The sequence below is a fragment of the Carex rostrata genome, chromosome 12 (assembly GCF_964058835.1).
Source record: "Carex rostrata chromosome 12, lpCarRost1.2, whole genome shotgun sequence".
Taxonomy (NCBI): domain Eukaryota; kingdom Viridiplantae; phylum Streptophyta; class Magnoliopsida; order Poales; family Cyperaceae; genus Carex; species Carex rostrata.
The window spans coordinates 7,982,982-8,053,333 of record NC_135929.1 but is presented as its reverse complement, the minus strand read 5'-3'; the positions used below and the strand labels follow the sequence as shown (position 1 = coordinate 8,053,333).

The window sequence follows — 70,352 nt, the reverse complement described above, 5'->3', positions numbered from 1 at the left end:
AAAGTTGAGGTTTCTATTAATTAAACCTGGAGAGGGCCTTCCAAAGCTGAGCTTGTGTTGCATTAATTTCTCGATTGATACTATCAAGGGCTTCTACTTTGGAGTATCAATGTGGTGCAAGTCGATCGGTCTAGTTGATGCACACATCAACCACACCAAGTCGTTGCAAGATATCAATCACCATAACCATCAACAAACGGAATGAAGGAACTACAACCCTACTTCTTAAGTACCTTTCCTCTTGTTTGAAGACAAAAAATTAGGTATGATACTTATTGATTTCAAAATTAATTTTTTAGTTTGATTTTATCTGCACATGATGTTTCTTTCGTCATTTCCTTGTAACTTTTTTTGGAAATTCGGATGCGCTAAGTACCATAAAACCCAACTGAAAATAGATTCTATTGTGTTTCTTCAAGGAAGCAATTGTGTTTAATAAGGTAAGTCAATTGGTAAAATAGTGTTGCACAAGATTAGAGCATTCTAAGGTCAAGTACAATTTGTTATGTAATTATTTTTGGTATGATAAGTTAATTTTGGAAAGAAGATGCCATTTTTCTCCCTCTCATACTTTTCTATAGTATTTTTTTTTCAAAAGTTTGCAAAAAAAAAAATGAAAATGGTTTCCATTTTTAATATATAAAGTCCTATATAAAAAGAGAGAATGGTGACATAGTCTTGTATTAGTGATTCACAGAGTAAATTTGTGGAGAAAGGTGGTTATGATTATTGTTAAATAATTAACTATCAATATATTCCACGGGTGAGTTCTTCAATAATATATTATTTTTTAGTATTTTGTCTGATGTTTTTTTCTCCTACACATGAAACTTGTTTTTTTTTTTAATTAAATTGACATGTAATTGTAATCTTGATTTTTTTTTCATCAATATTTTTTTTTGTCAACGTAAAAATATTTTTATAACATTTTCATATGTTGTTATTAATTATTACATGTTATACAAAATATATGTAAATGGTTCAACTCGCTTGACTCTCTATGTGTTGGTCAAAATTTCTTCTCTGACATCTCTGTATGGTTATTTATTAATTATTTATACTTATATTTACTGTTGTTTGTGATATCATAATTATATATCGTTAAATAGTATTTAATGTGATGGTTAATTTTGAAAGCATAATTCAATTTCCTAGTATGCATTGTATATTCTCTCCCTCTAATTTTTTGAGTTAAATTCGTTATTTAGAGAGTTGAATTTCCAACAAAACTTTCTCTCTCTTTCATTTGATTTCTCATGTTTGGAGAACCTAGAAAACTCTGAACTCGAGATCTAGTTCCTTGAAGGATAGAGAATAATAAGAAGCAGCCAAATTGCTACTCGCTAATAAGAAGAAACTTTGATTTCTAATTAATTTCTTGATGGATACTGTAGAGGGCTTCTACTCTAAGTATCAATGTGATGCAAAGTCGTTCTAAGTCACGCACACATCAACCACCAGGTCTTTGCAAAGCATCAATAACCATAAGCATCAACAAAGCAGGTGAAGGGACTTCACCCCTACATCTCAAGTATCTTTCTCCTTGTTTGAAGATAAGAAATTAGGTATGATACTTATTGATTTGGAAATTAATTTTTCAGTTTGATTTCATTTGCACATGATATTTCTTTCGTACTTTTCTTGTAATTTTTGTTTTGAAATTTCGATGTGCTAAGTACCATAAAACCCAACATAATTAATGCGTGTATTCAAAATAAATTAGGGTTTAGGATTATATTTTCATGTTTTCACGCTCGTGTACTTTGCTTTTTTATTTTAATAAAAAATTATATAGGTAAAGATGTCACTGCCAAATCTTCAATTTCTTTATTGAAAAATATAATCAAGTATGCCAAAACGTTGATAGACGGTGGTAATGTTCAATATTTATTTGAATTTTTTTTTTATTAGGGTTATGGGTTTTTCACAATTTACAGTTCATGCTAACTCCAATTTTACATATATTGTGAAGGATTTAATCTTTGATTAATTCATTATTGTCTTCCATGGTTTTAATTTATTTGCAATTTTCAATACCAAAACCACTCTTATGTGATTTTGAGTAGCACAAAAGTCGGTTGTAAATTAATTGTGAATTTACTGTTAAAAATTTGAAACTGTCTTTAAATTTGTTAATTTCAATTAATAATGTGGGTTCTTCTTTTCACCAGCTTGTGCTGTTATGTGCAAAAAATAAGTGCAACTGTCTATTTTTAGTTTGTTTGTCTTACTAATGAAATTTGTGTGTCTTTTATTTCAGAATTAATTCGAGATCTTTTTTTCAGTTCTGATATAACTAGAAAAAACTGAATATATTACATTAATAACTGATTAAACTTTTTTAATTCGGTACAAATGTCTAACACAAGTAACATTTAGAATAAAGTATTTAATAAGTGAATAACATAAAAAAAAAACATAGCAAAAAAAACAATAACTACGCAAGATCAATGCAAATAAGAAGCCAAAATTACCAACGTAACTTGTACATTAACCAATAATGGTAAAATACAAAATTAAATTAAAAACTAAAACACAAAAATAACAGATGATTCTAATTAATAATTTCTAGTTGTTGGATTCGTCAACTTCAGTTCCACCAACATGATAATTAAAACTCTGAGGAACCTGTAAATTGAGAAATATATAATGCCAATGAAATAATTATATTTTAATAGCCAAAAGAAAAAAAAAACAATTGATGCATTCTGTATATTAACCAAACTAGATAAATTAGAAAAATAAAATAAAATATTATAATTACCGTGATAACATGTGCTGATCCCCCCTTTGAAGCCAGCTGACAGCATGCGGAACAGATGACATCGTTGCCATGTTTTGTACCCATATGCTCGTTTTTTGCATCTGCCGTCTCAAAATTTTCATTGCAATGACAACAGAAATAACGAAGCAGTAAATAGTGACGCCTCCAAAACTTCTGTGATCTGGTACCATTGCAGTTAATGTGCTCACCAGCCTTGATACCTGAGTTGTATAACTCTTCCTGAAAAATTTCATCAAAGAAAAAAAAAATGTTGAAATACACCTCTAATTACTCCCGACCTCACAAAAAACAACAACAACAAAAAAAAACTAATAGAGATGCAAAAAAAATCAAATAGAATATGAGAAAAGTTTAATAAACACTAATAACATGGGTAATAGAAAAAAGCAAACAATAAGGAAACTATCATTTTTCCCAATTTCTTGACATGGGTACACAGTCTGTATTCTCAACTTACAGCTAGAAATGGACTATACTCAAAGAAAATCGCATAGTTTTGGAAATATGACCCTGCAATTAATGTTAAGATGGAAAATATGGCCGATTTCCAAACCATGAAAATATCATAAAATATCAGCTAATTCAGTTAACAGACCATCAAACCCTCATCAAAATCAAATTCAGACTATATTAATTTCCACAGTGGTCTTCACATGGGCATACAGATTTTTTTTCAGTTGATCAATCCGTTCATTACTCCTCCCCTGTTTCATGATCTGAACTTTCTTCAATAATGGGACAACCCGAGAAAAGTTTACCGAGAAAATCATCAGTGACTGTTACATTACAAAGATCTAATCTTTTGAGGCGCGGGAGGTTGACCGGGTTTGGTGCGATTCCAATATCACGGTGTTCTAATTTACTCCCAAAGCAAACTTCTTGCAAGGAAGCACAAGTGAAGATCTCATAACTACTGGGCATATTATGCTTACAAAAAGAAACAGCCAAGAATTGAGGTTTGAACTCCAACGCAAGCAAGATACATTCTTTGAAAGCTTCAGAATTGCAAGATACACAATTAATTTTTAGTTACTGAGACAAGAACGAAATGAGATAGGGTGTCTGATGCTTCTCGCTTTTGTAACAATGCTTTAACCAATTTCGAAAATTTAAATTTAAAAAGAAAAGAAAATGTATGTACGACTTACCTTTTCCTTCTCAGCCTCCTTGACTTTCATTACGTGATTGTGCCCCATGAGTTTGAGTAGTGAAGCTTCTTCTCGTATTCTTATGAGTAAACAAATTAAATATCTCTGCGCGCCTACTGTCAGCTGAATTCTGAATGTACAGTGCCATGGTGCTTATATAGGAGGGAAAAAAAGGTTGACGAATGGAGGTGAGAGACTACCGAGTAGTGGTGTTAGTGGTGTGTCAGGCAGTCAGGGGACGTGGTTCCAATAATAAAACAAAAAAGGCTATTATTCTGGGAGCGTGCAAAAATACAAGTCCGTTTCTGTTGAATTTGAAAAAAGGTCAAACATCAGTTTGAAAGTTTGGGCTTTATGGGCCTAAATTTAATATATTAATTGGACAGGATCCGGCCGGGCTTTTGACATTTTCACAGATAAATAATTAATAATTAATTGTAAATAACAAATTAAAATTTATTAAAGGCCTTCCTATTTACTTCTTTCTGGTTTGTTTGTTAGTTTATTGACACTTAATTATTATTACATAAAAAAATATTCATACAAGCAAGCATTGGCCAGATGAGAAGCACTGGCATATATAGCACCACATTATATATCCAAACTATATATTCACAAGCAACAATTTATTCTAATTAATTAATATCATTTATGAAAAAGCCCAACTTACTAGCTAATTAATTAAGCACCAACAGGCATAGCCAATTAGCAATTAATTTCTCAAAGCTCTCTCTCTTCCTCCTCATGAGCAGCTAGCTTGTTTTGGATGTATATCTTCTGAGATTATTACATAAATTCCTGCATGCCTCTTTACTCTTTAGATGATGCAAGGAGTTTCCATTGTTGGCCAATTAGTAAACTTAAAATTAGGTTTTGGAATTTTAATTTTTCTTCTCTAACTAGTTAATTAAACTCATTATTAATTAGAGACATAAGGAATTAAGCGTTCTGTTAAAACCTGTTTGTGCCAATTCGGAACGCTTATTTATTTAAGTGCCAAATAGATTCAGTTCTAGACAAGAAAATTAATATATGGTAAATCATTTTCTTCTTCTTCAAATCTAGTAAATCATTAATGGTTATAATTAACTGGGGTTTTAGACAAGAATTGAAACTATTAGTGACTTCGTTAAAGAGGCTAATTCCCTAATTGGCCCAAATATGTTATAAACTCTATTTTTTCATCAAATATTTAAATAGATTGATCGATATGTAAAAAAAGCTTTAAGGAATAATATTCTTTTATTTTATTTTGGTCAGGTCCTGTATATATCACACGTTATATATGCTACTATTTGATTTTGAAGGGACTGCATATATAATATCATTCATTCATTGTTAGAACATGTAAATTAATGATTTTTTTTGGAAAAATATGAACTTACTATATTTACATGCTTCTCATCTACTTCTTGGCTCATAATATATATCTATCAAAATTTCCTCCAGATCTGGTGCTATGACTGCTACACTAGTGGGCTTTTGGGCCCGATTCATAATATAGTTCTGCTACCAAAAAAGAGGCCCATGAGCCCGATTCGGCACAAAAATGCAGTTTATACACACGAATTCGCTATACGGTACGTATATGCATGTGAGGGTGTGAGGGGACGTGGTTTTAATAATATAAAAAAGGCTATTCTGGGAACGTCCAAAAATAATACAAGTCTAGTTCTGAAATTTCTCTCGTTTAATTAAAAATATTTTGACGAAATCTATGTTATATATAGATTTCTGATAAAATATTTATAGTTATGGTTTCTAATGGACAATACTTTACAAATTCCAATTAAACTATTTTTGGCTGCTACTTAAATTAAATATTGCGATATACATATATAGATTAATTAAAGCTGGAGAGGAGAGGGCCTTACTGCTACTTAATTAATTTCTATTCGTGGCACAGTTAAATCTGGCAGTTCAATTATATATAAGATGTCAATGAATATTTTTATTTAATTTAGTATATATAATGTATAAATCATGGGAGGGTTCAAATTTGGAACGCTTCTTAATTTCAGTGTTAAATAATATAAAAAGGCTGGCTATTCAGGGACCGTCCAAAAATACACAAGTCTATTAATTTATGAAATTTCTCTCCACCAATTAAGATATTAATTATATATGATGAAATCTATGCTATATATAGATATATTTCTGATGATCAGGTTTCTATTAATTAATTAATTAATTAAACCTTGAGAGGGCCTTAATTACTATTTGTCCCAAAGCCTTGTGTTGCATTGGCACGTTTAATTAGTAAATATATGTGCACATAATTTTTACATATAGGAAATTTTAAACTATTTTTTGGAAGGCTAATTTGCAATCAACCATTGCCTTATCAAACCACAGAAGCTCAGTACATGGCGGTTAATGAAAGCGTTAAGGAGGCAATATGGCTTAAGGGTTTGCTCGAAGAAATTTCAGCACATGGTGGTCTTACTATCATCTTTTGTGATAGTCAAAGTATCATTCATTTGACGAAAAACTGTGTATCACGAAAAAAACAAGCACATTGATGTTAAGTATCACTTTGTTTGGCAAGTCATCTCGAAGGCTATAGTAGAGATAAAGAAGATTGGCACTATCGACAATCTATCCGATATGCACACACCAAGCCTATACCGACCATGAAGTTCAACTATTATTCAAATTTAATTTATGTTGGTTGTTAGTTTTCTTGTTTATTTGTTTTTCTCTTTAAGGTGAGATTTCGATCCAAGGTGGAGATTGTTGTATATGTCTCTTATGTCACCAGTTGTTATTTTCTATTTTCATAGGGTTATAATGGTAAGTTTCTTTTTATACACCTTTTGTACTCAACGTTGTACAAAGAGAATATATAAAAAATTGTCTCAAAATATTGTCTCTTGTCCTCTCTTGCTCTCTCTAAAAAGCCTAGATCTATAACAAGTCATTAATTGCTTCTGACGTAATGTCAGATATGTATGCCAGGCAAAGATAAAACGTTACGAACTTACTAGAAAACAAAACAAGCAACCAAATCAACAATGCGTGCCATTTTTAGAAATTATGTTTTTGCTTTATATATGACATCACATGTATATAAACATATTCCGATAAACCAACAAGTAAACAAATAGCATGTATTACATGTATAATGTCTATTTGCATGGAGATTACCCAAGTACTTATAGTTCTAATTAATCCACAACTATGGGGTACTATTACTCCTATATATGCTCATTAAATTTCAGCACAGCTCAATTTTATAAGTTTCTAAAATTGAGTGCATAAAACAAACCAACTATCGATTTCAGAAATTGGTTATAAAAATTTATGGTAAATAAATTCATATGACATGTCAAGGTTTTATATCTTGCTAGGCCTTGAATAATTTCTGTTAACATATATAACTCTATTGCTATATAAATATTATGTCACAATTTCATTCTATTATAGAAAAAAAAAAAAAACTAAGAGACAATAAAAAGGATGGCCAAATCAACAAGAAACTTCAACCCGAATTAGAATATAAACTACAACGATAGATACAATTCAATATTAAAATATATCCATAACTCCGTAAAGAACAAACCAGATTTCCCACAGAATAAGCAGTTTAATTAGCAACTAATAGGAATCGACTAACAAAATGCTCTTAAAAGTTTGGTGCCCTACCACGGGTTTGGGGTCAGCCAAACTGGAGGAGCTACCAGAGGGTGAAAAATTTCAGGGGGGTAATAAGTAGTAATCGTTTTGGTTACATAGTCAAAGACACCAAGGTCACAGCACCCAAACTTAGCGGAATATGGAGCAGCTAAGTCTGTGAAATAGAATGCATTCCCCTTGCACCCTGCAAATTGACTGGCATCGATAGCAATAGGTGAATTTACCCCCAGGAATATTGCACACCCGTCAATATCATCCCATCTGTGCAATTCCTTTCGCTCTAAATCTATTTCCAGCAGCATAAAGTCCTTCGTGTTATAGTGTCCCCTTTCAATTACATTCTGGAACCTCACAATAAGCAGCAAGAATCCCTTGAAGCTTACTACATACCTGTGCGCACAAATACATGGCCTGATGCGAGCCTCAATTGCAATCATTTTTGGATCCAATCCCAAATCCACAACATACAATATATTCATTGCAGACATAACATAGAAATTTCCATTCAGGTAAGTAACATCCTTCATCGCTTTACCTGGACCCTTTATCACCGTCCAAGTTGTGTCACCGGGCCTCCAAATAGCCGGTGTATTCATTTGGCCAAACAAAATCATTGCCGTAAAATCAGATCTCACCTTTGGATCATGTGATAGGATCCCCTTAAATACAATAAAACGTTGCATCTCCTTGAATGTGTAATTTCTAGGCCCATCAGTGTAATCACTTGGCACTTCCTCAATGAGCGTTGTCACATCAACATTGTGAGAAAAAGGCGGGAACTGTGGTAGTTCATGGAACTCACGAGTAAATGGGTTGATCAGAATGCCTGTTATTTTGATGTCTATAGCGAAGAGCCAACCATGCGAAGATCCGCCGATGTACCGGCCGCATAGCTCGGGAATGTCAATGGAGTAATGCTTTTCCTCTGAAAGGCTGTAAAATTTTCGTTTTCTTGTTTCCGGATCCTCCCCAAGTACCAGCCAAGGGAGTTGTGTTGCTGGAGAATGGCGTTTCTGCTTCGCAACGAATCTCCAGTTTTTGCAGACTGCACTGAATCGGTGATGATCTGGCAGTGAAAGAAAGCTGGTTATGTGTTCGAGCACGTCATATACTAGGTCAGACCAATCTGCCATGACCCACAGGATTTGCAACCTGCATGTTGTTAATGCATAGTCAGGCAGTCTAAACCAGCAAAGGTTTTTAAACCAGCATAGTCTGCAGCAAGCAATATTCAATAGATCTGTTCAACCCCCTCCAAACCCCAAAAATTAAACCAGCAAGGTTTGTCAACAGTATCAATTACTACAAATACTTACAGAATGATCATGTTCTAAACAAATAAAACAAAGAATATATGTTGCAACACTCACGATTATTAAAATACCCATGGCTTTAAGATATATACAATCAACAATAATAATTTCCTATTTTTCTCATTTAAATTTGCATCATGGTAGAAAACCAACATATATAACCAATAGAAACGATCTGCTATTTATCAATTACGCATAAAGCTCTTCACTTGTTCAAGAGTCAAGACGGTTTGATATCAGTCAAATGATTGAGATGAAATTGGAACTTTAGTAAAAGATCGGCAGAAAGCCGACTTTACTAAAAAAATCTGTCACTATCTGTGAGGATAAATATTTGGTTTTTTAAAAATTTCATTATGCGTTTGCATTTACGGTTTTAAAATTTTAACTTTTTCTACGTAAGTTAAAAAAAATAAGGATATTTTAGATAGATGTGCATGCATGCATATTGGATGTCATTTACTTAAGATGGCCAATAATATAATTACACAGTCATTTTAATAATTAATTGCTTTCATAAAAATTTTGCTGGCCATAGATTTCGGATGCCATGGAGGGTTGATCATGATATGAGTTATATATATTGTACACCTATGCTTAATTATCCCTTCTGAAATGAACTCGAGCTGCCATCAAATTTGTATCTTTTATGTAAAGAAACTTGTGGTTTCAAGATCTTGATTTAAAAAATTCATTACCAACTCAAGAACGATCTATCATTTCGATTGATTCTAACCAGAAAATAAATGACATAAGATATTTATACCTCGATCGATCGGTTGATGTAGTAATCAAGATATGAGAAACGTAGCTAGGTTGCTCGCTTCAATCTTCAATCTCCAAGACTCCAAAGCGTAGCTGAGTATGGTTAGAAATTGAATTGTTTAGTGGAATTTATCTCAACATATGAGAATATATGGTTGGATGAGTTGGCCTAAAGCTTAGATGAACAATTCTGAGAGAGGGAGGTTTTTCAAAATATAATCTGAGAGAGAAAGGAAAGTCGGTTCTTATTTATGGAATGGCATGACACTTTTATTTAAGGCAAGAGATTAACACATAATCCAAAAATATATAGACTATTTTTATCTTCATGTATAATTCAAAAATATATAACTGATATCATCAATTAAAAATTAGCTACTGTTTTATACAATCCACCACAATAATTATCGATTTTCACATTTAAATTTGTATAATGGTAAAAAAAAACAGATACCTATAAACCAACATAACAAATAAACATAAACTTATTCACATTATTTTAAGAGAGAAAAAAAAAAAGTTACAAGAGATAAAAAGCATGACCAAGTTATTCTTTGCTCTTGTTCTTGTTCTTCTTGTGACAGCTTCAGGTATATATTCTTTAAAATTATGTACAATAGGACTTTTTCTTTTACAATTTTCAGCAAAAAAATGACATATTTGATTCCGAATTTAGAATTATATTTATTTAGTAATTTATATTATGCATCTCCTTTTGTTGGTTTATAGTTGAAAATGTGTCAAAGGTAGAAGCAGCAAATGGAAAATGTGAAACAACTTTGCATCAAGGCTGTGAATTGGTTAGCTGTAGAATTCACTGCGCTGAGCATTATAACATGGAGAATGGAGATGGAGCTTGTGTTCAAGTGAAGGCAAATGTCTATGATTGTGTTTGCTCATATAACTGTAATTCTTGATTGTACTTGTCAATCATCTTGCATTTTTTCTTCTTCTTTTATATTGTCAAATCCAATAAAAATTAAAATCTAGTCCATATCATGGTGGTGTTTGCAAGATGCATTTTCTAATATTATAAATGCAATAATAATAATAATAATAATAATAATCTTTAACGATGATGATGATGATGATGATGATGATGATTTATTATTGTTAGTAAGTGATTTGATTGTTACAGGTATCATACCAAATTTGGTCTGATGGCATACCAAAACCATTCAATTTGTCTTAAAATTCGAACATAGAACTTTAAAATTTGTACAAATTAAGTACACACGAGTTTCCGATGCCCGTAGAACACTCCATCTGAATTTTTACCGTTTATGACCCCCTTTTCTTCCCCTTCTCATGCACCTCTTTCTTCCCCACAAATAGTAATTAAATATTGCTATCAGTATATTTCTATTCTTTGAAAAATGTAGAATTTCTTGTGCATATACAAAACCCTCGGTGAAAAATTACATATGGCTTGCATAAATCTGAATAGAATTAATTGGTACCGCAAACAGCATCAGAATATAATTAAAATAATTAAATCAAATCAAATTGAAATCGATAACACCAATACAGACATGACCAGCAACAACACCAATACAACAACTAGTACTCAGGGGCAAATGTGGTCCCGGGGGCAGCCGCTTTTCTGGAACTGGTACCAATGTTTATTGGTACAGAAATACCAGAGGCATCACGCGCTGTCATCTCTTCACCATGGATCACTTGAACTGATAATCGGCTGATCTGCCTTGGCTGCCATGTCGGCCATAAATTTTAATAGCCCACTCTCAACTACCTTTAGCTCCTCCAAAGAGAGATTTTCCACGTCAGCACCCCATATGGTCTCTCTTACTCTCAGCTCGTCCATCTTCTTTTTGAGAGTCTCCTCCTTTGCCTTCTCAGCAGCAAGCAGTGCATTGAGTTCATCGAGGACTGAAGGAGCGCCACGAGTGTTCCGCTTCCTTTTAGTTCCAACTAGCATGGGTGTAGCCCCACTACTTCTTGCTCTTGTATCCATTTGTGTAGGAATCCGTGTGTTGAACTAAACTAACTGATCTTCGCATGATCACTTTCTTTCTTTCGGTAGGAGCAAAAGATTTGTTAATTAATGGATAGAACTTACAAAATACTCCGTTAATCTTCGTGCGGAAGCGGATCTTGCGAGCGTAGCAGTATTACTGGTTCTGCAAGGAATCACAAGTCGAAGCCGGAAGCCCTGCGTTTTCCACGACCTAAAACCTTTAATCCTTAACAGAATGCTTCTTGGTGCTCTCTATCTTTTCTCTCTAATTTTTGGCTGTTACTATTCACACGTTTTTTCTGATTATTATCAGAGAGAGAGATATGAATGGTTTATATAAAACCAATGCACCTATTCATAAAGGGTTGGCATCTATTCATAACGGGTCAGATATTGAATTTGGGTTTCCCATAATGGGCGTACCATTAATTAAATCCAACATCTCCCACTCGCACAAAATGGGATACCCGCTATAAACTAAGAGAACGTAATCTCTAATCTCTGTTAAAATTCATACAAGGAAATAGGCCGTGACCAGCATATCTTAATTTGAGAGTCTATGTTGTTATCCAACTGTTAGGTATGTATAACAACATCTAAGTAGAGTAAATATGCAGTACCCCAGATCATCAAGTTACATTTTTAAGTATCACAGGATCTCTTTTAATTATTGATACAACCATACTTATATATTCACAATTATGTTACATAAACATAATTGGTGCACCGGTGAATATAACTTAATGTAACACTCAAATGATCTTTTTCTTTTATCTAGAATCTCTTAATTCCAAATCAATTTGCTATTCAGATATGTTCCATTAGATCGCATCATACATGATCATTGGTAACATTCCAAAATAACTAATTGAAAAGAAACTTCGAGTATTTAGTAAAAAATCGAAGAGTACTATGAGATCCTTTAGATCTCGCGGGTCTTACACAACAAAGAAGAAGAGATCGTATTTTCTGTTACCCTGTCGGTCAATTGCACATATGGTATGAAACATATGTTACGGTATTATTCTCTATTTCTTATGGAGCGTATGTCTAATTTAAAATCCAATACCGTACAAGTGATAGTTCAGATATACATAATATCTAACTTGAGTCCACAACTCTACTTATCATATAAATTCAATAACAGGACTCCCACTTGGCATAAGACAGTTAAGGTGAATAGTGGGTATTTCACCTTCGGTCATAATAATATATTCATATGACCTCATCTTGATTCTCTATCAAGGCGATGTATATTTTAAGCACTTGCTCTCACATTTTGTATCATGTCTAGCTTAAAATCAATCTTATTTCTATGTCCTACCAAGACATAGAAGCAATTGCCTGTGTAAGAAGGCCAATCAACTGTCTGACATACCTTTTATTTTATATCTCATGTGTTATGCTAAATATAATGATATTAAATAATTTATAACATAAATGTATAAGTAAATAGCATTCATTGCATTTATCCCACAAATACAAATATATATAATATATATTGTTCAATCAAAATATATATATAACTACAATCTACGTAACCCTAGAGATTTCACATGGCCAATAAACACATCTCTAGGTATTGCCTTTGTAAAAGGATCTGCCACCATTTTGTGTGTAGATATGTACTGCATGCAAACTTGCTTTCTCGCCACCATGTCTCTAACGAAGTTATACTTAGTATCAATGTGTTTGGTCTTTGAGTGATACTTGGGATCTTTTGTATAAGCGATTGCTGCTTGGCTATCGCTATATACCAACACTGAGTTAGTTTCATTATCACCGAAACCCAAGTGATTCAAAAATCTTTTAAGCCAAACTGTTTCTTGTACTGCTGCTGAAAATGCTACAAATTCAGCTTCCATTGTGGATAAGGATATGCAACTCTGTTTCTTACTACTCCAAGAGATAGCTCCATTACTAAGTAAGAAAACATAACCTGAGGTAGATTTTCTTTCATCTAAATCTCCTCCCCAATCAGCATCTGCGTAACCCATGAGTTGCAGATTTCCTCCTTGAAAACACAATGAATAATCTGCAGTACCTTTCAGATATCTAAGTATTCTTTTTACTGCTTTCCAATGGGACTGTCCTGGATTGGCTTGATATCTACTCACCATCCCAACGGCGAAACTGATATCTGGCCTAGTACACATCATAGCATACATGAGGCTGCCAACAGCACTTGAGTAAGGAACTTTTTCCATTTGTGCTTTTTCATCTGGAGTCTTTGGACACATTCTTAAACTAAGACCTTCGTCTTTTGCTATAGGAGTATCAATGGGTTTACAGTCTTGCATATGAAACTTTTCAAGTACTTTCTTGATGTAATGCTCTTGTGATAGAGCTAACATCTTCTTTGAACGATCTCTTTCAATCTTCACTCCAAGAATGTATGCTGCTTCACCCATATCCTTCATATCAAAATTGGAGGATAACCATTCTTTAATGATTTGTACATACTCTTTATTGTTACTAGCCAACAGTATGTCATCCACATAAAGCGATAGAATCACAAATTTGTCTTTGGATCTTTTGACATACACACAATGGTCTTCATCAATCATTTCGAAATCAAATGATATGATTGCTTGATGAAACCGAATGTACCATTGTCTGGAAGATTGCTTGAGACCATAAATGGATCTCAACAATTTGCACACTTTGTGCTCTTGTCCTTCGGCAACAAAACCGACAGGTTGTTCCATATATATCTCTTCTTCCAGATTGCCATTTAGAAACGCAGTTTTAACATCCATTTGATGCAATTCCAAATCTAAACTGGCAACCATATCAACCGTATGGAAGTAAATCTTACAACAGGAGAGAAAGTCTCTTCGTAGTCTATCCCTTCTTGCTGTGTATACCCCTTAGCAACAAGACGTGCCTTATACCTCTCAATTGAGCCGTCAGCTAGACGTTTAATCTTGAGAACCCATTTGTTCCCAATTGCCTTGCGTCCTTCAGGGAGATCAACTAATTCCCAAACACTATTTGATCTCATTGACTCCATTTCTTCTTCCATTGCTTTCATCCATTTCTCTTTAGCAGGACAAGTGAGAGCCTCTCGAATATTTCTTGGCTCTTCTTCATCTTGCATGACGATCATGTAAGATTCATTTTCGATTGGAAAATGACATTTAGGGACTCTAGCACGATTGCTATGCCTAATTTGTGATTGTGCTGAACTTGGCTCAGCATCATCTACACTTACAAAATACTCCGTTAATCTTCGTGCGGAAGCGGATCTTGCGAGGAATCACAAGCCGAAGCCGGAAGCCCTGCGTTTTCCACGACCTAAAACTTTCAATCCTTAACAGAATGCTTCTTGGTGCTCTCTATCTTTTCTCTCTAATTTTGGTTGTTACTATTAACACGTTTTTTCTGATTATTATCAGAGAGAGAGATATGAATGGTTTATATAAAATCAATGCACCTATTCATAAAGGGTTGGCATCTATTCATAACGGGTCGGATATTGAATTGGATTTCCCATAACGGGCGTACCATTAATTAAATCCAACAAGATTGATAAAAGGAGAATTCTATGATGGTCGATGGATCATGGAGGGAGGTTTTATTTTGAAAAACGGCGATTAATTATAGAAAGTATGTATCTTTGTAAAATTAAAATTAGATCCGTTGAAATTAAGCTTTCCCAAAATAGATTTGAAGTGCTCCACCTCCCGGGCGTGGAATTCGTATCTATTTTTTAATTTAACTCTCGTGGTAAGATCCGGACCATTCATTCGATCAGTAGAATCGGATTAAGAAATCTGAAAAGTTGCGTGGTCTTTTATATGAATATTTGAAATTAACCCTGTTTATACTGCACCGCCATATGTTTAGCATAAAATAATAGAAAAGGCCGAAAAAAAAATGGGCCTAAATTAGATGATATGGGCCTTTTTTGTGCAGGGTCAACATATTCTCTTATTTTTAACTTGTTCTTTCTCCTCTACTCACAAAATATGTAAATTGACAGACGCTCTCTGCACGGAGCTTTTGTTATGATCTCTATTTGTTTACTTAGAGAAAACCAATTGCACCAATAGAATTTCAACATGAGTCAGGAGATTTCTCAAGGGTTTGTGTTAATTGTGTTTTTTTTTCTAGAGGCTTCTTTTTATCCAGAAATTTCAGTACAGGCTTTTTTTATTCAAAAGATTAAGAAAATAAATTTTGATATTTAACACAAACTGAAAAATTGGAGTACAAGCTTAAAATAGTTGGTTTACCAAAAAATAAAAAAATGACAACATATATTCATCCAATTTGCAGTAAAAAAAAAAAAGGTTGGTCTACAAAACTAAAAATAGCACTCTAACGGATCAAGAAAAAATATTGAATTTCAGAATTTCTCTTACGGCCCACTTAATCATGATCCGTTAGCCCAATAACTCGTTCTCCTCTCCGACTTGCGCAATGCGCACTCTTCGTCCGGCTGAGACCAGATTCTCTGAGGTAACTCAAGTTTTGAATTTTCATCCAGGCCGTCTGATTAGAATACGGAATGCATGGGGCCTTTATTGTTCGTGGTACAGTTGATCGGACGGTTTCAATATAAATACAAATTTTGTGTTACCTTAGGTGATATGAATTATCGTCCCGCCTCCGCCTTCCAGTAAAAGTTCTCACCGTAGGTTTTAGGGTTTTAGCCAAAAACCTCGTGCTTTCGTCTCTTCCCTCCAATTTCGTTCTGGTGCGAATCTCTCCTCAAAACTATCAGCGCTACCCTTTTGAGTTTCAGCTATTTGCCGAGCATTCCAACCATTTCATCCAGTCGTCTGTTCAACCTCACCTGCTCATCCTGATTCGATTCATCTGGGTTTGAGTCCTAGTAGCTTCTGCAACTAGCTTTTTGTTTTATTTGCTCACTTATCGAGGTATGTTGATTGTAAGTATGAATATATGGAGTATAATCGTATCAGTAAGTTTCCAATTGTACCAATTCATTATAACAGCATGATAGAGGAACTCAAATAGTGTACTTTGGCTAAGAACCACTTTCAGATTGTACACTTTTGACTAAGAACTCACTGGTAACAGGAATTCTATTTCTGTTGAGAAAATATTCTCTCATAAGAGTAACAATTCGTACAGAGTTTTGGTTAAGAACCAGCTTTATATTTGATTTTGTGTAGGATATGTTCAGTTACACTATCAACTACTCTGAACCTTATGCCATTGCCATTGTGAGCTGTACCAGTACTGGCACAGATGAGGTTCAGTATACCTGTACAAAAATTCAGGTTGAACCACCTGAGGTATGATGCTCCAATTGTTTTAATTTATAAAGTTTACATTATTTTAAATAATGCAGGATCAAAGATCAATTGTTTTAATATTGGGGTGTCAAAGTTGCAATTAAATTACAATGGTGGGGCTTTCAGAGGGAGAGAAGCAGTTTTTAAGGGGCGGGATTGAACAAGACCTTAGATCTGATGGCCGCACCAGACTCCAGTTTCGATCAGTCTCTGTTGAAACTGGAGTCATCCCACAGGTTTGCATCTGCATTTCACAGATATCTTCAAATTTGCAGAGTTTACCCAATAAATTTGACTATTATCGAAATTGAAATTTGGTTGCAATTTGCCAAAAATTCTAACATGGTAGGCTAATGGTTCCGCTCGAGTTAGGCTTGGCGCAACTGAAGTCATTGCAAGCATCAAGGTACTAAATCTTTCTTGTTTCTCTTTTGTTAATTTTATCCTGCTATTATTATAGGCATCACTTGTGCTTATCTCTTTTTCATTTTTTATTTTCCAAGGCTGAGCTGGGTAAACCAAGCCTTCTTCACCCTGACAAGGGAAAAGTCTCTATTTTTGTCGATTGTAGCCCAACTGCAGCAGCTATCTATGGGGTAACAAATTTCTACCAGAGGTTATTATTTTAGTACTTCCGTTTGTACAGAATCATGGATATACTTTATTTACTTCAATTTAAAAATTACTTTATTAGGGCAAAGGGGGTGAAGAATTGTCAATGGAACTCTCAGTTGCACTTGAGAGATGCTTGTTAGGTGGCAAAAGTGGGGCAGGTAATTTAGCCTCTTTCTATAGTCTCTTGTTTCTTTCTCTATAATTTAAAATTAATTATACAACTCGGTGTAAATTGAGATTTAACCATATGAAATAAAGGTTCAGGTGGCGTACTGGCATGATTGCCAGCTGTTAATCCAATGCGAGAATCAGTTGCTGATGCAGTTAATTTAGGCCTCGTGGCAGTTTACTTAACTTCCATAATGAATTATTTCAGGAGCTGCAATAGATTTATCTTCTTTGGTTCTAGTAGAGGGAAAAGTATGTTGGGATTTGTACATTGATGCACTTGTTATCAGTTCAGATGGAAATTTGCTAGATTCACTTGCTGCAGCTATAAAGGTAAACACTTCTTTACCTTGCAGCGATTATATTATATAATACGAGTGAGGCTATGGTACTTTGCAATGCACAAATTGGTCCGTGCTATGGATCTATATCTCAGTTTTCGAAGTTTAATAAGTCAATCCGTACCGTTCAACATGATCGCCATATAAAAATGTACTTACAGACCAAATTTTACATTTTTGAAAAAAAAATTTACTATTTTTTTAGATAGGTAAATAATCACTACTTTCAGACGGTCCAGAATCTTTCAATCAGTTGATTTTCTACCAATCTACAAAAATAGTAAAAAAAATCTCAAAAATATAAAATTGTCTCCAGATACATTTTCATATGAAAATCATGTTGGATGGTTCAAATCAACTGTTTGAACTTTAAAAACGAAGATACGGATGCACAACGCAGACCCATGTGCGCATTGCCAAGTACCTCACTCTATATTATATAATATATTGCGTGCTTTTAATTCTAGCCTTGGTTGATTTGTGTTATTATTTTTATTTTTTTGTAGGCTGCCTTGACTAACACAGGATTACCTAAGGTTAATGTTGTGCTTGGTGCGTCGCCTGAAGAGCAGCCTGAGGTTGATGTTAGTGATGAAGAATTTCTTCAATTTGACACTTCAACTGTTCCTGCCATAGTTACTTTAACCAAGGTATAATAGTACATCTCTGCACCAAAAAGAGTTAAATTAATATAATATTCTTATCATGCGGCTTTTAAATGAATATCTAGGTTGGGAAGCACTACATAGTAGATGCCACATCAGAGGAAGAGTCACAGATGAACTCAGCAGTTTCGGTTTCGGTAAACAGAAACGGACAGATATGCGGTTTGACTAAGAGAGGTGGGGCAGGGCTGGACCCGAGTGTAATACTTGACATGGTTTCTGTTGCCAAACATGTTAGCCAACAGTTTATATCAGTTTTGGATTCTGAGATTGCAGCTGCAGAAGCATCTGATGAATGAAAGCTTGCTTTTGGAGCCACAGTAGGGAATTTCAATCTGTTTCTTCTTCTTTTTTTTCAAATGATTTGATACATTTTCATGGATCTACTAGATAGATAGTTGTTATATTCATGAGTTTGAATATTATTATCATTGTTATTTTCACAATTTCAAACTGACAGCCACTATCAATCTTTTAAAAAAAAAAAAAAGAAGAAGAAGAAGAAAAAAGATAATATTGTCTCAGTGGAAGCTCTTTGGTATTTTGTTTTTGTTATTTTTTGCCATCTTTGATATTTCATAATATTTTTGTTACTGTTTATTTCCTCCCCTATTTCACACAGTCAATTCTCTATTCTCCAGAAGAGATGAAATCGAAAATCAGATTTTATATTTTCTTTTCCAGAAATAAAATTGATTCATTTTTTTCATATTTTTCACTTTTTTTCCCACTTTTCTACCATCCTATTATCTTTAATAGAGCATGATTAAATCAGTGTAAAATAGTTTATCACTATTTATTCTTAAATAGTTCAATCAAATGGTTTAGATTTATTCTTAAATGGATATGTAAAGAGTTTGGGTACAAAATATTGTTCATTGGATGTGTAACTTCTCATTATATACCTGCTTTTAATCCAGACTTTTAGCATATATTTTAGATCATAGTTATCCTTGTGATGGGATATTTATTTTTTATAAAAATTAATAAATATGAAATAATTAGCGAAGATATGCTGAAAGATATACTCAAGTATATTGGATAATAAATGTTCAGTTACAAAAAATATTCAGTTACAAAAAAAAAATGTTCAGTTACAAAAAATGTCCAGTCAAAAAGATATACTCAAGTATAAATTGGAGGTATTAAATTTACATGGATTAGTATATAAAGTCCTATATAAACACATTTTATGTCCCAAAACTTTTCAATTTCCTTTCCTAAGAAAAACAATAGCAAAATAGAAAACCTCTTATTTTCCTCTTCCATGGCAACCTCCTCCATGTCCACCTCAAAAATCCAAAACATCTCCAAAGATGTCCCCCATGACAACACCATCTTCATCCCTACCATGCTAGCTAACAAACCGACCATTCCTGAGCAATTCTTTTGGCCGAAATCTGAGACAGTTCCCGCCACGGGAATCCTCAACGCACCTAAAATCGACCTACAAGTTGTCCTGACAGGCGACGCGTCATCAGTCAAGGTGCAAACTAACGCACTACGTGCTGCATGCGAAACCCATGGATTTTTCCTAGTCATAAACCATGGCATTGACACACAAATTTTAAATGAGGCGCTAGCGCTTTCGGAACAATTTTTCGCTATGCCATTGGAAACCAAGTTGAAAGCAATGCAGAAGAAAAACAATATGTGGGGTTACTCGGGGGCACATTCGGAGCGATTCTCGGCAAATTTGCCATGGAAGGAGTGCTTGTCTTTTAGGTCTGATGGTAGCATTGCAGAGCATTTGAGGTCTTCTCTTGGCAAGGAGTTTGAGCCTATGGGGTAAGTGTATCATATCACATAAATACCTATGGGGCAAGGAGTTTATTCAAATTGGAAGTCTTTAAAAAAGAAAACGAAATTATATAATTAATTAAGAAATAATTCGTGAATAATTGGAAAGTTCGTAAAATTTACAGTTAATTTGAGAATTAATTGGAAATCCGTATGATTTGTATATTAGTTCGGAAAAAAAAAACTGAAAATAAATCATTCATTAATCTTGTTACAATAAAGATAAGTTGGGGTACTTAGTACTAATTGATTATAATAATTCATCAAATATTTTTCTTCATATAATAACCATCACAAGATAATAAAATCTACTAAAAAAAAAAAACTTAAACTGCAATGTAATGTCCTTTGTATCAGGCTGGCTTATGAGAAATACTCTGAGGCCATGAAGAACCTCACATTATCTATCATGGAGCTTCTAGGATTGAGTTTGGATACTGGTAAAGATTATTACAGAGACTTCTTCCAGGATTGTGAGTACATAACAAGGTGCAATTACTATCCCCGTTGCCCTCAACCGGAGCTTACGCAAGGCACGGGCCCGCATGCTGATCCTGTGGCATTGACCATACTACACCAGGAGGAAGACGAGGAAGGGCTCGAGGTTTTTACTGGAGGCAAGTGGCAGTCTGTTCCTCCTGTTCCCGGTGCACTCGTCGTCAATATTGGCGACACTTTTATGGTACATTTTTGTTTTCTTCATTCCAACCTATGTAAAATTTCTTTTACTGAAACTTTTTTACTGCAAACTTGCTAGAAAAGACAATGAAATTCAACCTTGTATGAAAATTGATTGCTTTGCAAGATCAATGGTCTTTGCTGGTTTTTAATGCACATTAATATATAGAGAGAGATGGGTTACGGTACATTGCAATGGATAGACATTTTTGTACATTAGACTATAAATTATCGGATTCAAAGACCAAACAACAGATCCAAATTGTTCATCTTGTTCTTCATATTAATGTGTCTGGAGACCAAATTTTACATTTTTTGGAAAATTTTTACTATTTTTTTTAGATTTATTGAAAATCGATATTTTTTTATGGTCCATATTTGTTTGAAAACACCTTTCAGGCAATGACAAATGATATCTACAAGAGCTGTGTGCACCGGGCGGTAGTGAACCGGCACTCTAATCGCCGATCAATTGCCTTCTTTGTGTACCCTGAACGCAACAAGGTGATCCGGGCTCATGATTCGCTTCTTGTAGGACCAAACAGTAAACGGCTGTATCCCAACTTTACCTGGTCTCAACTAGAGGAATTCACTCAGGAGTGCCGCCGTGTCGATGACAAGACGATCAAATACTTCGCCAAGCGTCTTCTTCAGTCTTCTTCGTCGGAATAATTGTTGTTCATGCTTTAACATATTGCAATAAGATGTTAAGCATGTTTATCATTGGAATAATTGCTCATGCTTTAACAGATTGCAATAAGATGCTTAAGCATGTTTATCATTGATGTAATAAGAATAGTTCTTTATTACATCTATAGAAATAAAGTTTCCGAATTATATTTTTTTTTTTTTTTTTTTTGCAACTCGAGCAAACCGACAAATTAAATGCATCTTGAAACTATCCATGTTTATATACCTAAATTATTTGCAATTTTAATAACTTTGTGAATAATACATGTTTTACATCCAAATTATTCACAAAAAGTTATAAACTTTTTGGTGCTTTCTCAAAGTACAAAATTTTGACATATTATTTGCAATATGAAATCAGAACTATTTCGAATTATAACCGTATTATATTCGAATTTCCGATTTTTATCTCCCCAAATTAATCCAAAGTTGCATATTTATTACTATGATTACATGGAGGTTTATGAGAGGTTTGTTATCTAATGATCTAAAATTTAAAGTACTTCCCTGATAGACAATGCAAAAACTGGTACTGTGTGCTGATCATATGATAGACAATTGCAAAAGCTGATACTGTGTGCTGGTCATATCAGGATCCTTTATTTATTTTTATTTTTTGGTCCATTTTGTTTTGACATGTAGTGACCGGTTTAGTGTTTTGTAAACGGTCTGGTCCGGTCCAAAACCCCCCGGTCTACGGGTCAGTACGGTTAAGATTAGACGGTCCAAATTTAGAGAGATGGCCCAAACCCATGCTAAGGACCATGGTCCACACCCACACGAGTTGGTTCGGCCCATAGTCCGGCCCGGTCCGATTTGGTTCGTTCCAGTCCATGGGTCTAACTTTTTTTTTTTTTTTTTAATCTTGAACTTTAAATTTTGAATTTATCAATCTAAAAAAAACAGAGGTTTTGACCACAATCCAATCTGATTTTGCTCCGGTTTAGGTACGGTTTAGGTCCGATCCGAGTTTAATCCTGTTATGGTCCGGTTAGGTTCACGGGTTTAGAACCACCCGGGTTAGTATGGGTCTAGTAGAAAAAAACACACCAAAAACCATGCTGAGACCCTCTTTATCCTCGGACCAGTCCGGGTTTTGACCACAGTCCGAGTCGGTATTGGCCGGTTCCACGGTTGGTCCGGTCCGATCCTAGACTGGCCGGGTTTTTTCAGAACAATAGCTGGTTCTGGACGAAATAACCTACTTGGCCTTTTGTTTGTCAGGTTTGAAGCAGACTGTTTCATACAAGGATGCTTTTCCAGTAGTAAATTGGTCCTAAACTGCTTTTATTTTTTTCTGCTAAACACTTGGTAATATATTTATGTGTGAGCAACAGAGGAGAGTATGAGAATCATAGGATCCAAATCTTATAATCCTACATCTTCCTTTTAACAAACAACATCAGGTAAAATTAGCATTACACTGTACACTGGCTACATGTCATGTGTAATTTACACATGACATGTAGCCATTTCATCTTTACTGCTTTCAGCCCTAATAATGTCAAGAATATTGCGAAACTTCAAACGATAATAGTATAAAGACCACTGAACATGACAGAGTTTAATCATAGTGTATAAACACGAAGCGAACCACAATAATGCTATCTGAGTGAAAACTAGGTTTAAAGTTTGGCGATGATACTTTTTTTTTACATATGACGAAGGAACCACAGCTACATAAGTTTAACTGATGGTGTTTTTTAACAACCGATTATAAAAGATAGATTTTTCTAATCGCCGCCAACTTGTCTCTTCCATGAATCCTCTACTATAAGCTCATCAACCCCCCAATCTTCGTAACTGTCAAGTAGCAATAGTAAATAAGAAGTTACATCATGTTTTCTCTTTAACATCCATGATAACCCTAGATTTTGCATATATCAGTTGGAGGCACCAGATTGATGCCAGAACCATAACATTTGACAGCCAAAAATGTGAAAATAAAGCTCCTGTATCTCTCTAATATGATATCTATACCAAACGGCTTAATTGTGTTGTAAAAATTAGTAGGCATATTTGAAGTGCTGCTTTTGTTATTTACTTACCTAATTACTCAACTAACAGCAAGAGGCTAACCATCTAGAAAATAATACAATTCACACACATTTGGCCAGTCAATTAATTAAAGTTGCTTTTTTGTTACCTTCCATCAGGTAAGTATCTACGGATGGTAAAGGGAATTTTTCGCTCCCTCAGTTCCTTCATTGCAATCTATATTTAAACATGAAATGAGACACTAGTATGGTATAAAATCCTGAATAAATTAAGAAAATATGCGTTTTTTTGAATCAGCATTGCATTGGATAATTTATAATGCAGAGAGCGAACAACAATTTGGCAGCAGATTACTAAAGAATGCTGCAATAAGGACAAAATTGCCAAACTTTAATTAAAGATTTGCATCATGAAAGTCGAATTAAAGAATGCTGCAATAAGCTAATACTAGAAATAATCAATTTTAAAAATTTAAATAGAAAAAAAAAATGATTTCACCGGAGGTCACTTAACTATACACCATGTATTAATTTAGTTGGCAAACTTTGAATTGTCCCTCCACATGCTCCACATGTGGAGGGAGGGGAATCATTTTGGTCCAAACTGGTCAACTCTATTAATTGAAAAATCAAATTTCACACATTACGAATCAATTTGTCAATTAATCAGTCCCCAGACACATGTAGGTCATGAGATTCCCAAGTGTTTAATAATCAATTTGACTTCATATTGTATGGAATTAATTTGTAAAAACATTTAGAAGTACTACAATTGCAGTGTGAATACATAGGCTTTGCAAACACACAATCACTAAAAACAGTTTCGAGTTTCAACAGACCAATTCATAATTATTGTTCTAAATTTGAAATGGACAGGGTTATCCAACTTGGACATTAATGAAAATTAAATAATTCACATGTTGCTGGGACAAATCAAAGTAGAGCAGCCAAACTAAGATCTAGAGTACACACTAGAAACCTGTTGATTTAAATGAGTACAAAAATGCTTAATTCCAAGAATTTTAACTATAATGTTTGAAACCAGCATACAAAATTTTCAAAGTTGTGTACAACAAAGACAACATTACCTCCAACGGGTCAGTTTCGCCTTCTAGCTCAACCATAACAGGAGCATTCATGCTGATATAAAAAAATTAAACAACAAAATGAGTTTATAGTTTATACTAAAGCATCCAAAAGCTTGTTACATGCAGTGATTAAATAGAATTTATATGTAACAGACCTGATCTGGAGAGCACGAGTTCCGAGGATCCTGGCACGTTCATACTTAGTCATGTATTTGGAGGTCTTGCGGACCCGTGAGCTAGACTCTTGCTGATCCTTATCCTCTTCAGCTACCACGTCCTCAGGTACGTCCTCATTATTGTTTTCAAGCTCTTCTTCAGCTCCTTCCTGTTTCAATCAATCATACAAGGATTACCAAATAACTTTATTTGGTCTATATATTGTTTTAAGTAGCATTTCATAACATGCAATGTGGCTGATCGTGCACTGGAACTAAGATATAATCATGTGTCCTAACTATTTATTTGCATCAAGCTCTGACAAAGCAATACTAATTAGCAAAATGTAGGGCTAAAACTTTGTTCGTACCTCAATTTCAGGCTCTGGGGGCTCATCTTCATATCTACATGGTAATTCGATTGAAAAAAGAATTTAGTTTTAAAAAATAGAAGGATATAAGTAAATAAGATATTCTAACCCAGTTAAATTTCTGATTCCAACCCATCATTTCTATAGAAAAAGTTATTCCATCCACACCCTTTATCCCCCCTCCTCCCACCATGGAGTAAAATGCTCCATTCCGGATGGGATATAAGGGGCTCAGTTGCAATTGAGAGAGTTTGACAGCAAAATATCCACTCTATTCCACCTATTCCGACCCCATTAGGCAACTAGCTAGCCCACCTTCCAGCTAATTCCATTTGGATCCCACTGCACACACCAATAAATTGTACCCACAAAGAGACATCAACGAACTTCCAAATAGAGAAATTTATATCTATACCCATCATAATTTCATGATTTAGATATTTCCCAATCAAAATTTGAAATTATCTATGTCCCCATTTAAACTCAATGATTTTATTAATTTCCCATTTCTTAGTTTGATCATTTAAAAATACAGTATATTAATAGTAAAACATTTAACGGACAATTTTGCCCATAATTCAAAATAGTGTCATGACTTCTCCTCCTTCCCGCAACCCCCACCCCATCCCTTTTGAAGTTGGTTACTATTCAGAAGTTCTCTAATAGAGGGATTGAAAACCAAAATGCGTCAGGTTTGGCTGCTACTAATAAAGTCTGTAAGCATGCCTTCAGCCGAGTCAAACCCTTTCTCCTTTTTATAAAATGAAATTATCTTTTTAGTTGTCTCAATCAATAAGATAAGGAACAACGTAATGGACTTATTTTTATTTGAAAAGGAGGCTGAGAAGTCTGATCATGATATTGGAATCGCTATATAACTCTGAAAGGTCAATCTCAGCAAAGCAAAAGGTTAATTAATCTTTGTTCTAAATATTAAAGCATGGTAATTTTATATATAAATCTCAACATTGAAATTGTTTGTAACATTATAAATGATGTAAGATAACCTAAGATGAACCATCGCAAGGACTAAGCTTTATAAGAACAAAAGTAACCTACCACCTACCACCTATGTTGATTCGGCCACATTAAGGATTTACCTGATCATACAATGGTATAAGAAGCGAGAACGAAGAAATCATAAACAAGGACACTTAAGCAAAAAAAACAAAACAAAAAATGAATAAATTACGCAAAAAACAACCAAAGGGGTGATCTGAGCTTAAAGGTGCTCGTCACAATTCACCACCTTGATGCATATGATCTGGGCAAGCTAATAAAACTGAGAAAAATCAGATATTTCACAGCCCACTGTGATGGAAAAAAAACCATTCAGGTAGTTGTGATGATCTTAAAATTTGAAAACAGGAGGAAAAAATCAGAAAAGCAACAAACTGAGACAGAACTCGAAATTGAGCTCGCAGCAGGTCAAAATCAATAATGAACTGTTCACCTCAAAGAAGAAGCTCTCTAAAAACCATTCAGATAGTTACTTGAATAACAACCTCGCACAGAAACAACTAAAATCCTTCAATTTTCCCTCTGGATTTAAAAACCAGGAGAACTGGTTGAGAAGATTTCAATATACTAAAATCATTCAGTATTCCCATTTCTTAATTTGATCATTTCAATATGGATTTAAAAACCAGGAGAGAGAAGAGAGAGAGAGAGAGACCCCATGTCCATATCATTGTATTCCTCGTCAGCCATGGTTGTGGGGAGTTCTTCCTCTGAAACTAGCTTCGCGCGTCGCGTCTTCTCTTTACTAAAACCCTAGAGTCGAACAGAGAGAAATGAACTGCATTTTGTTCTTTTATTTGTTTTGATAGCTTTCTTTGTTTCTAAAGCCCAACTCAAGTTTGGGCCCGTCCAAATTCCCAACAGAGAAACCAATCCAAATTAGAGTGCGTATCCTCTGAGATATCTCAACTTTTGCGTGACCGACGTGTCCGGTGCCTATTCGGGAGTGATGTAGGGTCAGTATTATGTGTGCTTTGAGATTCGTGCAGAACGTATTTAAACGGTTGGGATTTTCCATAAGTCACGCAAAGTTTGAGATATCTCAGAGGATACGAATTCTCCAAATTATCAAGCGTCGGCTTATTATTTACCCCAACATCCCAACGAATTCACATCCTCTCCAATACCTGATAAGGGAATCTTTTACCATTACTAGATCTGGACTGTTTTTTTTTTAACTTAGCACGAATCTCAAAGCTTAGGGCTGCTAACGAGCCGAGTTAGCTCGAGTTATGGACAACTCGAATTCAACTCGGAAGATAGTGAGTCGAGTTGACTCGAGTTGAGATTATTGAGCCGAGCTGGCTCGCTGACTCGAATTCAACTCGCGAGTAACTCGAGTTGGCTCGTGACTCGTGAGTCAACTCGTTTAAGGTGTTGAAATGTTGAACATTTGAACTTGTGACTATTGTTATGTAATAATATGAGAAGTAAATATTGAATTAACAAACAATTCACAACAAAATGATTAAATGAAATGAATTGGGTCAACTTGAATCAATTACATCTAGTTGGGAAAATAAAATGGACCAAAAATTACGAAGAAAATCATCAATCAAACGAGTCACGAGTTGTAACGAGTGAGTTTAGTCCAACTCAAACTCAACTCGTTTAACTCACGAGTTACTCAACTCGAGTCAGAATAACTCGAATTTTAAACGAACGAGTTGTTAGCGAGTTCGTTACCGAGCTGAGTTTGAGTGACTCACGAGTCGCGAGCTTTTTATACAGCCCTATCAAAGCTTAATAATATTGGCCCCATGGTGACCCGAATCCCAAATCAGTTGAGATTTAATCTCAAACTATAAAGTGAGGGTAATTCTCTGGAATACCTCAGAGGATACAAACTCCATGCCAACACCAGCTACTGCTTATTTATTTCCTTTTATGAGCTATTACTTTCTTCATGACTTTCATTTGCTGTCTTTATTTATTTACAGCTTTCATAAAAAAAAAAAAAATTGCAATAAAATCTGTAGGCGGTTATTAATTTAAAGAGTTACAAACCAACTGTTGCATAAGATTTAGACAATAATTGTCTTTAAAAAACACTCAGTTGTAAACAAACTAAAAACACATAGTGATGTGTGTATCATGTAGATATAATTTTAGTAATTTTTACTTGATGAAAATGATAGAAGCCTAATGATAATTTCCTCTGTGCGCATCGTAAAAGACACTGAATCAAACCTAACTAACTTTAATCTGATTTTGAAGAATATAACAAAAAAAAATTCACAAAAAATATCAGATTTTCAAGAATATGATCAAGAAAACTTACTATAAGCATGTTTGATATTTCACAGACAAACATGTTATAATGAAGAGGAGGGTTCAAATGCACTCAAATTTTTGTGCACCCAAATGCACCTTATCCTTTTTCTCCGTTTTCAAAGTCCGAATAGTCAATCCGAACCGTTAGATGCAATCTATATATTAAGATGTGCTTGGATACCAAATTTTACATTTTTTTGAATTTTTTTACTATTTATTAAGCCACTTTAAAAGAAAGATAAAGGTTAGGCCTTCAAATTTCATACCCTTATTATTATAAGAAATGATTTCTCGCATTTAAATTTTAAATCTATAACTTCTCACATGAAGATCATGTACCTTTGTTACTAGACCAATTTCAAATAAATTTTGTCACAGTCTCATAATATTAACTCTTAGTTTAACAATTTTTATGGTAATTGTAGGTAAGCCCAACAAATATTGGGTCATGGACTCTTTTTTTTTAAATTTTCACAGAGGCTGCAAAGTCGTGAGGGGAATTGAATTCTCGATCTTTGGGTACAACAACTCTAGGACATTTTTCTAGCCAATTATGTTACCTCCCCTTTCTCAATGTTGAGTCATAGACTCATAGTTGAAGATATTGTACAAAGCTATATGCAAAAACATATCACATAGACAAGTAGAGAAAAAGAAAGAAACAAAATACAACTAGATGCACTCAGTAGTCATATTGTGCATCATAATTCATAAGACCCGAAATTTTTATTAATAGGAAATTAATTAAATAAATATCTGAAATGAATAACGAATATGAGTTTTTTCGAGATATAGGGAAAACGTGATTGTGTATAACGTCCTCTGAGACTATCATAGCCAGAATTAATGATATTAATCACCGTACTTATTAATTAACTAAAAAAAAATCTGACCGTTACTATTAATCACGGCCAGGCAATTTCTACTAATAAGTGATATGGGAATAAATGACATCGGTGATATGGGAATAAATGATATGGGTAGGACGGACTATAGGCAAGGCATGCCTAGACGTGATTATCACAGGATTTTTTTTAGTTAATTAATAAGTGTGGTAATTAGTACCGCTAATTCTAGCCATGATAGTCTATAACGTCCAGAGGATGTTATAAACTATCACGTTTTTCCTATATTTTGAAAAATCTCAGATTTGTTCTCTATTGTGAATATTTATTTAATTAATATCCTATTAATAAAAATTTCAGCAATAAGGCTGCCATACAATTAGGAATAAAACGGCATTAGCGGGTATGAAAGGGAACAAGACATGGGTTTCGTTCACTTCCATACAGTGATTTTATACTCTGATTTGAGGATCATGGTTCTGTCAAAAATCAATGTAGCGTTTACATTTATCCTCCCTTGCTCATTCACCTCCTCTCTTTCTCTAATTCTTCTCTCATGGAGCAGATGAAGTTGTCGGTTAGGTGTAGTTTGGGGTGAAGGCCGACTACACCACAACGGCCATATTAATCGGTTTAGATGGATTGTTTAAATTTTAAAAATGAACAAAAATACGATGCACGATGAAGCATGTAATACATGAACCAGTTGAAGTCCCCCCCTCTTTTTGAAATTAATATATTAAGTTATATTTGAAAAAATAACCACTAGTTTTGACTATTTGAAATGATATTTGATTAAATAACAATGCATCTATATCTTTAAAATTGATCCAATAAATATTTATAAAATTTATGAAATTATTTAATAACCGTTAATTAATTAAATATATGTGTAAAATTACATTATATTTAAGTTATAACTGTCAATTTATAAAAAGAGTAAGGCTTGGGTGTTATGAATAGCATAAGGTCATCCATGTTATGGTCTTAAAAATCTATCATACAGGCTTCAAATTTCGATCTAAGTAGCTCAGTAAATTGATTATATAATGAACTCGTAGAATATCAATTTTTATTATTTTTAAAACTTTTTAACTATTTTTTATAATTTGTGAAATATGACAAAGTATAACTCTAAAAAAAATTGACAATATTTTAGTTTTTTTTTTTTGCCATATTTCATAAATCATAAAAAATAGTAAAAAATGATATTCTACTAGTTAATTATATAACTAATTTACTGAGCTACTTAAATCCAAATTTAAAGTTCATACAACAGGTTTTCTTAGGCCGTAGCACGGATTACCTTATGATATCTATAGCAACCAAGCCTTACTCTTTATCAGGTTTCTAAATAGCGCGCTATAGCGTTTTCGAACCATAATTAGAATGCTATTGGCACTACAGCGGCGCAATATGACAATAACATCATTTTTTCGACCATTCTTCTGTGACGCGATAAACGTTATTTAAACTTTCGATCTTTATAAAATTATTTAATAAATTTTTTTTTTGAAATTCTGATAGAAGCTATCAGATAATTACAACAGTATATTCCTATTACAATAAGAGGAATCAACTTAACAGCAACATCTGGTAAATATTGTAGTATACATCCCCTAATTTATAATTAACAATATTTCATCCATAGCTTCAATTCATGCATAGCTTGATCCGCAACCACACTTGAAAGAGCCCCTTTTCCATCAAAAATGATTTTGTTCCGATTTTTCCATATGTGCCAACAACCACCAAAGAAAAAAGAGCCCCATGCTTTTGCTTCTACCCGGCCTCTACACAATCTTTGGGAATTAGTGAGAGTGGTATGCATTGTATCTCCATGATGCACTATTTTGAAGCCTGCCTTGACCGAGAGTAGATGCCAAAACACCCTTGCTGAGCGACATTGGAAGAAAAGGTGCAATGCAGTCTCTAGAGGGTGGACCTGACATACTTCACATCTATGTGCACATTGAAAACCCCTTGTAATCATTTTTTCATGAGTTAGTAATCTATCATGAATACAAAGAAATGCAAATACCCTAACAGTAGGGGGTATTTTGAGATTCCAAATGAATTGAAACTGACAAGCTATTCTTCCTTCCGTAATTTTCACATCATAGAAGGACTTCGCTGAATATTCTCCATTTTTAGTAAATTGCCACTGGATCCTATCTTCTGATGAGGTGTGGAGTATTGTCGTGGCATGCAGCCCATACTGCACCGCTTTTTCGAGTGACCATTTGCGGTTTGCTGGTAATGGCGTAGTAATGGATGCCATTGTAGGGGTAGTCCAAGAATCAAACCAGTAAGAAATGGCAGCCCCTGTACCGATTTGCCAGTATGTGCTGAAATCAAAGAATGGTCTGATTTTTCTTAATTGCATCCAAAAGAATGATCCCTCACACATCCAAATACTGTGTTGCTGTTGAATTGTGGTAGTTGACCTCAACATAATAATAATTTCGGCCCATAAAGAATTATGGTGCCGATATAGACGCCACCACCAACGCAACAATAAAGAAATATTCCTTATTGATAAATTAGCAACTCCCATGCCTCCATATCGTTTAGGCATACATACCTCAGACCATCTGAGCAATGAAATGCCCTTCCTTGTCTCTGAATTACCCCATAGAAACCTTCTTCGGATTCTATCCAATCTATTTATCACCCACTTGGGTAATAGAAATGATGACATGAAATAAATTGGAATAGAGCTTAATACCGAATTAATTAATTGAAGTCGGCCACCTCTTGAGATTAAACGACCCTTCCAGCCTTCAAACTTGGATTCTATTTTCTCAATGAGAGGCATGTACAAAGCTTTATTCGGCTTCTTTATGGTTAGTGGCAGTCCCAAATAATTAATGGGAAAATTTGTTTGAACACAACCTAACATCGCTGAGATTATTGGAATCCTATCTTGTGAGATATTAATAGGAATCCACGAGCTTTTATCAAAGTTAATCCGCAACCCCGATATTGCTGTAAATAATCTCAAGATGATTTTAAGGGAAACTACAGATGTATTATCCTCTTTAACAGTAAATACCGTATCATCAGCATACTGATGGATTATGACTGCCTTGCGCAATTTGTTGGATAACCTGTCAGCAGTAGAATGATTTATTACCTCAACCATTTTTTGAAGCACATCTACAGCAATATCGAATAGCATGGGGGAAAGGGGATCCCCCTGCCGTAATCCTTTTTTGTGTTTAAAGAACTCAGTTACTTCACCATTAATGACGATTCGTGAAGAGGCTGTGCTAAGCAAATGGTGTATCCATCTGACCCACCTAATCGGGAATCCCCGTGCCAACATGACATCTTGCAAGTATGACCAATTTATCGAGTCAAACGCCTTTGAGAAATCAATTTTGATGAAACAAGCTGATTTTCTAGTAGTTGAGATATGGTGGAGCATCTCTCTTGTGGAATTAAAATTTTCTGTAATTTGTCGACCTTGAATAAAGGCCGTTTGGCTTGAAGATATCAAGTCAGGCAACACCTCTCTCAATCGGTTGGCCATTATCTTGGAAAGTAATTTAGGGATTACATTCATGACACTAATTGGTCTGTAATCTCCTACTTGCTCTGAGAATTCTTTTTTGGGTATCATAATTATATTTGCTTGGTTTACCTCTTCCAAATTAAGGGTATGATTGTAAAAATCTTGCACAATTAGAAATATCTCATCTTTGAGTAAAGGCCAATGCTTCTGAAGTAATTCATTGGGTATCCCATCTGGACCCGATGCTTTATTTTTTGACAATTGTCTCACTGCCCTTTCAACCTCAATTTCAGAAAATGGATGATCCAGATATGATAAGTCCGGATTATGTGGGTATAGCTTGTCAGCTTGGAACTGGATAACAGAGCCTTCAACCCCGAACAACTCCTCCATTTGTGTTTTGAATGCATCTCGAATTTGGCCTTCTTCAGTAATTATAACATCTTGTACTTTGAGAAATGACACCTTATTTCTTCTCTGCCTTGCGGATGCCACCGCGTGAAAATATCGGGTATTTTTATCTCCAGCTTTTAACCATCTACATCTGGATCTATGGTGCCATCTTGCTTCAATAATACCCGCCAAAGCATATGCTCTTTCTTTGACCATAATTCGGAACCTGTACTCATAGCTTTCTAGTTTCCTTTGTTCCTCAATTTGATCAAAAAATAAGATAGTTTTCTTGCAAAATTGCATCTGCTTTTCAATCTCATCAAAATTATGACAATGCCAATCTCTTAGCTGCTTGTGCATCCTTTCACAGTTGTTAGAAAATCTCTGTAACTCATTTAGAGATCGGTCTCCATTGGACCAAATTTCCTGAATAATTGCAGTAGCCTGCGGGTTTGAGAGCCAAAAGAGTTCCATTTTGTACAGCCTTTTTGGAGTTGTTGGTTTTCGGCAGCTAAGCAACAAGGGGGCATGATCAGAGACCAATACTTCCATTGCCTGCATTGTAATCAAAGGGAACTGCAAAGATAATTCAGGTGCAATCAGAATTCTGTCAATTCTAGAATGAGTCGGATCAGGCTTGTTACTACACCAGGTGAATTTTCGATTTTGAAGGGGAATATCAATTACTTCCATCTCTCTAATCAAGTCATTAAATAATGACATTAGTGTAAAATTCCTCTGATTACCTGATCGGTCAATTAACCACCGAACTAGGTTAAAATCTCCTCCCAAAATCCATGGGTCAGTGACCAAAGAAGATAGATATCTAAGCTCATTAATGAAAGCCGGTTTTAGAGTACCTATTGTTGGTCCATATACATTGGTAACTAGGAGAGTTGCTCCAGAATTGATTTGCTTTAACAACACAGAGACCGAATTCCTTGTAGTCCATGAGTTTAGAGATTGGAAACCATGCTTCCATGCAATTAAAAGGCCTCCAGCCGAATTATTTGCATGTAGAACAACACAGTTTCTATTGAAAAAAGAAGGAAGAGTTCGCAAATAGTAAATCACATCACTATTATTCCACTTAGTCTCTTGTAAAATTACAATATCACATCTTGATTCTCTTATCACGTTTCTAACCACATCACATTTTTTCAAACACCCAAGCCCTCTCACATTCCACGAAAGCAATTTAAATTTTCTTAATTTTTCTGACATTTTAAAATTTTTTTAAAACACCCTATCCCCATGAGCAACATACTTTTAACAAGCCTCCTCATCTGAGGAAAGCTCATCACCAGAATCTAATTCGAATCGAGATAAATTATGATCTTTTTCTTCTGCTCCCATAGCCGAACTGGAGTCATGTAGTTGTGTTTGTGCTTGCCGTTGTGCATTGTCGGCTTTAATTACATCCTCTACCTCCTTGTTCTTGAAACCACATCCGGCTGCTAACTTAGAGACATGCTCATAGTCCACTCGGACTTCATAAAATCCTTCAGAATTGAATGAAACTTCTGCACCTTCCTTTTCCTTTTCTTTACCCTTGCTTGCTGGTTTTTTAATAGGCCTAGAATTTGATGCTTGTTGAGGTTTAGAACGAGTAAATAATCGATAATCAAGGAAACATGCACAGGGGCTCTTCGCAGTCTCCGAAGTCCATCCAGCGATTAGGCAATTGGAAATGCGATTCCTGCGAGCAACTCGAAAATATTGGCAGAGAGCCAAGAGTTATTAATCTGTTAAAGGTGTTTGTACACCAAGAGCAGGAGGTATCATCTTCCATTGGTTGGGGTAAGCGAATATGCAATATCGCAGGCCTACGGGCCATGGCTGTAACCAAAAAAAAAATAAAAAAAAAATATGCAATATCGCTGCACCACGTCTGTAAAGAATGAACGCAACTGTCCTCAAGACCCCACAAGAGTGGGGCTCACTTGTCATACTAACTCATAGATTGCGCCAGGCATACGGAGCAAGGATTCTTCAATAGCTCAGATCTATTTCCTCTTACGATGCCCCCACTAATCGCCAGTCATCACTCTCTCTCTCTCTCTCCTCTTGAAACCCTAGTCTTTGGCGCAACCCATCGCCGCCATGGCGACCCGACGCGTCCTATCTTCTCTTCTACGCTCGGCCTCACGCCGCCGATCTAGCTCCTCTAACATCTCCCCTTTCCCTAGGAGCTCGAATCCGATCCATCGGCCCTCTCCCACTGGATTCCTCCTCTCTCGCGCTGTCAAGTATGCCACCACCGCCGCCGCCTCCGCACCACCCCCCAAATCCGACACGTCAGCTGGTCCCAGCGGGAAGATCACTGATGAGTTCACCGGCGCTGGCTCCATTGGTCAGGTCTGTCAGGTTATCGGAGCCGTTGTCGATGTGAGGTTTGATGAAGGTCTGCCCCCGATTTTGACAGCTCTTGAGGTGCTAGATAACTCAATTAGATTGGTTTTGGAGGTCGCGCAGCATCTTGGAGAGAATATGGTGCGTACCATTGCTATGGATGGTACTGAAGGTCTCGTAAGGGGTCAGCGCGTTTTGAACACTGGATCTCCCATTACTGTAAGTGATGTTGCTGAAAATTTGGATTGATTTATTCTCTTTAGATCTGGAATAACAAGGGGTAGGTTTTTATTCATCTTAGATATGCCACGTCGGCAGTGCAGAGATTGATCTTAGTTTTATGTTGAATTGTTCTCCCTGCTGAAACAGCAGCATCATATGAGCTACGGTCATTGATGAGCTTGATCGAGCGTCAAGTTTATTCATGTAGTATTGCTTTTAGTTATAGCGTCTCGTGTGTGCATTTGGTTTGTTCGCTTTAGTTAAATCTTTGTTTGGCATTTCTTGTTTGAACAAAAAACGTAAATCTCATCTTCTCAGGTCAGACTTGGCTTTTAGCATTTTAAATGATAATCCTGCTGATAGTGTTGTATCCGGTTAATTTTTCATTTTCATTTAACTAATATTTGTGATCTGTTAGTATATTTAATTACCTGTTGAATTTCTTTACATCTTGGAATTAAATTATCCAGTGTATGTACCACTTAGCATCTACTTCCTCAATGCCAAAGTGCTCTTTCTGCGGGTTTTCTTTTTTATTAGGAAGGTATAAATGCCAAAATGTATGTATGACTAGTTTTTGTATCATAAAAGTCGAAGAGCTTAGTGTAGACTGTTTATGACCTATCTGATACATAAGCATCTGTACCAACTAGCTTAAAGTCATTATCATGGCCATTACTTTAACAGATATATCTTTAATAACTTATTTTAGATCATCTGGAATGGTTTTATCAAGGCTTCCTTCTTTACTTAATGATTCCTATAACCTGGGAGCCTGCCTCAATAATCATATTTTCTCTTGATTTTGTTTTGTCCATCTTATTAACTCGTGATAATTCAATTTTTTCACTAAAGAAATTTTGTGTAATTTTTGGTTGCATGCTCATCTATTCTTAATTATTCTTAGGTTCCTGTTGGAAGGGCTACCCTTGGACGTATTATGAATGTCATTGGAGAACCAATTGATGAGAGGGGTGACATCTGTAAGTACATACTATGTTATGTCATTCAATCATCAGAGTCTCTTTGGATGACTTGCCTTGCAGTGATATTCTGTGTCTAACTAGCATATTTTTAATTATTGACAGCGACAAGTCACTTCCTTCCCATTCACAGAGAAGCCCCATCTTTTGTTGAGCAGGCCACTGAGCAAGAAGTTCTTGTTACTGGAATCAAGGTCAGTTTTTTACTCTTTCAAACATAAACCAATAGAAAAAAGAGTATGCTTTTCCAAAAGCTTCTAGTTTTTATCTTATTATAGGAAGTAAATGATAATTGAACTCTTATGTTGAACAGGTCGTGGATCTTCTTGCACCTTATCAAAGGGGAGGAAAGATTGGTCTGTTTGGTGGTGCTGGTGTGGGTAAAACTGTGCTCATTATGGAGCTGATTAACAATGTTGCTAAAGCTCATGGTTAGTTTTAATATTTATCTGTAATTTGCATTGAGTTCTTCTCTTTATCAGTATACCAATAGATTTGTTGTTTCTCAGGTGGTTTCTCTGTCTTTGCTGGTGTTGGAGAGAGAACTCGTGAGGGTAATGACTTGTACAGAGAAATGATTGAGAGTGGTGTCATCAAGCTAGGTGACAAGCAGGTATACATCATTCTAGCTTTATTTAGAGGGTTTACTGCAAAACAGCACCTAACTGCAAGTTGCAGGTTTTTTTAATTCCTTTGAGACCAACTACACAAATTTGTATTATTTGACAGTTTCAATTTGTCATTATGTGTTAATATCTCTTGTAGTGAACTATTTTTAAAAGTTCCTGACTAGATTATGCTATTTGTATGGGACAAGTTTGGAATTTGTTCGTTGTTCTTTCTTGGCTTGAGCGACATGCATTTGGTTTGTTTCTGGTACCAAAGGTGCCAAGTTTCGTTGATACTGGGCCAGTATGTGTGTTGGTACTAGTGGTTTGTCAATCATTTGTTTGAACTGAAACCAGTTAGGTTCTGGTATTGAGTGCAACTAAATGAATGCAACCAGTTAGGTTCTGTTATTTATGTGTTTTAGAAAGAAATGCAACTAAATGAATAAAGATAAAAGCTTTCAATCCTTTGTTTGAACTGTATATGGCGGATCTTTGTCTTATCTAACCAGATGTAGTTGCATCACAGGCTGAAAGCAAGTGTGCACTTGTGTACGGTCAGATGAACGAGCCTCCTGGTGCCCGTGCTCGTGTTGGTCTAACTGGTCTGACTGTCGCTGAGCACTTCCGTGATGCTGAAGGTCAAGACGTGCTTCTCTTTATTGACAATATTTTCCGTTTTACTCAGGTTCTTTTCTCATTACCCTGGATTTATTTATTCTGTATCTGGTCTTTATGCAACGTTTTAGGATTATGTAATTTAGAAAATAAAATAAGCATTTTATGATTTGAAATTCGGTAATAAGGAAATTGGTTACCCAAGTTCACCAAAATTTTCAGTGAATTTGCTGAATTTCTGTTTCTTCCTCAATCCCTGTTGGAATGGTGTGTAATGGTTTAAACTTGCTTTTGTATCTATTGCTCTTGGGTAACTTGAATGGTCTTTTGAACAATATATGTTTTTGACTGAAATATAGGCAAATTCTGAGGTGTCTGCCTTGCTGGGTCGTATCCCATCTGCTGTGGGTTATCAGCCAACCCTTGCCACTGATCTTGGAGGGTTGCAAGAGCGTATTACCACAACCAGGAAGGGGTCTATCACCTCTGTCCAGGCTATCTATGTACCTGCTGATGACTTGACAGATCCTGCTCCCGCTACTACTTTCGCCCATCTTGACGCCACCACTGTGCTTTCACGTCAGGTACTTTATTTTCCAGATGTAGTTGCTGCATCGTATTACAATTCTTTGTCTTTCTCATAGTTAATTTTCTTTGCTGATTGTGTTTTTAAATTTGGGACAGATCTCTGAGCTGGGAATTTACCCTGCTGTGGACCCACTTGACTCTACCTCAAGAATGCTCTCCCCCCATGTGCTAGGACAGGAGCACTACAACACTGCTCGTGGTGTCCAGAAGGTTCTTCAGAATTACAAGAATCTCCAGGATATCATTGCTATTCTGGGTATGGATGAGCTCAGTGAGGACGATAAATTGACAGTTGCACGTGCTAGAAAGATTCAGCGGTTCCTTAGCCAGCCTTTCCATGTGGCAGAGGTCTTCACGGGTGCTCCTGGCAAGTATGTCGACCTCAAGGAGGGTGTTGACAGCTTCCAGGTCTGTATATTTAAAACTCCATTGTATCTCTCATGGTTACGTTTTTAGTCCTTTCTGAGTATGGTAACTGTCATAGCTGAGAAGTATCCATTATATGCTTTACAATCATGTAAACTTCATTTCATACCAGGCCTCCAAGGACATCAGATAATTAATTCAACATTTTTTTTATATATATTTTCTGTGATCTGTTTTTGTCTGTCCATATTTGCGATTAGATTCAAGTACGGTGGTACCTTTACAGCTATCTTCCCATAGTCTATATTATTCTTCATTTTTCAAGTGCATTGTATTTTGACCTTTCTTTTTAGCTTAAAAGATTGGGACATTCATCTTTCAGTGCTAAAAATATTGATTTTTTTTTTCGCGTAGGGTGTTTTGGATGGCAAGTATGATGACCTCCCGGAGCAGTCTTTCTACATGGTTGGTGGCATTGAAGAAGTCATTGCCAAAGCAGAGAAGATTGCCAAGGAATCAGCTGCATAATTTGTTGAATGAAGAAATAAGGATGCATCTTTCTTTTTCTTTTTTCTTTTATTTAATTTTGACAACTCAAATCATTGTAGGTCCCTGCACCTGCATAGAAAATTTCCGATTTTTAGGCAGTGGTTGTTTTCCTTCCTTGATCCAAGTCGGGACTTGTTTTCCAGCAACAGAGCCTGTAGTCTGCTCTTGAGGAAGTTTTTCTTTTTGATGATCCATCTTCTAAATAAAGCAATGCACTTGTATGTTCGACAAATACATTTGCTTTTCTTGTAATTCTATAAAATTGGTTTTCTATACCTCCTTTTTCAATTTTTTTACGCTTATTCAAAATTTGGCCCATTTCGCAAGCATTTCTTACAAATATTGAGACTTTATTCTTTACAAGCATTTCTTACAAATCTTCCTTATTCGGTTTTAAGAAAAGGGTATCTTACTTGATTTAAGTATTAAGAGGAAGGTTTGATCTGAAGAATGGGAGTTCTTGGGCCTTTCAACTCTGACTATAAATAGATGTGGCTGTCTACGCAACTATTACATAGAAATGGATCATAGTAATATAATGCGTGGAGATCGATGAGTCTTATTAAGTTAGTGGTAAAGCAATCAATTAACTATCTGATGTCCAGAAATATCTAAATTAACTTTCTTAACAGAGAAGGGGCAATTAACTATCTCATACGTTACCTTCGTAGGTTATGTTTAAATTTTTTTTAGTTATTTCTAAGTGTGTTCAAATGTCTTGTTGTGTACATCTTTTATCTTCTTTTTTGAAGTCCAAACTGTTGATCTGAACCATCCAATATAAGAGGAGTGATCAAGTTACAACAAACATTTTCTATATTTTCAAATTCCAAATCGTCGATTCAAACTGTTAGATGTGATCTTTACAATAAAATGTGCTTGGAGACCAAATTTTACATTTTTTGAAATTTTTTTACTATTTATTAAGATGGGTACAAAAACTAGTGAATTTTAACTATTGAATTTTGTACCCATCTTAATAAATAGTAAAAAAATTTCAAAGAATGTAAAATTTGGTCTCCAAGCACATTTTATTGTATAGATCACATCTAACGGTTTGGATCGACGATTTGGACTTTGAAAATGTAGAAAATGCTTGTTGTAATTTGATCTCTCCTCCCAATATAATATCCATATTAAATATGTTTGGAGATCAATTTTTTTTTTAAAAATTTGTTACTAAAATAAGATACGTGTAAAATTATTGTTTTTTTTTACGGTTTAGAAAAAATAAATTTGTATCTATTTAAAAAAGTTTTTTTAAATATATATATATAATTGTGTCTCTAAAATATGGAGATTATGTTGAGTAGTTTGAATCGACTGTTTGGACTTTGAAAATAAAGATAAAAGATTGTGAGACATGATGAATAATTAAAGACAAAAGATCATTCTTAATTTTCTTAGTTATCTCGTTTATAATGTATGTGTTTAATTTAATATGTTTATAATGTCACACTATCTAATTTTCTTTGTTATCTTTTAAACAGTATAATTTTTTTTATTTTCTTTGTTATATTACTGTACCACGGTTAATCGGATTATTTTTTATTGTATGTCTTTAATTTTTAAGTATTATTTATTCATGTTAAAAATATTTTTTAATGTAAACTAATTTATTTGAAAAATTAACATTTTTTAATGTAAACTAATTTATTTGAAAAATTGACATTTAATTTTTGTTATGGTATTTCTTTGTACTCGGCAAATTTCGAAGTAGGTTTTTCAATTCCCATTCAGTTACTTCCGATTAGGAATTTGTATCCTCTGCATTAACTAAAAGAAATCTTTTAAGTTAATGAATCTCGATCATTCGATCTGTTTTTAGATTCGTACAAACTAGATCCGCACTAATATTAAAAGACCCCTATGTTATAAGCAGAAGTCAAATTAGATTCGTTTAAAATCAAACGGTTGAAATTCATTAACTCGACGAGTTAATGCAGAGGATACGCATTCTCCGATAGAAAAGGCAACGATTTACAGTTCGGGCCTGTTCGTCCAACACAAATTTCATGAAATTTCATGGGAAATTAAACAAGTTTTAGTAAAATCGGAACGTTTCGATCGACTTTGCCCCTCTTATAACTTTTTTGCTCCCCTCTGAATGTTTGATTTGTAATTCGAGTTAAATTTATAGTTAAAATTAAAATAATTTTTCTGAATTCTAATTGATATAGAATTAAAAGTTAGAGAATTAGAAATTACAAGATAGAGTATTGGAAAGTACAAGTTAAAACATTATTTTTTTATCGAGTATCTAATTAGTTAATGAGTTTAAATCATATTAGCTATTTAAATCCGATTCAATATTTTTTTGCCCTGACGAAAATCTTAGTCCGCCGGTCCGCCCTTGATTGCGACTAAAGGTAACATAATTATAATATCACAGATAAAGCAATCAGATGAAAAAGTACGTGAAGAATCAGTATTTTCTTTTTGCTCACAAAACAGAAAAGGAATACAAAGTCTCTTAATTGCTCATATTACATAAATAACAATTTCAGCACATCCTCCTTTCTTTATTTTTTTCTTTGATATTTTTTCATGCATGAGAGAGGCTTTTTTTTTTTTTTAAAAAGGTGAAAGCTCTTCTGTTATCTACTTATCTCTTCTATATTTTTTTCTTCCAAGTTAATGTCTTTGTGTTGACCGTCAATTTCAGTTTCTGAATTTTTTTACATTAAATGAACTTATATTAAAGTGTAATTTAATTAACAATATTTATTGTTATACAAAAATAAATTCAGAATATTTGAGAAATAAATATAATTTTGAGCAGTGTTCTAAATAGCGCACTATAGTGTTTTCAGACCTTATACGCTAAGCTATGGAATAAAAATGCGTTATTTCAGCTATGACCGCTATAGCGGTAATAGCGGTCAGCTAGAGCATGTAGCACACATAGCGCACACTATGCTAGATAGACTTTTATTTCAAAATCCAAATTGAAAATTTCTTTAAAGGACCAAATATTTTAATCCATAGCTTAACTTGCGCTATTTGTAGAAAAATATAGATAGTTTATGATAGAGTATTTATACTTGGGCGGGTACGGGTACCCCGGGTATACCCGACTCGGGTACGGGTACGACTCGGGTACGGGTATACTCGGGTATAAGGGTATTCGGGTACGGGTATGGCGGGTATAGTTTTCAAAAACCATACCCTACCCGCCCTATACCCTTACCCGTGTACCCTTGACGGGTAAGGCGGGTACGGGTAGGGCGGGAACGGGTATTTTTTTTTTTTTTTTTTTTTTGCCGGTTTTTTTGTTGGTTTTTTTTTTTGTTTTTTTGCTGTTTTTTTTTCTGGTTTTTTTTTTTTTTTTATTTATTTATTTTTTTTGCTGTTTTTTTTTTTAACAATGTCGTTTAAATGTTATTACGTGTATATAATTCGACTTTTAAAATATGAATAATTCAATATCAAATAGTGTGTGTATATATACATAAAATTATCAAGTCACATTTTTATAATTCCTAAATAATTAAAATTTGTAACTTATATATATAAATTATTCTTGCCAAAATTTGTTTGTTTAGTCGCCTAAGTACAAATGTATTTATTTATTTCTTTACACGAGTCATTTTATTTTATTTTAAAATTATCGTTCTAATTATATAGTTTCATAATTTATTTATATCTCAAAATTTTTAAAACAATAGAAGTTACCCTCCTCCTTTATTCCGGACTTGGGACCGGCTATGTAAAAAAACATAGGCGGAGTTCTAACTTTTTTTTTGTTAGTAATTCTTCTTTAAAATGAATAATTTAAAAACTAATTGAAATATTTAGAAATTTATAATTTAAAAAATAACAAAAAAACTAATTTAAAAACTTTTTTTTTGTTAGTAATTCCGGGCTTGGGTCCGGTCCGGGTGGGTCCGGCCGGTCGGGTCCGGATGGGATGGCACCGGTTTGGGGGGGAAAAATCAAATTTTTTGAATTTTGAACTGTGATGAACAGTACTCGGGTATACGGGTATGGGTACTCGGGTAGTCGGGTACGGGTTTAGTCGGGTACGGGTTAACTCGGGTAGGGTAAACTCGGGTATTGGTCTAAAATAACGGGTCCGGTCTGATTTTTGCCCGTACCCGCGTACCCGAGTACCCGACCCATACCCGGGCTCGGGCACGGGTACCCTAGGCGGCGGGTATGGGCGGGTATACCCGTTAAGGGTATTATTCAACCTCTAGTTTATGACATGATGTTTATATTATTTTGAATAAAAAAAATAATTTATGTCATGATGCTTATGTTATTTTAAATAAAAAAGATAAATAGTTTATGATATTACTAGGGATATTTTGAATAGGAATTTAAATTTTGCATTGAATCAATATGAATATTATAATTTCTTAATCAATTTGGTGCTACTAGTTTCTCTATGAGACTTTAGATAATGTTGTTAATTACTATAATTATATAATATAATTTTTGAAAAAAAAACCACTCTGTAGGATAGCTTTCGTTATAGCTACGCTATTCGCGATAGCTTTTTTTTAAACCTTTTCATAATGATGCAATAATCGCTATTTAGAACCTTGATTTTAAGTATTAAAATTTATAAAAAAAAATACATATTATATGTTATATCATGAAAATTAAAAAAGCGTTAGTTATCAATTTGCTAATTTATTTAATTTAATTATATTAATTATTAAGAAAAATAATTGTATTGATATCCAGTATTTTATGAGAAAAACAAAAATTTTCACAACTATTACCATAGTACAAATGATATGCATTTCAATACATTTTCATAACTCTTTCAGAATTCTCACACATATGACATATTCATGAATATGGATTTCTGCAAATTCGAAAAATCTCACCCCCACACAATCTCGTAATAATCAATCAAATCCTTAATCTTTTCGCTTTGAAAGAGACGATAGATTTTCGAAATAAATCTGCTGCGATCCTATAGAATCGCAGTCCTTGCTATTTCAAATTAAAATGTTAATCTTTCAGAATGCACGAATCTCCAAATCAATTAGTTTTTATGCACGAATCCCCAAACTAATGAACGGTTTGATTTAAAATAGCTGGGACCTGCGATTCTATAGGATCGCAGCAGATTTATTTCCATAGATTTTGATACATAATTCATAAATTTTTCAAACGGAAAAAGGTTATCTTAGGACAATGACGTAGCAACATAAACGTTGACCTGATCGAGATCGAATAAGAACGAAATCTTGTCAGTGATCAACGGCCCAGATCACCCTTTATAGGTCAGACACGAGAGAGAGCCGTTTGAGTTGGAAACTTGGAATCGATCAGGGCTAAATTCGTAAATTAATACCGTAACCGTAAGAGTTTTATTTCGAAATGCCACGCGCCTATGTGGAATCGTAGCCTTCCATTAGATTTAATGCAAATTATATGGTGTATCTTTCTGTGTAACGGTTGACACAAACGGTGCCCAATGCCCATTCGTCGATCAGAGGGCCACTATTAGCCACACAAATTCTCATACAGGAGTAACAGGAAAATCAACTATATACGGCCGTTTGTTTCTAGTTTGGTTCCTTTGTAGTGATTTTGTATAGCGGGTTGTACTGCTAATTACTGTATTGGGGTCCAACACTCCTAACCACCCAGTGTGAACCCCGGTGGTATTAGTACCACATAATCCTTGAAAGAAGTCGCCATAGAGTTTTTGAAGTCTGAATTTTAAAACGCTTTGACGATCATTAAAGAGTCCTAGTTTTATGATCTCCAGTCTTAAAAAATGGAAGGGACTGGTAAAGTCAGTTCAAAATGGAAGGGACAGGTACAGTGCGTAGAAAATGGAGATATCTGAAACCGCATGAAAATCGCTCTAACGTTCGGAAGATATATTTTATCCTTTTAATTCAAACATTCAAAAATCGAAAAACAGTAAACACACACACACTCTTTGTCTCTTTCTCCTCTCATCATACGATTCTTTCTTCTCAAATCGCCGCTGATAAGATACTCTGATTCGATTGAAGAATCTTCTCGCGAACTCCAGATCTAAATCCAAGTACGTACCTCGCTAATTTCTCCTGATTTTTCCTTGCACCTGCTGTGAATCTTGAATATATTTCGTTATTTTTATCTTCTCTTGTTGTTATTTTTTTTTTTTGAAATTAAGAGCTAAATGTCTGATCTTCTTGTTTAGAAGCTAATCTGTAGGTTGCCTCTTCAATTTTTCCTTTTTAAGGTCAGAATTTCCAGTTAGGTTTTGCTAGGGTTTATGAATGACTCGCCCAGTCTTTCTATCACTGAAATCATGTGTACTTTGTTAGGTTTGAGATTTCTTTAACGAGATAATCCTTCTAAGAAAGTTAGATTTACTCGAAATTACTTAATTAGTAGCACTATTTTGCTTGATGGCGCGTTCTTGTTGTGAAATTACTTTCTAGAGAAGTATCCTTAGTCACGAACAACAACTTCTAGTCCTAAATCCTATTGATTTTGTAAAATGCAGCTCATCTACTGGTGGGGGTTACCAGAATTTATTTTTTCAATAACAGATAAACCATGTTTTATGCTCCACATTTTGATGAAATTACTCAATGTGTACTTACTAGGCTAACGACTGGGTGGGACTTCTTCAGTTCAATAAGTGTAGTATGCTATTTTCTTTTTTAATGGCAGCATTACATCCAATCCAGTTGCTTTCCACAAACACAAGTATAGTTGGAGTTGTTCCTCGGTTATTCAATTATTAGTGTTCTTTTACTGGTTTGCAGTAATTGAGAAATGAAGATGATTTAAATTCAACATTTTATTTCTGCAAGTTCCTTTTAAGATAGTTGAGATATATTTATATTTTTAGGGGAAAAACCTCATCTCAGTTGTATGACAAGTCCCCCAAAAAATCATCTTAGCCAGATGACAACTACATGTGAATCTCTTCTGGGTGAACTTCAGGTACAACTAACTTTGTTTGTTGATTTCTTTCGCATCTATATTCTTTCAGCATATGGTGTAATTTTTGTATGCTTAATACCATTGGCAGTGTCCTCTGTGCAATTGTTTTAGCTCCGTTTATTGTATTCATTAAAGCAAGCTTCTCTTTCTTTGCTTAGGTCTGGTACCTAATCAATTTTGATGCCTATAAGCTCTGTTTTTTACTGTTAGTGTCAAACAAGTATTTTGAATGGACATGAGTTTGGTGTTTGTTTTTGCTGGGGTGTAAAATGATTTATGGCTTGATTGAACCTTGAGAATAGAAACATAATATACAATCAGTTTTGATGCTCATAAGCTCTTATTGTTAGTGTTAGTGTCAAACAAGTATTTGGAATGGACATGGGTCTGGTGTTTGTTTTTGCTTAGGTCTACAAATAATTTATGGCTTGATTGAACCTTGAGTATTGAAATAATATATAAAAAGAATGTTCCAAAAAAGTATTGAAGAGATTGTATTTGGGGTTTTCCATGGGGTCTAGTTTGTTATTTTCTATCACATCAAGGTTCTTAGTTCTTACATAAGAAATGGATCTTGGAACATGACATAAGTGGCGGTTTCTTTTTCTAAATCCAGCTGTCAGCATCCTTAATTATGATTTTGATTCACAGCACTAAATTGCTAATTGCAAATATATGATGCAATGTCATAAACAATAACAGGTGATATGGAATGAAATTGGAGAGTCTGATCCAGAGAAGGACACGATGCTACTGGAGCTGGAACGGGAGTGCCTGGAGGTGTATAGAAGGAGGGTTGATCTGTCAAACAAGCGTAGGGCCCAGCTACGCCAAGCCATTGCAGATTCTGAGGCTGAGCTAGCTGCTATCTGCTCTGCCATGGGAGAACGACCTGTTCATATTAGACAGGTTCGTTGTTTTCCTTTTGGGATTAATCTCATATGTTGTATGAATGGCTTATATACAATATCTTGACTTCCTGCTGGGGCATGCACGGAAATTTCCTTATTTGGTGGTCTACTGGTCTTACTAAGTTGTGTGGGTGTAAATCAAAGAAAAAATGGTTCAAGTTGGTTGCTTGATTGGAAAATATAATTGTCTAATGATGCTTAATTGCCAATTTGAGGGGAGTGTTTGATATCACTTTAAGTGCCTGTGGTTCTACAGAGCTTTACAACATCCCCTCTTTTCCCTTTGCAGTTTAGTGGACCAGTTTTGTTAAATTTGTAATTGAGGGCTAATTTAGAAATCTTGGGTTAGTACATCTACAGGGTAGTTAATGGGTTATATGTAAATTGCTTTGCTCATAAAGAATCTGCACCACTGTGAGCCTGCCAAAGTTAGCATCCCTTGTTCTCTTTGTTTAATATGATTATCTCAAAAATTATTTTTGTACAAATCAAGGTTGACTATGTATTGAAGATTTTAGCCATTCTTTTTGTTTATCCCTAGGATGGTACTTCAGAAATTATATTTTCTCTATTCTATTTACAAATTACTTTCTTTCGACAGTCAAATCAAATTGCTGGAGGCCTAAGGGAGGAGCTCAAGGTCATAGTCCCACAGCTAGAGGAGATGAAGAAAAGGAAGGCTGAGAGATGGGGCCAATTTCTTGAAATTATTGAGCAGATAAAGAGGATATCTTCTGAAATAGGTCATTCAGATTTCACATCCTCTGATGTTGTCCTGGATCAGTCTGACCTATCCATGAGGAAACTCGAAGAGTTGACCAAGCGGCTACAAGCTCTTCAAAAAGAAAAGGTTAGTGCCGACATTGGAAGGATTATCCTGTCTCTTTGTGTATTACCTTCAGGCATTTGCTTTTTCTTGGATTATTTGGATTTGGTTCCATTTTTTAGGGAAGATTTGTCAAGTTCTCGGAAAATGTAGCACCGAAAGGAGCCTCCTTTTTTTCCTTGGTTCCATACCAGTTTGATCCTCTTCTTTGTCAGAACCCACATTAATATTTGGTACTGGTCATAAATAGTACCTTTACATAGTTTTGAAACCCTTTGCCAAATTTGCCAACTAGTCCAGGGAAACTGTATGGAACTGATTATTTTGAGAAGCACTACTATTTCCATTTACCTTGATCTGTTATTGTAATTCATCTCTCAGAGTGACCGTCTGAAGCAAGTGTTTGACTACTTAAAGAGTCTTAGTACGCTTTGTGAAGTGCTGGGTATAGACTATAAGGAAACAGTTTCTGGGGTGCACCCAAGTCTAGATGAAAATGAGGGATCAAAATGCATAAGTGATGATACAATTGCAAGGCTTGAGTGTGCCATTGACAGGTTGCGGGAGGTCAAGATTCAAAGAATGCAAAAGGTAAGATTCTTGTAAAATGAAGCATATCTCGCACAATCATCACCATAAAAAGTTTCAAAGCAGTTTAAAGATACTTTTCTCTATATCGGTCTGTTATTTCAAAATTAGAATATAGTAATTTGATATAAAGTTCATGCTGAGTCTGCATCCTCTTTGAATATTTCTTTTAGTTGTTTTATTGTATGAAACAAAGCAAATGGCAGCACTGGTTTAATTTTCTTTTGGGGTATGCTTAAATTGTATATTCTTGTTTGCAATTAGTAACAAGCTATAATTTCTTCCCTCAGTTTTATTTGAAAATGTGTATTTTGGTGGCAGCTTCAAGATCTAGCAACAACCATGCTGGAGCTTTGGAATTTGATGGACACACCAATCGAAGAGCAGCAGCTTTTTCAAAATGTTACTTGTAAAATAGCTGCTTCTGAGCATGAGATAACTGAGCCCAATACTCTTTCTGAAGATTACATTAGCTATGTAAGTGCATTTGTATAAGAGTACACGCATGATTGCATATACACCTGGTTTAGATTTTATCAGACTAGAACACAGCAAGTTGGTTAAAACGGAGTAGAACAATTAAATTGTAGGTAGCGGCAGAGGTTGCAAGGCTTGAACAATTCAAGGCTAGTAAAATGAAGGATCTTGTCTTGAAGAAAAAAACCGAACTGGAGGAGCATAAAAGGCGGGCTCACCTGATTGGCGAAGATGATTGTGAGGCTGAATTTCCTGTGGAGGCTATTGAAGCTGGTAATAATTCCTTTAAAAATAAGTCATGTGCTTGCCATGCCTTGTAAATGTATTGTAAAATATTTTTCTAAGGTCCATCCTTCTATTTATTTTTTCTGTCCATTATATACTATAAAACATCTAACAAGATTCTGTGAGAAGTGTAATTCTCGTGACTTACCCTTTAGAGTTGGATATTAAATGATTAACTGACAAGCACTGTCTTCATATATTTCATGCATTTCATCTAACATATATTGCATCCGTTTAATCGTATATTATGATTAACTGACAAGCACTTACCCAGTTACCCTTGTGATGGAATACCAATCAGACAGTCTGAGTTTCATTCTTTTGAAAATTTCCTGTTTTATCTTCTGCAGGGGCTATTGACGCATCTCTAGTTCTGGAACAAATCGAGGCTCAGATTTCAATAGTGAAAGAGGAAGCATTCAGCCGCAAGGATATTCTCGAGAGAGTTGAGAAATGGCTGGCTGCATGTGAGGAGGAATCCTGGCTTGAGGAGTATAATAAGGTACTTACCAGGGTATTTCATTCGTTGACTATTTAGTCGTTTAGGAGCTAACAGCACTCTTCTATAGCCTGTTCAGTCAAGTATCTTCCCAGTTGGTACAATAAGCCAGAAAGCTAGTATGATTTGTTGACAGCATACCAATACCATACTGAGTTGTACCAAACATGGATACTGGTTTAGACCAAACTGTTCAGGCACAATAAATTGTGGTGCTAGAACACATGAAACTGATAAAAACAGCATCTAAGCAAAACCGAGAGAAGAAAGAAGGCAGTAACATTTTTTTTTTTCACGTGCTTCTGATAGGATGAAAATCGGTACAATGCTGGAAGGGGTGCACATCTTACACTTAAGCGGGCTGAAAAGGCGCGAAACATGGTTAACAAAATTCCTGGTAAGATTCAATTTTCGAATGAAAGAAACCGAAGTAATTGAATTGGGTGCTTGATTGGATAATGAATGATCAAAGTGGGAGCCCAGTTCAGCCAAAAGGATATTTTATGTCTGTTAATGGTTGATACACTGTTTTATGTAGGAAACAATCAAAACATTACCTAGTGTGTAATGATATCTAGCTCTAGTGTTTAACCGCATATGTTTGCCCCCCCTTTTCCTATCTAACTCTCAGGATAATGAGGTTAATTGTGATACAATTTTTAACATTGGAGGTTACTGATGCTAAGTCAAGGTTAAACTGTGAATGAAATAGAGCTTATTCTCCTAGCATGCGTGTAGTATTGAATTGCAAAGTTGGGGCAATCAGTAACGTATTATTTTGAACCATATAATTTTCCTTAGTTGCATATTTGAGTCTTATAATGTAAGCTAAACTATACAAAATAAGGGTTAATAAGGCTTGCTGGGAGTTTAATTGCAAATTGATGGAACTTTTCAATATTGATATATGCACTATTTCTTCTTATCAAGCACAGTAGTATTGAATTGCAAAGTTGGGGAAATCAGTAACGTATTATTTTGAACCATATAATTTTCCTTAGTTGCATATTTGAGTCTTATAATGTAAGCTAAACTATACAAAATAAGGGTTATAAGGCTTGCTGGGAGTTTAATTGCAAATTGATGGAACTTTTCAATATTGATATATGCACTATTTCTTCTTATCAAGCACAATTATGAATTAATGTTAAAAAAAAAAAAATTCTTCCATGAGCAGCAATGGTGGACAATATGGTGGCCAAGGTCACCACGTGGGAGAATGAAAGGGGAATGGACTTCACATACGATGGCGTAAGGAATTCTTCCTTAATCAGCTAACTTATTGAATTTAATGACTTTACTTTATTGTCAGTATTAGACCATACTCTATAAACTATCCAACTGAAGTGACCAAAAGACAGGAATTATGGTGAAATAATGAAAAGGAAACTATGGTGAAATAATGAAAAGGAAACTATCCAACTTATTTAATGCCTTTTTGCTTCCCTTTCCAATTTGAAAAGGAAAACAGGAATTATGGTGAAATAATGAAGAAACTATCGATCGTGTCTGTTATATATGCAGGTTCGCCTTTTGACCATGCTGGAAGAGTATACTATTTTAAGACAACAGAAAGAGCAGGAGCGTAAGAGACAAAGGGTAACATTCTCTCCACTCTGGGACACAATTTTAGGAGCATAAGATTTAAAATAACCTCAAATAAGCATAATCCAAACACAAATCAGGAATGTTTCCTGTCACATAGAATGATATCCAAACTGCCTATTGTACAGTTTTTGACAAAATGTACTCCGTTTGATCAAATATTTCATACACATTTTATCAGACACCTTTGGATACTGCATCTTTTTCATCCAAATTTTTTTAATCTAGTGTACCTTTATAATTAAGACAAATCTGCCATATATATTTTTCAGGATCACAAGAAACTCCAAGGACAGCTTATGGCCGAGCAGGAGGCACTGTATGGGTCAAAACCTAGCCCTTCAAAGCCCCTAAACGGAAAAAAGACCCCTAAAGTTTCGACAGGTGTTCCAAATAGGAGACAATCTCTTGGTGGTGCCATGAATCAACACGCCAAGACAGATATTGCACACTCCAATAGGGCCATTCGTGCCGCCAAAAAGGCAGATGAGATCGGCACATTATCTCCTGGTACGTTTCTTGGTAATTTTTCGGCTTTGGTTTTATGGTTTGATTTAACTCAAAATAATACGCGGAAATGCAATTCTATTGTTTCAGTTAGCAGAGGTCTGGATATTGCTGGACTTACTGTGAGGAAGTTGTCTTTCAATACAACTGCTAACAACAACACTTCAAGAGAAGCAGAGGTGTCCCGAAAGCCATTTACTCAGGTTAAATCAGGAAATCAGCTCGTATCAATGACACCTGTTTCAAAGCCTCTTGCTGCACTGGTACCAGCTGAGATCGAAGAAGAGAATAGACCGCCAAAAACTGTACCGATTGTTCCTTCTAAGACTCCTCTTTCTGTGCCTTCGCCCATGCAAGTAGCCTGCACGCCAGCCCCGGTTACTCTTAAATTCGAAGAAGAGAATGTGAAGTCTCTTAAATTCGAAGAAGAGAATGTGAAGTTATCTCCGGAGGTTGAATTTTCTTTTGAGGAGAGGCGACTGGCACTCTATCTCAGTAGATAGATGATTCTACTAATGTATTTCTTTTGATAAGATGACAAGTCGACCGACACCAGTCGACTGTCGTCGGATTGTTTTTAAGATTACAATTCTAGTTACATTTTTAACTTTTTGATTAGATGCTGCAGTGTAGTAATCTGCATTTAATGTTTTACAAGTTCAGATAATATGTTTGATCGTTGCTAATATATATATGTTTGCTTATTTTCATTAGATATCTGTACTAATAAGACAAAGAAACTAAAAAAGAAAAGAAAAGAAAAGAAAAAAAAACTGTATGCACAGGATTTTTTACGGCGTTTAGATTGTATTTTGATGATCGAGCACCAAATGCACAAAGTACAATGCGTAGAAGAAGTTTGCCAAGGATAACAATGTACAAGTAACATTGATGGATATTACAAACCCTCTGAAATCCAAACAAAAAAATTGAAATGTTATGTGTAAAGATGATAACACCAGACGTTTAAAATCTTCTCACATATGATATGTTAGAGGTTCGAAACAAAGAAATTTTGATTAAAGTAAAATAAACTAATTTTTTTATTTTTGAAACTTCATAACGATGGGTTGTTTACTTGCAATTTATCCCATCTTTCTGTGGTAAGTTTGGGTGACATAGGAATAGCGCTAATTCAGGAATAACTGTTATTTTTGGCGAGCTATTCTCAACAAAGGAATAACTCGGGTTAGCTACTATTCCGCTATTCCTAATAAAATATTGGGTTAGCGGCTCTTCCGAACTCAGGAATAACTGCTATTCTGAGCTATTCCTTGATTCATCCAAACGCTCATAGCACTAATTTGGGGTTATCGCTATTCCATCATTTGAATGAAACAACGCTAACTTCAAAAATAACTTTATTCTTAGAGTGATTCAAATGTAGAGAAAAATAGTAACCAAAAATCAGTGCTAATCTCATGCTATTTTGACGATCCAAACGCATTCTAAAAGAATTTTAAAAATAATTAAATACATTCAACTAGTTAGCAATTGTTAGAACTTAGAATCTATATAGTTGAAAATAACTAAAATCTAAATATGTCAGTGATAACTTTTTGTTTGAATAATCATGGACAAGTATAATCCTCTCATCCTTTCATAGTCAAAATTTTATTGGAGAGTATGTATAACCAAAAAAATCGTTCCAAATATGTTATTAGGACAAATGTAACAGTTGAAATATTTTTTTAAGTAAATCCTACTAACTTTTTGATAAGCCGAAATTGTATCTATTGAAACTTAGGATTTGTTATGTAAATTAAGCCAAGTTCTGATTAAATTAAGTTTAATTAGGTTAGAAATGTCCAAAAGTTCAAGTTACTGCCTTAGTTATGTTTATTTTACAGGTAATCAAGTGTTTGGAGCTTAACGAAGCAAAACGGGCGAGTCAGCACGAAGATTGGAGCAACTGTCACCATTCATTGCGGCCCGCAACCAAACAAGTCAGAGCCCCTTTCATTTCTGCACATCCATTGCGGCCCGCAACCAAACTCATTGCGGCCCGCAATGACTTCTCCAGCACACTCATTGCGGCCCGCAATGACCTCTCCAGATTTTTCTGCGCAGTCTGTTAACTGCCTCCATTCATTGCGGCCCGTAATGAATGTATTGCGGCCCGCAATAAGGCGGTTCAGAGCCCGAATTTGCTATTTTTAGTTAGTTATTTCTAGATTTTACAAGGGGTTATAAAAGGGGATATGTAGAACAGATTAATGACGTTGTTTTTAGAGAGAGAATTTCTGGTTTTGAACAAGGAAAAGCAAGGAAGAGAGAAGAAGGGAGGAGAGAACACCATTGATCAACCGGTTTTATTATTTTCTTTCCTTTGGAATTATTTTACTCTTTTAATTTCATTTGTGCTTTAGCTATGACTGGCTAAAGACTTTTCTAGGGTTGATTAGGGCTGTACTTGAAACTTTTGTTATGATTTAGTTGGTTTTATTTTATATGTTCTTGTTCTTTGTTATGATCTATTCTTTATTTTAATTGATTGTGAAGACTTAATCGAAATCACATGAAATCCTAGGATTTGGTATTTGCAATTGAGAAATTGAATATTAGGTCCAGACCATAAGGAATAGGGTATTTGATAGGTTAAGTACCGAGAGGTGATGCTTGTCTTATACGGGCTTTACCTAATAGTTTAGAAAATTGTGCCAAGTACCGAGAGGTGAAAGATAGTTTTATAGATCAATTGGGACAGTAAGAACTTAATGACTTTAGATTAGAGTAGTCAAGTACCGAGAGATGACGTTTATTCTAATTTAGAGATGGTATTAATATAGAGATATCACTTTGTACCTACAACATCCAACTGTGCCTTCATAAATATAAGAACAAAATTTACAAACCAATTAGTCGTAACACTAGTAGATAAAAACCCTAATTTCTAATACTTGTTAAAAATCAGACTTTGCTTTAAAGACTTTAGTTTAATTCAGTTTAATCGAAACCAAACCAACCTTTGAACAAACAAAAACATTTTTACTTTCTTTTACTAAATTAAATTGTTAGGTTAGACTTTGATATTCCAACTTGTCTCTGTGGAGACGATCCCTAAGTACTACTCGATAAGGTTGTACACTTGCAACCGAATTGAGCGTAAATTAGGATTTATTACTTGTATTGCAAACATCACATCACTTTTATTAAATAGATAACATATTACAAAGAAAAAGAAATGTCGTAATTCCAAAATCTTTAGAAGGGTATACATGAAATTGTGAATTCACACCATGTAAGGTAACATAATATTGTTGTTTAGATACGGACCGTTCGATCAGAACGCACACGAATATTAAAGGGGTTCCTTACATTTTACCTCGGGCTGGATTGATCCAGATTCTGATTGAACGGTCCGAATCTAAACAGAAATATTGTGTTACCTCAGAGGATATGGACTTCGAAATAGTGCCATCAATCGAACCAAATTCGTATCCTCTGCGATATCTCAACTTTTGCGTGTTTTTATGGAAAATGTCAACCGTTCAAATGCGTTTTGCACGAATCTCAAAACAAAAATAACACTGGCCCCGCAAAAATTGAGATATCTCAGAGGATACGCACTCGAACCAAACCGGTTTCATTCTGCCAAAATAAAAAAATTTGAACCGGTTTCCTCTTTACCAGGGCAACTCGGAGTTCCAAGGGGAAGCTCGTCATCCATGGCGACTGCCGATGATCTCCCCAGCCCTGAAACCCTAATCACCTCTTCGCTCTTCTTATCCGCCTTCGCGACCAACGCCGACATCTCGCTTCCGTCCTCATTCTCTCTCCTCTCGCAAAACGCGCCTCTCCCCCCTGTTCCGCCAGACATACCCGACCCGAATCTTATCCCTAACTCTAGGTTCATCGTCGACGGATTTCGGTTCGCCGGAGACTTCTCCGTGTCTTACTTTTTATCGCACTTCCACTCAGACCACTACACCGGCCTGAGCCCCTCATGGTGTAGGTATGATATTTCATAATAATGAACATAATATTTCAGTGATCGGGATTTAGTTAGCAAATAAAGAACCACCCTATATGTTTGTACTAGTTATGTAACTAGGTCAAGCAAGTAAATTAATCAATGATATGATCTTCTCCATTTCTTTTTTACTGAAGCAAGTCACCTGCAACAATTCAAGCAAAGCTCTTGATTTGATTTCAGTTCAATTCTGGGCTTGGAAGAAAATACAACTCATTAAGTAGGGATGATAATGTCAACATTCTGCAATACATATCTTTTATAACTAATGGTTGGATACACCATGCAAATTCAGCAAAATTATGTGGTATGGATGTAATTTGAGCATGTTATTCACAAACAATGTGCAGCATGGATGTAATTTGCTAAAGAACCCTACATAAAGGTTGGGCGTATTTTTCAAACAGTGTTAAGCTTCTACAGGTTTGTTCTGTCATAATTTGAGGTTATGCCTCATATAACCTTACAAAATATTCCTTTTTCCTTATGCATGTGTTTGGCGAGACTGCATGAGTGCAATGGATCCAATTCCATCTGGTTGGAATTTCTCTACTTCTAACTTATTATTTTGATAGATAGATATTCCATCTCCTCATGGATATTTTATTCCATTCAGTTGGAATAGAGATGTGTCTGGTTGCAAAATTTCCTCGCTATTCTACCTTTTCTATTCCATCATCATTATACACTCTTTCACTCAATGTTCTGCACTTATTCCACTCTCTTCCAACCTATTTTAACCTGGCCAAACAAGCTCTATGTGAATGTGGGAAATATCCCAATTCCCTTACCATGTGTCCAAAAGATATATGGTGCTTGTCCCTTCAAATGTATATAGAGAACATATAGTTTGCATGATACTTCTCAGTTTTCAGGATATTTGAAGTTTTGTAAGGAAGTACCCGAAATATTACTTTTCTACAAATTCAATTAATTTCAACAATGATTTAATGCAGGGGTATTATCTACTGCTCTGAAACCACAGCTCGTCTCCTAACAGAAATCCTGAAGGTTCCTTCTTCTTTGGTGTATGCTCTCTCTCTTGACAAGACTTCTAAAATTGACAGCTGGGAAGTAAATTTGATTGATGCAAACCATTGCCCTGGAGCTGTCCAGTTTCTTTTCAGGAATTGTGAGTCTTTGAAGCAGGAGAGGTATTGCAAAATTTAAGAGGGGTATATGCTTGTTTTAATCCAGTCACGTGTATCAATTACAGATCCTTACCAGTTTGGTACCTATCGGATAAGATTTTTCTTACCTTTTTTTTTTCTTGGCTCATTCGAGTTTAGTTTTTTAAAAATAACTCATCTAAAAATGGAAAGAAAAATGCAGTCCTTCAAGATGTGTTTTAAAAGCCACTTGTGGAACCCAGTGAGGTACCTTTCCATGAAAATTCTTTGTCCTTGGTATTTGGTCATAACAGGTCGAATATTTTACCTCAGAATAAAAAAAAAAAACCAAGATAGTGTACTCGTGCTAAAATTGCTTTCATTGGATTACAAGGATGGTACACTGGATTTGGGTAGCAGTAAAAGGAAAGTTTCATACCCAGGGTTTGTTTTGTGGTGCTTACTCGAGTCTCTGGTTTTGTTTAAGATCGGTTAAGGCTAAACTTAGGAGTAGACAATGGGAACTGACAAACAAGCTGGGAATGATTTTTTGAAACACACAGTAGGAGAGTTAATTTTGCTCATAAATATTAGATACTCATTGTGGAATTGTTTATGTACATTTTATGATTAGTAATGGACTAATTAGGGCATTGCAGGTACATTCATACTGGTGATTTTCGTTTCAACCCTTCAATGAAGGAAAATAATAATTTACTCCAATTTATTGGTGCTGATGCTGTCTTCTTGGATACCACTTATTGTAACCCTAAATTCTGTTTCTCATCTCAAGAAGAGTCAATTGACTATATAGTGAGAACAATACAAAGGATCAGGGATGAAAATAAGGGGTCAGAGGAAAAGATCTTATTTCTAATCGCTACTTATGTAGTAGGGAAGGAGAAAATCTTGCTTGAAATTGCAAGCAAGTGCAATTGCCTATTGCATGTCGATTCCAGAAAGATGCAAATATTGTCTATTCTAGGGTTTGCTGATTCTGGTTTCTTTACAGAAGATTTTGGGGCTACTGATGTATGTGTAGTTGGTTGGAATGTCTTGGGAGAGACTTGGCCATACTTTCGACCAAATTTTGGCAATATGCAAGAGATCATAGCAGAGAGGGGATATACAAAAGCAGTGGGATTTGTTGCAACTGGATGGATGTATGAGACCAAAAAGGAGGGCTTTGCAGTTCGAGTTAAGGACCCACTTGAGATCCATTTGGTGCCTTATAGTGAACATTCAAGCTACAGTGAACTAAAGGAGTATGTGGGTTTCGTGCGGCCCAAACGGGTGATCCCTACTGTTGGAGAGGATATTGACAAGTCAAGTAGCAAAGGTACTGTAGCTTTGAGAAGGCATTTCTCAGGGTTGGTGGATGAAATGGCGAACAAGCACGATTTTCTCTTGCCTTTCCGTCAGAAGCTAGAGTTAGATTTTGTTTGTGAGAAGGCATTTGAGGAAGGTACGAAAGAGCTTCGCAATTTGCTGCCTGATTGGGTAACTGATGAACAAATCTCATCTCTACTCAAGACATCGAGGGGGGATACTGTAGAAGCAGTTTCTGAGTTCTTTGAGAGAGAGAGAGATTTTTATGAAGAAGCAAATAGTTGTAGTAGTGATGCAGTAACCAATTTGCAGGAAACAAGGCCTATCAATCTGGATTCTTTTGCCAGTCCAAAGTCCAAGGTGGAGGTCTCCATATCATGTCCCCAGAAGTTGCTTCCTCCAATTACAAAATGTTCTAGTTCCAGTACTCCTAAAAGAAGCCCAAATGTCCCGAAGAAAAGGGGTCCTCCTTCCAAGGCAACCAAGCCGAGAAAGAAAGGTAAGTCTGTAACATCTCTGCAGACTCCATCTACTGGAGGCAAGCAAAAGAAAGGTAAGTCTGTAGCATCTCTGCAGACTCCATCTACTGGAGGCAAGCAGTCTACAATCACTGCATTTTTTGGACAGTTCTCAGTTTCTCATCAAAATCGAAATACAGCCGGTGGAGGTCTGGACCAAAATAAAGGGGATAAGATTGAGAACTCTGAAACTGACGTGGATCGATTTCTCCAGATAATTAGTGATGGTATGACTAGAGAATCTGCAGAGTCTTTGCTGGAGAAGGCGCAAGGAGATATCAATTTGGCAGTTGAGATGTTCTATAGTCGGAAACAATGCTCGACTGACAAAATTTCAGGAAAGGAGGTATCTACCTTGAAAGTAAAGGCTTTTGTACCAGCAGAGGCTGATGTTGAAAACATGTCATTACCGATTGAAAAATATGAACCTATCATGCATGGTTTGTGCTTCCTCTTTAATTTACATTGTTGTGTATTTTTGGTTTTAGGGTTTTATACTACACATAATTACCTACCATTAGACCTTTGGATTTTGTGACCTTATTGGTCAGGTCCTGTACCAATTATGTTCTGAAGTGATACTGTGTTTACAACATTTGAGTTCTAATTCTGAAATGTCTTTTAACAAAGTAAGAAGCATCACGTGTGCCCTTAAAGAGCATGACATATATTTCGTCTGCCCATTTCTCTCCTACTTTCTTCAGAGCATACTAGAACCACCTTTCTTACTCCCTCATCTAGAAAGAGGTGGTGTGTGTGTGTGGTGGGGAGTTGGGGGGTGGGGGGGGTGGAATTTGACTTATTTCCATGAAGCAGAGAGACTGGACACGTTGATTGTACTTTTTTGTGCATGATGGGGCACGTTGGGATTTCATATTGGACTTTTTTTTTTTCTTTTTTTAATTTAAATGTTATGAATGAATGGGTTTTAAAATAGGTGGCTGAAAGTGGATGCTACCTGATTGGTCAGGATAACGTTTTGCACTGCCCTATACTTAAGAGGTGTTAGAGCAATCTCTTACACTGATTCTTCTTCTTTAAAGCCTTTATTCCCAAACAAGTTGGGGTAGGCTAGAAATAAAACCCAACTGGAATCAGCAACACAGGGACTTCTTAGGAGGTTACCCATCCTAGTACTACCACTGCCCAATTCTTGAGGGTTTCATTTCCCTGAAGTGACTGTTTCTTTTTTACCGCTGGCTCGCCAAGCCTATCACGAATCCTCCTCCTTTTTCCTATCTTGGGACAGGCTATGTAGAAACTACATAGGTGGACTTAATCTCTTACACTGGTCATCAAACTAATTACCGGTATCAAGATTTGGGGCTCTGTTGTGCTGAAATTGGAATTAGTCGATTGTAATGTGGTTTTAAGGGGAAAACAGTTTTTTGTTAGTTCCTTAATCAAAATGTTGTTTGTTTGGTTATAATTCTTCAATCAACTTGCAAGTAGAGATGGCAAACATGGGTCACTTGGTGTGGGATCAAATTGGGTTCAGATAATGTTGGATATTTATCATGCTGGTCAGACATCGAGTTCTCTCATTTTGGAGCATGTTCATTTTGTGTCTTAGATTGTTTGTTTCAGGTCATTTTTGGATTTTGTTCATTTAAACTGGGTTAGGCAGTCACATTTCGTTCAAAACTAATATGCAGGTTGAGTCAGGTGGTCGCTGGTTGATTTGGGTCAGGTTAGGTTGGCCAAATTTCAAACTCTATAAATACATACATTATGCTGATGGTAGGATCCTAGTATATATATCAACCAGGGAAATAACTCTTACGTTTATGAAATTCTGTTTGATGTTGAAAACAATTCTTTTGCAGCTTGCTGGAAAACTGGAGAGCCAGCCCCTTACCTACATCTGGCACGGACTCTTAATCTGGTTGAACAGGAGAAAGGAAAAATCAAGACCTCTGCTATGTTTTGTAACATGTTCAGAAGGTTCATTTCAACTTCTTATCTTTGTTGCTTGTGGTAACATCCAAACTTAAAAACTAGATTAAAGCTAAGCAAAGATTGGTTTCCTTGGCCAATATAACCCTGGCATCAATCTAACTGACAATATGGCCTTATTTCTTAATACTATAAAATGTTGGGTGCACCTGCCAACTTGACCTTGTGGTAATCTGCAAAATACTTGACTCATTGCACAGATTTAGTTAATACTTCTAAACAGAGAAGACCATGTTGCTTGGAATATTAAAAAAATTTCTCGTGTCATTACTTTTGGTTGCTATTTGATGTTTGTTTTTTATTCTGTAACCATAATTAGGCTTTCCTTGCCTAAGCCTCAGCTTCATATGTAGGACGAAAAAAAGTATGAAACTTAAAGCGCAGTTTGTCTTAGATTATAGATTGGATTTCAGTTCATTTGATAATGACATATTCTTTTCAGTTTGCTTGCACTGTCTCCAGAAGATGTTCTTCCAGCTGTCTATCTTTGCACCAACAGAATAGCACCGGAGCATGAGAATATGGTTAGTTTAGGCTCATTTTACAGTTCTCACCTATGAGTAAATAACCTAAATGTCCTCAAATCTTTTGCTAATAGATTATACATAAAGTGATGGTTACCCTATGGAGATACCCAAAGGTTAAGTTACATGATTAGACCTCATTAGGGTTTAGATGGGTTGTGTTTGGATCGGGTGGTAGCTGTCTCACCGGGTCAGCCATAGGAATGTTATTGGATCAGTTTAGTATTGTGATGTTTTTATTATAAGAAAGCTCTGGTTATGATGTTTGATGGTGACTCAAATGTATCACATGAAGCCAGGAACTGAACATTGGTGGAAGTTTGGTTGTATCAGCTTTGGAAGATGCACTAGGGACAACCAAGGCTCGAATAAAAGATTTGTACAATACCTCTGGTGATCTTGGTAATGTTCTCTTTAATGGTTGTAGTAATTAGTTTTGGTTGTTAGGTTGTTTTGCGAATGGCAAGCGATTTTACCATATTCACAAATAACACCTGAAGGGGAGTATAAGTGAATACCCATGACTCGACAATTTTTATGTTATTTGCAATAAGACCCAAATATGTAAGTGATTATAAGTGAGTTAATAAAAAAATGACTAAATTTCCCTGACTTTATGATCTTAACATGATCGTTTGGTTTATAACCAGGTCATGCAAACTCGACACTTGAAATTAACATATTGAGGGGTGTAGGGTACTTTTTCTCCTTTTTCAAAAGAACATGGGCTGGAGGGGAGTATATTATTTTTTGCTCATCATTCGAGGAACAGGATGAAGTTCACAATTTCTACATATGCTGCAATTATTGATATTTTATGAACTTCTGCAAATATTTATACCCTAGTGTGTTGGATTGTCAAGGTTTATGAGAAGACAATCAAATCAACTAACATTTTGTAAGAGTAACTCTTCATTTATCAGGGGCCATTGAATAACATGCTAAAAAGGTCATGATATCCATTTTCAGGTGATGCTGCACAGGAGTGTCGGCAAAGCCAATCTTTACTTGCTCCTCCCCGACCGCTTACAATTCGTGGAGTATTTCATATGCTTCGAAAAATAAGGTTTGTTGACTCTAAAAGTCAGCAGCATGTCAAAGCTAGCCCTGGTGCTATACCAAGACAAGAACCAGTGTAGTGGTTCCTTTACATTTTCTTCTGTCACTTAGTTTTCTATGAAGTAACTTTTAAAGTCGAAGCATTGTGCTTCATAGATAATGTGGCCTTGAGCAGATCAAGATTTTCTCTCGTTTTTTTTTCCCCATCTTCTTCATTCATTTTGGGATCGATATAGTAGTTGTAACCAATTTCATTTTTTTTTTTGTACTTTTTTCATCAATTAGTTCAATATCAGGTGGTGGAAGTTCCATGCGAAGGAAGATTCTTGTGATTAGCCTCTTGAATTCATGTAGAGAAATGGAAATGAAATATCTAGTCAGGACATTGGTTAGTTTCCCTTTCAAGGCAGTGCTATTTTGATCTCAATTCAAAAAATATAGTTTAAAACAAACACTAGAAGTGAAGACGTATCCATTAATTCTATGGTTTTGCTTGGAACTAGCATACCAACCACACCAGATTTCATTTTTATTTACTGTAGCAATTGCTGCCCAACTGGGCTTCTTATGGAGGACTGACGGCTTATTTGGTAGCATGTGGTCAGGATTTCTCAACTGATTGGTTAGGGAAAACTCCACTCTACCCAATCTGACCTGATGCAACCTGTATATGCTTGACTTTAGTTTCTAAAATGGCTCAACGCCAAATAATAAAATCAGCTTACATTTCTCGTCTGCAGTTTGTCTTAAGCTGAACAGCTAGTGGGTTGGGTATGGTTAATATTTCTCAACATGCTAGTTTCTCTGACTCGACCCAACTTGTCTGTATATATTTTTTCCGAAGTATGATAAAATATGTGGAATTTAATCAACTTTTTATTTATTTTACTGAGCCATAATAATAAGACAATGACCTGATCCATTGCTGCTCTAATTTATTTACTAGTACCATCAAGATGTATGAACAGCTGAGAATGTATGGCATTTTCCTTTTAGCTCAAATTCAACTTTGTTACGTAGGTTCGCAATCTACGCATTGGGGCAATGATGAGAACCATCTTGCCTTCCTTGGCAAATGCTGTTGTCTTGAATAGCTGTTCAGTACCTGAAAAAGCAATCAACCCTGAGGCCTTGAAAGAGCAGATGCAGGTATAAGGGATAGGGTTCTGACTCAATGTAGTAATCTTAAAAGAAAGTTTTTGTTAAAATTAGAACTGCCATCTGAGTGCTTGATTTCTCAGTTTGGATCGACCTGACCAGATGTGATCTGGTTTGGATTTTATACCGGTAAGGGTGTAGGTTTCTTGATCATCTGGCAGATTATTTGGCCTGAGGTGATTTAATTGTTAGTTAAAATTCCATTTGTAACTGTTATGTTCATTATGTTTTTCACCACGACATAATTTTCTGTTAGGAAATTTAAATTTTCCTTGGAGGTTAAATTCATATCTAGAGATAAATTCAATCCTTGTTGAAATCCTTAGTTTATTTGGCAAGATTACTTCAATGTTCCACAGCAAATGTAACATTTGTTTTTTTTAGGTTGTTGCGTCAGAAGTCACAAAAGCTTACAATGTACTTCCTAATCTGGCAAGTCATTTTCTTCAGCTTCTTACTCAACTGATGATTTAAATTCAAGAGTTTGAAAGCCTTGGAACAAAGAAAGTACTGTATAATTTATCAAAAACCAAACTGTGTGGATCGTTACTGCTGGATACTGTGTGCTGGCTGTAGTAATTTACGGTGTTTTGTGCTTTCTGTATGCTATTATTTCTGTTTTTAAACATATCTGGGGTGGTGATCGCTGGGGTTATCCAAAAGCAGTCTGAAACTACAGAAAACTTTAAGCCACTTAAAATAATATACTTGGTTTGGCTACCAGGATTTGCTTATTCCTTCTCTTCTGAGTAAAGGTAGTACATTCTCGGCATCTGAATTAGCAATGGTCCCTGGCACTCCTATACCGCCTATGCTTGCAAGGTAACCTTTTCCATTTGAAACAGTTGTCGGATAATCAGATTGTACTTGTTGGTTACATATTTGTTGTAACGTTTGTCACAGAATCACTAATGGCTTCACACAGGCACTGAAGTTATTCCAGGGAAGAGCCTTCACTTGTGAGTACAAGTATGGCAACTCTCTGTCAAATATATCAACTTCCAAATTTGCAATGCTAGTTTATATTTGGTATCAAAAGCCAATGAAGGGAGAGTGTACTTAATTATCCCTGGACAATAATATATACTTGAAACAAAGTCTTAGATATGTTAGCTTGCTTGGTGGGACCTTAACTGAAGTGTGATGCGTCAAGGGTGGCAATGTTGTTGATCTAGACACGTCCATTGACCTGACCTGACCCAGACATGGCCACTTTACAATCACACACAGCCTTGACCTGCTAGAAGGTCTGATCCAGTCTTGGTCAGTTGATCATGTTGATGATCCCAGATTTTGGTATTAGAGTAAATGTTTATGTTAAAGGGCTCAAATTGCCTACTAGTCTAAATTTTTCTGATATATCACTAAAATGAATGGGGTTCTTATACATGGGCAAAATCAACAATCAACAATTGCCATTGTTAATAAAAAAATTTGGACCAATCCAATGAATGACCATGTCCAATCGGTTTGCCTCGCTGGCTTGAGTCAGGTTTAACTTACTACTGACTCTTTCGGGGCAAAAAGTTGCAACTCAGTTTGATAGACTGCTCCATAAATGTTATCGGCACTGAATTTTTAAATTCTGTTCGGATAAGTATCATGATATTATTTCAGATATGATGGACAACGGGCCCAAATTCATAAACTAGGAGATGGATCAGTACGAATTTTTTCAAGACAAATGAAGGAATCAACATCTAGGTTCCCTGATTTGGTGAATGCAGTTAGAGAATTCTGCAACCCTTCAGTCCAGACTTTTATTTTGGATGCTGAGGTAGTTTTGTTCCTCCAGTGACTTACAAGTAGCAATAAAGATTTATTGCGGTTGTTAACTGCACCGGACATTGTTTGTATTTTCAATTAGCAACAACATTTACAATGTCCCCCTTCCCAAGACCTTATACAAACTAATCCAGGCTAATGTATAGCGGGTTTAAGGTATATCCTTATTAGTTATGGAGAAGTTGGTTTGAGTTGATAAATTTGGGATGACTTGGTCTATTTTAGCTCGGCTTGACCTCAGTTTGGAATTGGGTGTTACTTACAATTAAACAAATTGAAAAGAAGTCGTGCATATCACAAGATGGAATGGTTGTTACATAGGAAGAATTGCAAAGGCTACTTGTGTTGTGCTCTCCTTTTTTTTTTTTTTCCAACCAAGCGGCTTGTTGGTTTCTTGATTTTTGCTAGTGGAAATCATCCTTTTATGGAATTTTGTAAACCTTCTAATTCTGTAGGTTGTAGCCATTGATAGAAAAGGTGGAAAGATTATGTCTTTCCAAGAGCTATCTTCAAGGGAGCGAGGAAGCAAGGATGCCTCGATTTTACTTCACAACATTAAGGTACTGCTCAGTGATCTGAAGATTAACTTAATGTGGTACCATTAAGGCAATTATCTCTTGCCAAGTTTTTTCCTCATAATTAGGATAATTTACCTCAAGGATTGCTGCATTCTGAAATCTTGTGTCGTCAGTTAACAAAGTTTTTTATTGTTGTCTTGCTATTGAAACTACTTTGCAGGTTGAAGTTTGTATATTTCTTTTTGACGTCATGCTTCATGATGGAAAGAGGTACAGCATTTTTATTTTTGTTTGCTGTTCCTGATTTGTCTGATGCAGTTGATACTGGCAATTCGCAAGTAAGAGACATATGCCATGTTTTTATATCTAGCTTTTTGCTAAAAACCACATTGACTTTGAATTTCAGACCTCAACATCATTACCTTTTCATATTTGCAACTAATTTCCGACACTGTCCAAAATAATAAACTGAGCATATAATTATGGTATTTTGCAAAGGTTGCCTATCATAACCAAGATGGAGTCAGATACACTACTAAACTAATACTCAGTTTTGTTTTAACTCAATTGAATGCGTTTTACTATATAATGAGCTTGTACTTTATACCTACAATGTAAACTTTTCTTTTATCAATACAAATTGTTAGTGGGCAATTCGCCTTCTAACCTAAAATTGAATGATGCCATCTTGTTGATGCAACTTGGATACCGATCTCCCTGGTTGGTTTTATTTATTTAGGGGTGAAGTGCAAAGTCATAAGTCGTGAACAGAATATCCATTTTCCATGACACTGATAGTGGTCTGTTGTCAATCATAACTCATAATTCAAAAATTGTTGTCCCAATATGCAATTTCAATAAATGTTGGATGTTATATGGGGTGTAATTGATAAAAAGGACCCTGAATTAACCTTATGAACTTGTGTATTCAATAGAGTTGAATGTTAAGTTGAATGTTAAGTAGTTATTTTTCTAATTTGTTTAATTAAATCTGCAAGTCATCTTGCTTTTTTTTCTCTCTTTGTTTTGGTTAGGCTGCTGGACTTTCCCCTTCGTGAGAGAAGAAAATGTATGTTTTCTTTGAAATGAGAATATCTTACTTGTCTATTTTTTTATATATCATTAAAACTTTTTTTTTCTTAGTATGTTGTTATATGCATTAGTCTCATTTTGTCGTCTTTGAAGATCTGCGCGATTTGGTTCAAGAGAAGCCTGGTTATTTGCAATTAGCAACAGAAGTCTCTGTAAGTACTTATATCTAAGAGATAGGATGTTTTCTGTTCTAGCATTGCTAGTAGATATGATACAATGCTCGTATACGTATCGTGTGCAAATCCATATCTGATACGCACCCAATAGGGGAGCCGCAGCTTTTCTGTCGTATCTATGTGACATAGGAATTCAATAATCTTATTCATGTTGTTTGTAGGTAGAAGGAGATGAAGCATATGCCAATAATGAGCATACAATAAATAAGATGAGATCTTTCTTTGAGCAAGCATGCAAGTCTTCTTGTGAAGGGATCATGATCAAGAGTTTGGATGCTGATGCCACCTATTCTGCCTCTAACCGCTCTGAATCCTGGCTGAAGGTATTTTGTTTTCACCTTTTTGCAAATATTTACCCAATATTTTTCAAATAGTGAAAGGTTCAAATGCATCCATCATGCCTCCACCTTTTAACGGATTGAATAAAAAAAATGGATTTAATGACAACATATAAATTTTTTATGTTATCTATTATCTAGTTCTCCATAAATGGACAAGCAAATAAATTGTCCATCGAAGGATTTTACAAACCTGTCAATGCCTATGGAAACAAAATCAAAATGCCAAGTAACTTTCTACTTGCACATAGAGAAAAGGAAGAAATGCATATATAATGGTTTTATTCTGTCATTTTTTAAACTTTTGTTACTAATTTTATGTACATGGAGGCATATGGACCCTCTCAGTTTGTAAATAATGCACAATATTCCAAAGAGTGTCCAGTATTCGGTTCAAATCTCAAAATGACTGGGTTTTATTTGCTACACTGGACATTTCCAAAGAAATCAAATTTTGAGTCTGGGCAAAGTAATGGATTTTTCTGTTACCATAATCTCTTCATTGCTCTTAACTGGGATAAAAACAGTGGAATAATTACATATTCTTATATTGTCTCTCTTCTGCACAATGGAAAGGAGGGCCCTGCTAAAATGAGTTGCTTAGGAGCATATATAAAATAATTTTCTTTTTGGTGAATGATAAATGTGATTATGGATGACCTGTGGTGTTTTCTGTTGCTTTCTTTACTTGTCCTAGGTCAAGCGTGATTATGTAGAAGGCTTGGGAGATAGCCTTGATTTAGTTCCTATAGGTGCATGGTATGGTAATGGACGGAAGGCTGGATGGTACTCATCTCTAGATTTTTCTTGTTACTCAGTTTGGTTATTTTCATTCATTTCTATTGTTATTCAAAATAATTCTTCATGATGTGTTGTGTTCATTTCCTGTCTTAAAGGTATAGTCCTTTTCTTATGGCATGCTATAACCCCGAGGCAGAAGAGTTCCAGAGTGTTAGCCGTGTCATGTCAGGCTTCTCTGATAGTTTCTACAAAGAGGTAATTGATAGATTACCAATTTACCATACTGCCTGAAACTGGTAATTGTCCTTAATTTCTCGTGGGTTTCTTTCAGATGAAAGAGTATTTCTCGGAAGACAAAATTTTGTCCAAGAAGCCACCTTATTATCAAACAGACGAGTCACCCGACTTTTGGTTTGTGCCAGAACTTGTTTGGGAGATTCGGGGTGCAGGTATATGTTAAAACCCAATGGTTAATTTATCACCTGGTATGGTGGTAATTCATGGTGATAGCATCCATGGTTTTGAACAGTCTAGCACAGTAGAATACCTTGATTGTTCTCTCCTGTTGTGTTTCTGTTGGGTCATAAAAAATGGCCATAGTGGAATTTGATGCAGTTTCTGTACTGAAAGTAAACTGAAATAGTACCAACTTTAATCAGCACCGGTCAAGTCCTTGCTTGTTTATTTACTTGTCATATTTTTAGTCTGTCTAAACTTCAATGTGATAAGAAAAAAGGGATGGAGTAAAGGGATACAGGAGAACAGAAAGGAATATACAGCTGTCACCAGTACATAGTTCAGAAATCTTTTGGTCCCTGCTGAGACAAAATATATGAATGAAACTTGCCCTCATTTTGGCAGAATTGGCTATTATTATCATAAGCACCTCCTACCGTTTTAGCTTATTTTTTTAGCCAAATTTTCTCCTTCGCACGACTGATTGATGATGCTATTACAGACCTGACAATATCTCCAGTGCACCATGCGGCTGTCGGTTTGGTTCATCCATCTCGTGGTATTTCAGTGAGGCTGCCGAGGTTTGTGTGTGCTTTGTCAGACAGGAATCCTGAAGATTGTAGCACAGCAACTGATATTGCAAGCATGTTCAAATCCCAGACAAGAAAAATGGGATTAGCCTTGGAGGAGCAAGAACCCTAAATTAACTTTGCCGGTTTTGTAAATGTCAGGTAGCTTACAGAATATATGATATGTACATAGGGTTTATTTTTGGGGTTGCTCCTTCCAATGGTGCTGCCCATACTATTGTAGCTCTGGACAGGTCAATTTGGATTATCCTTGTAAACCATTGGATCTGAAACAGATCGTCCTGATATGACTCAAGGCTCTTTCAATTGTATTGTGCAATTGGAAAGAGGTACGCCCTCTTTTGTATGTCACATAGCCCCAAATTTTGTACATACACAACATATTAAATGCATAGCAATTAATAGAATCATGTTTACAGGGCTCCATTTATGGTTTTAAAGCTTGTGTGCATTGTAATTTCTGCTGGATAAGTTGTGTTAACTAAAATGCTGCTAGTTAAATTCCCTAGAGAAACCTGAATTACAATAGGATGGTAAAGATGTGTACTAGGATTTCCCATTGCTTGATAGGTGGTTTGCATTATGCTTTTGGGCTATTAACTTTAGGCCCCACTTTTTGAACAGATCC

At 35.4% G+C, this 70,352-nt stretch overlaps 8 protein-coding genes and 1 pseudogene across 10 annotated transcripts; 6 read left to right on the top strand and 3 right to left on the bottom strand.

Annotated features, from left to right (window-relative positions):
- Positions 1–7,561: 7,561 nt before the first annotated feature.
- LOC144563477 (F-box/kelch-repeat protein At1g57790-like) lies at positions 7,562–8,717 on the bottom strand. The gene has a single exon (XM_078312953.1). It carries the CDS (start codon positions 8,700–8,702, stop codon positions 7,575–7,577), a length of 1,128 nt encoding a protein of 375 aa, XP_078169079.1. The 5' UTR covers positions 8,703–8,717; the 3' UTR covers positions 7,562–7,574.
- Positions 8,718–16,356: 7,639 nt separating this feature from the next.
- On the top strand, positions 16,357–19,196 carry LOC144563467 (3'-5'-exoribonuclease family protein). Its single transcript, XM_078312944.1, has 8 exons — positions 16,357–16,511; positions 16,949–17,128; positions 17,242–17,298; positions 17,396–17,488; positions 17,587–17,665; positions 17,884–18,008; positions 18,523–18,666; positions 18,747–19,196. The coding sequence occupies exons 2-8, from the start codon at positions 17,003–17,005 to the stop codon at positions 18,978–18,980; spliced, it is 858 nt and encodes a 285-aa protein (XP_078169070.1). The 5' UTR covers positions 16,357–16,511; positions 16,949–17,002; the 3' UTR covers positions 18,981–19,196.
- Positions 19,197–19,948: 752 nt separating this feature from the next.
- Positions 19,949–20,473, top strand: LOC144563590 (gibberellin 20 oxidase 1-A-like). Its single transcript, XM_078313076.1, has one exon. It carries the CDS (start codon positions 19,949–19,951, stop codon positions 20,471–20,473), a length of 525 nt encoding a protein of 174 aa, XP_078169202.1.
- A 360-nt stretch (positions 20,474–20,833) lies between these two features.
- LOC144563589 (gibberellin 20 oxidase 3 pseudogene) lies at positions 20,834–21,831 on the top strand (annotated as a pseudogene). The gene is made up of 2 exons (XR_013514383.1): positions 20,834–21,163; positions 21,559–21,831. The product of XR_013514383.1 is annotated as a gibberellin 20 oxidase 3 pseudogene (transcript).
- Positions 21,832–23,366: 1,535 nt separating this feature from the next.
- On the bottom strand, positions 23,367–27,281 carry LOC144563097 (DNA-directed RNA polymerases II, IV and V subunit 6A-like). The gene is made up of 6 exons (XM_078312488.1): positions 27,136–27,281; positions 25,461–25,494; positions 25,090–25,259; positions 24,935–24,986; positions 23,996–24,063; positions 23,367–23,652 (listed from the first exon to the last, which is right to left on the bottom strand). The coding sequence occupies exons 1-6, from the start codon at positions 27,168–27,170 to the stop codon at positions 23,583–23,585; spliced, it is 429 nt and encodes a 142-aa protein (XP_078168614.1). The 5' UTR covers positions 27,171–27,281; the 3' UTR covers positions 23,367–23,582.
- Positions 27,282–31,229: 3,948 nt separating this feature from the next.
- On the bottom strand, positions 31,230–34,202 carry LOC144563588 (uncharacterized). The gene has a single exon (XM_078313075.1). The coding sequence runs from the start codon at positions 34,200–34,202 to the stop codon at positions 31,230–31,232; it is 2,973 nt and encodes a 990-aa protein (XP_078169201.1).
- A 1,295-nt stretch (positions 34,203–35,497) lies between these two features.
- On the top strand, positions 35,498–40,070 carry LOC144563401 (ATP synthase subunit beta, mitochondrial). The gene is made up of 9 exons (XM_078312872.1): positions 35,498–36,080; positions 36,991–37,066; positions 37,172–37,260; positions 37,380–37,497; positions 37,576–37,679; positions 38,204–38,362; positions 38,652–38,876; positions 38,977–39,288; positions 39,661–40,070. The coding sequence occupies exons 1-9, from the start codon at positions 35,613–35,615 to the stop codon at positions 39,772–39,774; spliced, it is 1,665 nt and encodes a 554-aa protein (XP_078168998.1). The 5' UTR covers positions 35,498–35,612; the 3' UTR covers positions 39,775–40,070.
- A 5,585-nt stretch (positions 40,071–45,655) lies between these two features.
- LOC144562878 (65-kDa microtubule-associated protein 3-like) lies at positions 45,656–53,115 on the top strand. 2 transcript variants are annotated; one of them, XM_078312207.1, is made up of 13 exons: positions 45,656–45,811; positions 46,610–46,704; positions 47,407–47,613; positions 48,217–48,465; positions 48,823–49,032; positions 49,351–49,506; positions 49,620–49,779; positions 50,142–50,293; positions 50,600–50,687; positions 51,468–51,541; positions 51,815–51,889; positions 52,168–52,405; positions 52,493–53,115. In XM_078312207.1, exons 2-13 carry the CDS (start codon positions 46,633–46,635, stop codon positions 52,903–52,905), a joined length of 2,094 nt encoding a protein of 697 aa, XP_078168333.1. In that variant the 5' UTR covers positions 45,656–45,811; positions 46,610–46,632; the 3' UTR covers positions 52,906–53,115. The 2 variants fall into 2 exon arrangements, with proteins under 2 accessions (XP_078168333.1, XP_078168332.1); XM_078312206.1 differs by lacking the exon at positions 45,656–45,811 and having other exon boundaries at positions 46,578–46,704.
- A 2,843-nt stretch (positions 53,116–55,958) lies between these two features.
- LIG6 (DNA LIGASE 6) lies at positions 55,959–70,131 on the top strand. Its single transcript, XM_078312871.1, has 22 exons — positions 55,959–56,357; positions 57,332–57,529; positions 58,144–59,771; positions 61,158–61,275; positions 61,730–61,811; positions 62,111–62,213; positions 62,781–62,877; positions 63,156–63,258; positions 63,891–64,019; positions 64,413–64,460; positions 64,753–64,850; positions 64,932–64,997; positions 65,646–65,805; positions 66,269–66,373; positions 66,552–66,601; positions 67,366–67,400; positions 67,517–67,575; positions 67,761–67,922; positions 68,635–68,723; positions 68,834–68,933; positions 69,010–69,127; positions 69,637–70,131. The coding sequence occupies exons 1-22, from the start codon at positions 56,071–56,073 to the stop codon at positions 69,834–69,836; spliced, it is 4,035 nt and encodes a 1,344-aa protein (XP_078168997.1). The 5' UTR covers positions 55,959–56,070; the 3' UTR covers positions 69,837–70,131.
- The last annotated feature ends 221 nt before the right edge of the window (positions 70,132–70,352 follow it).

Excerpts from the sequence above, each read along its gene's own strand:
- LOC144563097 (XM_078312488.1), bottom strand. The coding sequence starts at position 27,170 with ATGGCTGACGAGGAATACAATGATATGGACATGGG. Across the intron at positions 25,495-27,135 it reads TACAATGATATGGACATGGG|ATATGAAGATGAGCCCCCAG; the intron begins GTCTCTCTCTCT and ends ATTACCATGTAG. Across the intron at positions 25,260-25,460 it reads CCCCAGAGCCTGAAATTGAG|GAAGGAGCTGAAGAAGAGCT; the intron begins GTACGAACAAAG and ends TGATTGAAACAG.
- LOC144562878 (XM_078312207.1), top strand. The coding sequence starts at position 46,633 with ATGACAAGTCCCCCAAAAAATCATCTTAGCCAGATGACAACTACATGT. Across the intron at positions 50,688-51,467 it reads CATGGTTAACAAAATTCCTG|CAATGGTGGACAATATGGTG; the intron begins GTAAGATTCAAT and ends TTCCATGAGCAG. Across the intron at positions 51,542-51,814 it reads TGGACTTCACATACGATGGC|GTTCGCCTTTTGACCATGCT; the intron begins GTAAGGAATTCT and ends TTATATATGCAG.
- LOC144563401 (XM_078312872.1), top strand. The coding sequence starts at position 35,613 with ATGGCGACCCGACGCGTCCTATCTTCTCTTCTACGCTCGGCCTCACGC. Across the intron at positions 37,498-37,575 it reads CAATGTTGCTAAAGCTCATG|GTGGTTTCTCTGTCTTTGCT; the intron begins GTTAGTTTTAAT and ends GTTGTTTCTCAG. Across the intron at positions 38,877-38,976 it reads CCACTGTGCTTTCACGTCAG|ATCTCTGAGCTGGGAATTTA; the intron begins GTACTTTATTTT and ends AATTTGGGACAG.
- LOC144563477 (XM_078312953.1), bottom strand. The coding sequence starts at position 8,702 with ATGGCAGATTGGTCTGACCTAGTATATGACGTGCTCGAACACATAACC.
- LOC144563588 (XM_078313075.1), bottom strand. The coding sequence starts at position 34,202 with ATGGAAGTAATTGATATTCCCCTTCAAAATCGAAAATTCACCTGGTGT.
- LOC144563590 (XM_078313076.1), top strand. The coding sequence starts at position 19,949 with ATGGCAACCTCCTCCATGTCCACCTCAAAAATCCAAAACATCTCCAAA.
- LIG6 (XM_078312871.1), top strand. The coding sequence starts at position 56,071 with ATGGCGACTGCCGATGATCTCCCCAGCCCTGAAACCCTAATCACCTCT. Across the intron at positions 56,358-57,331 it reads CTGAGCCCCTCATGGTGTAG|GGGTATTATCTACTGCTCTG; the intron begins GTATGATATTTC and ends GATTTAATGCAG. Across the intron at positions 68,934-69,009 it reads CTGATAGTTTCTACAAAGAG|ATGAAAGAGTATTTCTCGGA; the intron begins GTAATTGATAGA and ends GGTTTCTTTCAG.
- LOC144563467 (XM_078312944.1), top strand. The coding sequence starts at position 17,003 with ATGGTGGGGCTTTCAGAGGGAGAGAAGCAGTTTTTAAGGGGCGGGATT. Across the intron at positions 17,129-17,241 it reads AAACTGGAGTCATCCCACAG|GCTAATGGTTCCGCTCGAGT; the intron begins GTTTGCATCTGC and ends CTAACATGGTAG. Across the intron at positions 18,667-18,746 it reads CCATAGTTACTTTAACCAAG|GTTGGGAAGCACTACATAGT; the intron begins GTATAATAGTAC and ends ATGAATATCTAG.